Consider the following 72,089-nt stretch of genomic DNA (forward strand, 5'->3'; position numbering starts at 1 on the left):
TTTTTTAAATATACTTAAAGCTCTGTATTCCACTCCCTCCGCCCAAATTCGCACTTCCGGTTTCTACTCGGATTCTTTTAACATCAAACGGGGCACTCGTCAGGGATGTCCCCTTTCGCCCCTAATCTTTGACATCGCCATCAAAACTCTTGCGATTGCCATCTGGCAACACCCTGATATCCGAGGTGTTCTTTGTGGCCCCTCCGAACATAAATGTGGTCTCTTTGCAGATGATGTCCTATTATTCCTCACCTCCCCCACAATCACGGTCCCTAATGTCTGTAAGCTCCTTAATGACTTCTCCCATGCATCTGGACTGTCTGTCAATTTCTTAAAATCGGTGGCCCTCAATATCTCTGTACCAAATGCAACCCTCGATTCTCTGAAACCTCATTTTCCGTTTACATGGCGTACGGACTGCATTCCTTACTTGGGAATATTTCTAACCCCTTCTATCTCCACCCTCTACAAAGCGAATTACCCTCCGATGTACCAAAAACTATGATCCGAACTAACGGATTGGCACTCACATCGTTTATCGTGGCTAGGCAGAATAAATTCAGTCAAAATGACCCTTTTACCTCGCCTCTTATACTTATTTCGCTCCCTTCCGCTGCCAATCCCCAAACACCACCTACTTAAATTGCAATCTCACATTATTCGTTTTGTCTGGGGTAAAAAAGGCTATCGGTGTCCGAGGGCGACTCTATTCCGGCTACGTTCACAAGGTGGGCTAGCTTTACCAAATTTCTGGAACTACTACCGGGCTGCCCAATTAGCCCAATTCTCCGCGGTTTTCTCAGCAGATGCCAAACCAGACTTGGCATGCATAGAAAGACAGGCGGTTCCACGCCACACGCTAGACTTTATTGCATGTTGCCCTGTGACTCTTAGGCCCCCCATTTTAGCTCCAACTCTCTCTCACTCCATTAAAATTTGCTCCCAACTATTTAAATTAGACTACCTAATATCCCCAATGACACCACTCGCTCACTTGTTCCACCACCCTCTTTTTATCCCTGGCCAGAACATCAAAGCATTCAAGTGGTGGGCAGACAAAGGCCTATATCGCATTGGTCACTTCCTAACTCCCTCAGGACCACTGTCTCTGACCTATTGTAATACCAAACTCAAAATGCCAGCGTCTGAAAAATTCTGTTTCTTGCAAATTTCCCATTTCCTCTGGAATTTGTGGTCCGATAAACAGATTCCCCCTTCAGCCACACCCTTTGAAAGATGGTGTGTGGACTCTCAGAGCCAGAAAGGAGGGATTTCTATTATATACTCAGCTCTACTCGCTTCCCCTGACAAACCCACTTTTGCACGCACTTGGGAAAGGGATTTGGGAACTGACTACCCAGCTGAAGTCTGGAACCGCATATTCCGTAGGTCCTTTACGGGCATCATTAATATCACTCTTATAGAAGCCAACATCAAAATTCTCACTCGCTGGTACATGGTCCCCACTCGCCTACACGCAATGTATCCACAGACGTCTCCACTATGCTTCAGGGGATGTGAACATATAGGATCCTTTATGCATACTTGGTGGTCTTGCCCCAGGATTAGGAGCTTCTGGAACAAGATCTTCCATCTCATTCGCTCGGTCACGGGCACCTCACTACCTCAAACCCCTCAATCAGCCTTTTTACATGAAAAACTCCCAGGCACTCTCAAACACTCCCTTTCTTTGATATTTTGTATTCTGTTGGGAGCCAAACTCACGGTGGCCAAAGCGTAGAAGCAACCTTCAGTTTCATTTAGCGCTGCCAAACATAAAATATCCTGGATCATGGCTCAGGAAAAAATAGTGGCGATCCTACTTGATAAAGTTTCCAAATTTGAATTGATATGGGAACCGTGGGCTAGATTCAATCACATCGATTTAATCGTTGGATTTCCCAGCTCCAATTGTTCCCCCGGTGATCATTTTTCTTCTCCCTCCTCCCTCTCATTTTCCTTTTCCCTCCTCCTTCGCTATTCTTATCCCCTTTACCCCCTCTACCTCTCCTAGACTGATTTCACAACTATTCTTACATGGGGCTGTTTCCTTTTTCCATAATTGTGAATATTATCCCGCTCTCTCTCTCGACCCCAGTTAAGAACATAGGTTTCCTCATTCTGGAGGAACTCCTCTATACTACCTTATGTGTGGTACGTCCTGGATCCCCAATGTTTCGCAACCTTTCTCGGGTGCTGGGGACCAGGCACGTCAACTGGATTTGTGATACTCTTGGGAGTCAGAGACTTGAGTGGTTCTTTATTGTTTTTAGATTCAATCTAAACCGGCACAATTGACTAGAGTCATTGTTCCCTTTTCTTTTATTTTTTCTTTTCAAAATACTCTTTTAGAATACAAGATTCTTTAGTTCTAGGGTTGTGACGTGACTCAGTAGTGGGGAGGGGGTTCCTCCCTTTTTAGAGACAGGCGTTAACTGGTCGGTTGTTGTTATGATTATCTGTCATATGCTCTGCATTTCTTGTTTTGGATAAAATGTCACTTCTCCCGCAGTGAGGTAGTCTTGCTGTCTTACTACTGCTGTATTTTTTTCTGTTCTTGTTATTTTGTATGACCTTTTTATTCACAATAAAATATATTGAAAATAAAAGTGTTGGATAGGGACTGATGGGGAGAGATGGTAGCACATTACAAAAAAGCATAAGAACTTTCAATGGAATTTAAGAAACAAAATACTTTAGCTGGATATCTAATAGCTTATTTAAATGTCAAACAAATCCACAATTTTTTACATAATCTTAACGAGAATAGCTTAAAAGGGATAGTAAACTTTGCTGCTATTTTCCTCATAGCATGATTTTAAAGAGACACTGGGTTTGATTTACTACCAGGAGTAGAGAATGTTCACATAGCTTAGTAAATATATTTAACCGCTTGCCTCCCGCCCACCGCAGATTTACTTCGGCTTGCTCGACTGTGTCAACCGATATAGGGGTACATTGGCTCGCGGCCGTGGTCCTGGGGGCGAGGCTGCGGGGATGCCAAAGCACAGGACTGGCTGCACTGATTGCTGCACCTGTGATCGCTCCCAACTGAGAGAGAAGTTTGGTCAGCTGTTGTAAACACAGCCGACTGTTCTTCTCTCCGAAATGATCACAGAGCGCCTGTGATCCTTCTATATAGAATCACAGGTCTCTATGTTTATTTCACAAGCCCCTCTTCCCACAGTTAGTAAACACTCTCCTAGGCTCACTTTTAACCCTTTGATCACCCACTAGGTTAACCCCTTCCATGCCAATGTCATCATTACAGTAACAGTGCATATTTTTTAGCACTGATTACTCTAGTATTGTCACTGGTCCCCCTAAAAGTGCCAAAAATGTCAGTTAGGGGTCCGATCTGTCTGCCGCAATGTCGCAGTCCCACTAAAAATCGCAGATCCCCAACATTACTAGTAAAAAAGATAAATAAATAAAAATGACATAAATCTTTCCCCTAGTTTGTAGAGGCGATAACTTTTGCGCAAACCAATCAAAATGCGCTTATTGAGATTTTTTTTTTACCAAAAATATGTAGCAGAATATAAATTGGCCTAAAAGGATAAAACATTTAGATTTTTACATTTTTTTGGGGGGGGGGGAATGTTCTATAGCAGAATGTGAAAAATATATATATTTTTTTTCAGAATTGTCGCTCACTTGTTCCACCACCCTCTTTTTATCCCTGGCCAGAACATCAAAGCATTCAAGTGGTGGGCAGACAAAGGCCTATATCGCATTGGTCACTTCCTAACTCCCTCAGGACCACTGTCTCTGACCTATTGTAATACCAAACTCAAAATGCCAGCGTCTGAAAAATTCTGTTTCTTGCAAATTTCCCATTTCCTCTGGAATTTGTGGTCTGATAAACAGATTCCCCCTTCAGCCACACCCTTTGAAAGATGGTGTGTGGACTCTCAGAGCCAGAAAGGAGGGATTTCTATTATATACTCAGCTCTACTCGCTTCCCCTGACAAACCCACTTTTGCACGCACTTGGGAAAGGGATTTGGGAACTGACTACCCAGCTGAAGTCTGGAACCGCATATTCCGTAGGTCCTTTACGGGCATCATTAATATCACTCTAATAGAAGCCAACATCAAAATTCTCACTCGCTGGTACATGGTCCCCACTCGCCTACACGCAATGTATCCACAGACGTCTCCACTATGCTTCAGGGGATGTGAACATATAGGATCCTTTATGCATACTTGGTGGTCTTGCCCCAGGATTAGGAGCTTCTGGAACAAGATCTTCCATCTCATTCGCTCGGTCACGGGCACCTCACTACCTCAAACCCCTCAATCAGCCTTTTTACATGAAAAACTCCCAGGCACTCTCAAACACTCCCTTTCTTTGATATTTTGTATTCTGTTGGGAGCCAAACTCACGGTGGCCAAAGCGTAAAAGCAACCTTCAGTTTCATTTAGCGCTGCCAAACATAAAATATCCTGGATCATGGCTCAGGAAAAAATAGTGGCGATCCTACTTGATAAAGTTTCCAAATTTGAATTGATATGGGAACCGTGGGCTAGATTCAATCACATCGATTTAATCGTTGGATTTCCCAGCTCCAATTGTTCCCCCGGTGATCATTTTTCTTCTCCCTCCTCCCTCTCATTTTCCTTTTCCCTCCTCCTTCGCTATTCTTATCCCCTTTACCCCCTCTACCTCTCCTAGACTGATTTCACAACTATTCTTACATGGGGCTGTTTCCTTTTTCCATAATTGTGAATATTATCCCGCTCTCTCTCTCGACCCCAGTTAAGAACATAGGTTTCCTCATTCTGGAGGAACTCCTCTATACTACCTTATGTGTGGTACGTCCTGGATTCCCAATGTTTCGCAACCTTTCTCGGGTGCTGGGGACCAGGCACGTCAACTGGATTTGTGATACTCTTGGGAGTCAGAGACTTGAGTGGTTCTTTATTGTTTTTAGATTCAATCTAAACCGGCACAATTGACTAGAGTCATTGTTCCCTTTTCTTTTATTTTTTCTTTTCAAAATACTCTTTTAGAATACAAGATTCTTTAGTTCTAGGGTTGTGACGTGACTCAGTAGTGGGGAGGGGGTTCCTCCCTTTTTAGAGACAGGCGTTAACTGGTCGGTTGTTGTTATGATTATCTGTCATATGCTCTGCATTTCTTGTTTTGGATAAAATGTCACTTCTCCCGCAGTGAGGTAGTCTTGCTGTCTTACTACTGCTGTATTTTTTTCTGTTCTTGTTATTTTGTATGACCTTTTTATTCACAATAAAATATATTGAAAATAAAAGTGTTGGATAGGGACTGATGGGGAGAGATGGTAGCACATTACAAAAAAGCATAAGAACTTTCAATGGAATTTAAGAAACAAAATACTTTAGCTGGATATCTAATAGCTTATTTAAATGTCAAACAAATCCACAATTTTTTACATAATCTTAACGAGAATAGCTTAAAAGGGATAGTAAACTTTGCTGCTATTTTCCTCATAGCATGATTTTAAAGAGACACTGGGTTTGATTTACTACCAGGAGTAGAGAATGTTCACATAGCTTAGTAAATATATTTAACCGCTTGCCTCCCGCCCACCGCAGATTTACTTCGGCTTGCTCGACTGTGTCAACCGATATAGGGGTACATTGGCTCGCGGCCGTGGTCCTGGGGGCGAGGCTGCGGGGATGCCAAAGCACAGGACTGGCTGCACTGATTGCTGCACCTGTGATTGCTCCCAACTGAGAGAGAAGTTTGGTCAGCTGTTGTAAACACAGCCGACTGTTCTTCTCTCCGAAATGATCACAGAGCGCCTGTGATCCTTCTATATAGAATCACAGGTCTCTATGTTTATTTCACAAGCCCCTCTTCCCACAGTTAGTAAACACTCTCCTAGGCTCACTTTTAACCCTTTGATCACCCACTAGGTTAACCCCTTCCATGCCAATGTCATCATTACAGTAACAGTGCATATTTTTTAGCACTGATTACTCTAGTATTGTCACTGGTCCCCCTAAAAGTGCCTAAAATGTCAGTTAGGGGTCCGATCTGTCTGCCGCAATGTCGCAATCCCACTAAAAATCGCAGATCGCCAACATTACTAGTAAAAAAGATAAATAAATAAAAATGACATAAATCTTTCCCCTAGTTTGTAGAGGCGATAACTTTTGCGCAAACCAATCAAAATGCGCTTATTGAGATTTTTTTTTACCGGTTAAATTTTTATTTTATTGTTACACATATAAACAAAACAAATATCCCAATACAATACATTACTCTGCACAAGGAATAATTTTATCCATACCTACTAACACACATACAAAAAAAAAAAAAAAAAAAATTCTTAGGGAGAGGGAGGGAAGGGGAATATCAATAAACCAGTTTAGAAACAGGGAGAGAAGAAAAAAAAAAAAAAAAATTACTATTAATTATAATTATAAGAGCCTACTTATATCATTATGGAACAGGTGACCTTGGCTCACCTACAGCGTCGATCCAGGCTGACCAGACTTTATCAAATTTTTTTGGACAGTTCCTACTACCGTATGTAAAACGGTAGAATGGAAGTGTCTTAGTAACAGCAGCTATCCAGGATAATCGGGTGGGAGGTTCGGGTAACTTCCATCGTAAAAGGATTTCTCTCCTGGCATAAAACAGGGTATATGTGATGCACATTTTAGCATATTTGTCCCCAGCCAGTTCTGTAAGGTTACTCAATAAAGTTACCTTTGGGTCCAAGGGAATCATGATGTCAAAGATTTCGCCAATAGTGTCCGTCACTTCTTTCCAAAAGGTTGCCAGGTCAGGGCATGACCAAACAACATGTAAGAATGTACCTATTTCATGCCCACATCTAATGCACATAGGATCTTTCGTGGGGTATATCCTGGCAAGACGTTGCGGCGTATAATATGCTCTATGTAAGAATTTGAGTTGTATAAATCTGTCCCTAGCCGCTATCATTGAGGGGATATAATTATTAACCGAGTCCTCCCACTCTTCAATGGTCAGATCTGGAATGTCCTCCTTCCATTTATTATAGGTTTTCTCAGGGGACTGACTATGATCTGTTGAGAGTATGGAGTATATAGCAGAGAGAGATTTCCCTATTACCTTAAAAGTTAGCATTTTCTCCAAGGGGTCTGATTCCAGGACAACAGGGCCTTGGAACTGAGCCCGCATAGCATGACTGAGCTGGCGGTAACGAAACCCCATGGTGGGAGGTAATGAATGGGTGGACTGAAGAGCATTAAAGCCTTGAAGTCTTCCATCTTTAATAACATGTTTCATAGTCACAATCCCTCTAGCGGCCCATAACTGTGGATCAGGGAGATGATATAAATGTTTTAAATTAGGATTACCCCACAACGGAGTGTGGGGAGATATATGCAATGGTGTGTTATATATCACCCGCGCCCGAGTCCATATCCGCAGGACAGTCTTCATCAGGCTGGTTATTTGAGGATGTGCCTGTTCCCCCCGAAAAACAAGATTACTAAGGGCCGCATATGAACCCAGTAGTGCTGCTTCTAGTGTAACTGCAGAGTTAGTTTTGGGCTGGGAGAACCACCACCGGACCGTCACCAGGACAGCCGCCCAAAAATACAATTTAAAGTTAGGAAGCGCTAAACCTCCTCTTGCAAGAGGAAGATATAGCGTGCGTCTTGCGACTCGTGGAGTACGCCCGGCCCATACAAAAGTTGTTACAATACTTTCTAATCTCGAAAAAAAGGTTCTAGTCATATCAATGGGAGAGTTACGAAAAAGATACAGAAATTTCGGAAGATAGTTCATTTTTATTAAGTTAATTCTGCCAACGGGGGACAAGGGAAGCATGGGCCAAGACGCACACTTTTTATTTAATTGTAAAACTAAAGGGTCAATGTTATTTTGCTGATATACCTCCAATGTTGGACCCACTTTGATGCCTAAGTACACCATATCCTGTACCCATTTCAACGGTGTGTGAGTATCAATTAGAGATATCGATGGGTGTAATGGAAAGAGGACGGACTTAGACCAATTAATATTTATGCCTGAAAAACGGCCAAAGATGTCAAATAATTGTAGGGCCCTATGTAATGATGTGGAAGCATCCGCCAAATAGATCAAGGTGTCGTCTGCATATAAAGACAACTTCTCTTCAATGACCCCCACCTTAATGCCTCGGACCTGTGGGTCCGCTCGCAACATAATCGCTAGCGGCTCCAAAGCTAAGGCAAACAAGGCTGGGGATAACGGACATCCCTGTCGGGTACCCCTCAGTAGAGGGAATTTATCCGATAGAGATGTATTAGTACGGACTCTAGCCGTAGGGTTCTCATAGAGAAGCTTAATCCATGAGACGAAATTAGGGCCGAACCCGAAGCTAGATAGGATCCTCCAGAGAAATGGCCACTCAACAGAATCGAATGCTTTCTCGGCGTCGAGGGAGGCGACCACACCTGTTCCCCCCCCCCCCGACGCCAAGGCCATATGTGTGAACAATCTCCGGATATTGATATCAGTACCCCGGTCAGGTATGAATCCGGTTTGGTCCGGATGGATCAATCCTGTAATGACACTATTAAGTCGATTGGCCAAGACTTTTGAAAGGATTTTCCCATCAACATTTAATAAAGAGATAGGTCTGTATGATGAACATAGTGATGGGTCCTTCCCTGGTTTAGGGATCACAACAATAACCGCTTCGCACATTGTTTTAGGGAGTTTCCCATCCTTTAGAGATCCTAGAAGAGTGGCTAATAAATATGGGCCCAAAAGGTCCATATGGGCCTTATAGAATTCAACAGGAATTCCATCCGGTCCTGGTGTTTTATCGGGTTTTAGGGAGGCCACCACTTCCTGGATCTCCAAAAGAGTAATAGGGGCGTCTAGTTTGGCCCTATCTCTATCAGTTAAGACTGGAAAGTCCACTGCCTGTAGATAATGATCAAGTTCATCTCCTGAATAATTAACCTTAGTATTATATAGGGCCCGGTAATAATCAGTGAAGTTGTGATTAATAGTTTCTGGATTAGAGTGAAGAGTACCTGATTGATCCTGAATATGTGCTATACTATACCCACTTGTCTGTTCCCTAGAAATTTGCGCCAGCATTTTACCGTTATACTCGCCATGTACGAAAATATGTTGGGCTTGAGAAAGCAGTTTTTTCTGTGTAAGGGCTGTTCGTATTCCCATTACCTCCCTAGTCAAGGATTGAAATTGTGTATAATGAGTGGGGTCTCTAGTTTGGACATATAGATTTTCCATATCTCTAGCTTCCTTTTCTTTTTGCAATAGATTTGTTCGCCTATATCGTTGGATCTTCCCAATAGCTGTCTGATAATACCCCCGGGTGCAAACCTTAAAAGCTTCCCAGACCATAGCCACTGATGACGTGCCCGGATTTATCTCCCAAAAGGCCGCTATCTGGGGTTCGACTAAAGGGTTTATGTCAGAATCAGCGATCCAATATCTGGATAAGCGCCATAATCTATGAGAGGGGTTACCAGATAATTCCATTTTTAAGAGAAGTGGGGCGTGGTCGGAGATCCCACGAGGAAGAACCCGAATCTCCCGCACCCGAGATAGTAATGACCCACTTGCAAACATTAAGTCAATTCGAGAAAAGGTTTTATAAGTGGCGGAATGGCAGGTATATTCCCTAGCGTGGGGATGGTACCAACGCCATAGGTCTGTCAACCCATAGATCTCAGCCCATTCAGGAAGATCCGATCTAGTGGAAGAATCTCCAGTCATTCTATCCATTTTCGGATCTGGAACCATATTAAAATCCCCCACCATGAGTATATTATCATTCTCATATTTTGCAATTTCTTTAGAAATTTTATATAACAGCCTGATTGAGGCTGGCGGAGGTATATATAACCCTACCAGCAATAAAGTAAAAGATGATATCTGCAGATTGAGCAAAACAAATCGTCCATCCGGGTCCAGGGAGAGACCCATTAGTCTGAACGGGATAGACTTGTGGATAAGAACGCTGACTCCACGAGAATACGTAGAAAACGTAGAGTGGTAATGATGCCCAACCCACGGTTTCTTAAGAGCCAGCGTTCGAGTACCCAACAAGTGAGTCTCCTGCAAGACAAATATGTGGGGCTTAAATGCTTTTAAATATTGAAACACTAAAGAGCGTTTCTGCGGGGAATTCAAACCTCTAGTGTTCCAAGAAATCACCCTTAAAGATTCCATATCCAGTCAAAAAACAGTGTATACAACATAATAACAGTATAAAAAAAAAAAAAAAAAAAAAAAAAAAGGAAGGAAACTGATAAATACAGTAAATACAATAACAGAGTAATGATTCAAACATCCCCATCCCCCCCACCCCACCCATCTCCCCAAAATTGGAGAGGGTTTGTATCCCACCCACCGCGGACCTCATAGTCCACCCTAGGGGGTAAGTGTCAAAAAAAAGGCGCTATATTACCCCCCCCTTAAGAAAAAAAAAAAAAAAGAAGAGGGGGGGGAGAAGACTCCGGCGTTCAAAAGGACAAAAAAAAAAAAAGAGAAACTTGTATCTTGAATCACCCAGCTATCGTGTAAAGTTTGGGCAAGCAAACTATGACAGACCAAGAGGAAAAAAAAAAAAAAGGGTTCAGTTCAGTCTTTTTTATATGTCTCAAGCCAGGATAATACCTCTTTTGGGGAAGAAAAGAAACGCACATGTTCACCATCTTGTACCCGCAATTTAGCTGGGAACAGGGTACTATATTTCAACCCCCTTTCTCTTAACTTAGACCGGGCTTGATCAAATGACTTCCTCTGACGCTGTGTTTCAACCGAATAATCTGGAAAAATAAAAAGTTTACTACCCTCATATTTCACTTCTCCCTGAAAGCGCGCTGCTCGTAACACACTGTCTCGGTCACCGTAATGAAGGAACCTCAGAATAAAGGTGCGTGGAGGAGAGCCAGGAGGTCCTCGCTTCCCTGGTATCCGATGTGCACGTATCACTGAAAAAAAAGCAGAAAATTTAGCTTCTGGAAGAATGGTCGGAAGTAAGTGTTCAATAAAGGTCACTGAGTTTGCACCCTCGGACCCCTCCGGAAGTCCTAAAATCCGTAAGTTATTCCTACGATTGTGGTTTTCTGCATCTTCTGCTCGTGTTTCCAGCTGCTTAACCCTGGCTTTGAGCAGCTGAAGATCCGAGTTATAATCTTTCTGATTGTCTTCTACTTCTGAAACTCGCATTTCCATCTCGGTGACTCTATCTCGAAAATTATCCATATCTTTACGGATAAGTCCTATATCTGTTTGTACACAATCAATTTTGGAGATTTTTTTTTTACCAAAAATATGTAGCAGAATATAAATTGGCCTAAAAGGATAAAACATTTAGATTTTTACATTTTTTGGGGGGGGGGGGGGGGGGAATGTTCTATAGCAGAATGTGAAAAATATATATTTTTTTTTCAGAATTGTCGCTCTTTTTTTGTTTATAGCACAAAAAAAAATAAAAATCGCACAGGTGATCAAATACCACCAAAAGAAAGCTCTATTTGTAGGAAAAAAAAGTACAATCTTATTTGGGTACAGCATCGCACGACCGTGCAATTGTCAGTCAAAGTAACACAGTGCCAAATCGCAAAAAATGGCCTTGTAATTAAGGGGTCAAATCCTGACGGTCCAGAAGTAGTTAAGTTATGTTCATTTTGAATATCCAATTATGTGTAAACAAAGCATATTTGCATAATGAAGGCTGTAGTGAATACAGTTTCAATTTATTCACTAAACCAAGTGTATGTTCACTTTTTAAAGTAAAAATGCTCCACTCCAATAATAAATCAACTTCTTCATATTAAAATTGCAAAATTTAAAAATTGAGAGCATGCATATACCAGAGGTTCGGGTTCTCTGCACCAATGGTTTCAAATGAATCCTACAGGTTTGAGATAAGAGGTTAAAAAAACAAAACATATACCTGCAGCAACTTTCAGTCACCCATTCTAGCCTATCACTGGATTATTTTGACAGGCAAAGGTCTGCACTTCCTGGTAGTGTGAAATGGGAATAACTACATACAGGAAGTGCAAAAAAAAAAAGAAAGAAAAAGATTGATTATGTAGAAAAATATGTATCTTTATAAAAAAAAAAAAAAAAAAAAAAAAAAGCACTAAAATTTAGATTATATTAGTCCCATCATAAAATGAGAGAAGGGAACACTAATATGTCCATAATATCATATTTATGCAAATGATTTTTATTAGGTTAAGAACATAACAAACAATATTGTAGACAGAGTATAGCATACTAATAAACACAAATAAGTGCAAACAAGGTTGTGGGCGCAGCCACTGGTAACTGAATATATAGAATCGTACATTAACAGTCCATCAACGGGTTCAAACAGAGAGGTCAGTGCAAGGTATGCATCTATAGACAGTAGTGTAGAGGTATTGAAGGTCCTGGATCAGAGGGGAGAGGGGGGTATATGGGCCCTTAGAACATAACAATTTTGTAAAGCAGATATGAAAATATCAACATATGTGGTGCTCACGGTAGGTTGTACCATTGGAGCCAGGGGTGCCAATTTCTGAAATATATAGAATAAGTGTCTGTTCTGAGAGCTAGAAGCTTCTCGTAGTGGGAGTTAAGGTTTACCTGGGTCAGCACTTTGGAGGGGCTCGGGGTGAGGTCACTCTTCCAATGTCTGGCTAAAACTAGTTTTGCAGCAGTTAATATGTGGGATACTATGGTCCTATATATGGGGGAGGGGGGCGGGGGGTGGCGATCTATGCCTATTAGTAGGAGAGCTAGGGCTGGATCGGGGTGTGGGAGAGTGCCAGTGATGTCGGCCAGGATAGAGAAGATTTTGTTCCAATAGCTGGTGATGTTCTTGCAGGCCCAAAAGGTGTGTAGGAGGGTACCTGGAGATCCGCAACCTCTCCAACACATCGGGGAAAGGGAAGGATAGAATTTTGCTAGTAGGGATGGAGTTCTTTACCATCTGGCCACCAGCTTTTGGGAAGTTTCCCAGTGGTTTATGCAGTGGGAGGATTTGTAACTATATCTGAAGGCTAGAGACCATTGATTCAGGGTGAATTCTTGGTGGAGATCGGTTTCCCATGCTTTCATGGGGGTGGTCTTAGTCAGGTGGAGCTTGTACTGTCAGATGTGATAGAAGAGGGATATACCTTTGGTGGTGGGGTCTTTTGAGTCTGTAAGGTACTTCCATGCCGAGGCATCAAGCACAATCAGTGGTGGAGGATGTTTGTGAAGGAAAGAGGCGATCCGAGAGTAGGTGAATGTCGCCGCTTTAGGTAGGGCAAAGTGAGATATCAGGGCCGAGATGGGTTTTGGTTTGTTGTTCAGTAAGACATCATCAATCCAAGAGATGCCTGTGTCCTGCAATTGTTTGGTGGAGAGGCATGGGATCAAAGTTTCTAGCACGCCCAGAGGGATTTTGGGGAGAGGGTATGAGTGTTTAGGATCCGCCTGAGATAGCAAGGTTCTCCAGGCCATGAGCGAGGCTGTGTGGGGGGAAGATTGGACAGAGAGACTGGCTTCCATGAGTCTGCTATCAAAAGGAGGGAGAGGTCATTGGTGTGGAAACAGGAAGTCTCCAAGTCAACTCAGCAAGAGTCGGCGGAGTGTATGAACCAGTGTCTTAGTTGTGCGAGTAAAGAGGCTAAGTGGTAATCGCTGATATCTGGTAAGCCAATACCTCCTGTACTTTTATGTTGGATAAGGTGTTGATGGGGACAACAAGCCCTTTTCTCCTGCCAGAGAAATTGCCTAAGGCATCTATTAATATCAGCCAAATGGGAGGGTTTCAGTGGGATCGGGAGGGTGCAGAACATATAGATTATTTTAGGGAGGATAAGCATTTAAAAGAGGCAAGTTTTTTCTACCCAGGAAAGTTCAAATTTAGCAATACGAGAAGTGTCCTGATGGATTTGGTGGAGTAACTGCTTTATGTTGACGTCTGCTAGTTGCGCTGTTAGGGGGGTTAAGGTGATCCCGAGATATGGAATGGATTTGTCCGTCCAAGAATATGGAAGAGAGGCTTCCAGTAGGTTTTTAGCATGTGTGCTCACCCCCACATTTAGTATTAGAGATTTAGAGAAGTTGATTTTATAATAAGAAATGGAGCTGAACTGTTTCAGGAGTTCGTGTGTAAAAGGGAGTGATATGGTGTGTTCGGCGAACACACATACAGCTGATATTCGAGTTGAACTTACGTTCAGCTCGAACATAAAGCCCATCCCTAGCTCACATCTAACATGGTTTGCTAAAAAATACCCTTGGCTCTGAACCAAATACCTTAACATGATTCAAAAATGAAGGACAGGCAGATGATTGAAAGATCTGGCCCCTCCATTCATAGATTGTGTTTCATTCATAAAAGCTGTAGTACCTACTTATACAAATGGAGTAGTTGGACAGAAAGAGCAGGCATAGTTGGGCACTCATGAGTACAAATGACAGCTCCCTCATTTCTATTTACCCCCATCATACCAGAAACTTGTGGTGACGAGGTGGTAGGGGGGAATCAATGGAGCAGGATTTCAAGGAAAGCAAGCACAAGGTGTCCAGTGCATTAGAAGTAAGCCATTTTGTATTTTATTTTGACTAAACCTAGGCTTTAGTGCACATCAGGAACATAATTCTGTTTGAAACAGCTATGCTTAGAGAACATGAAAAATATTTAGGTATTGCTATATGCTGGAACTGCTAATAGAATTGACAAATAATCATACCAATAAGAAAACGTGAACTCAAATATTTTCAAGAATAATCGTAGTGGTTGGAGAATACTATTGCCAACTATAGGAAACCATAAATGGCTCCCAATCTTCAAATACAGGTTTTAGGGTTCAAAATTACAAGTACATAAATGAATAATGCTGTCCTTTAGGTTAGTTCTGATGTTATAGCTGTTATAAAACATACTAGACTTTTAATCCAAGCATGTAGCCAGGGGAATGAGGGGCAGCTGCATGGCATCCTACCTCCTGAACCATACAAGGCCATTTAACCTCAAAATTGGAAGTGTGACTTGTCAGAAGAACACCCCTGGAAAAGTACATTGTCCCCATATGACACAATGTTAAACATATACATACATGAACATTTGCAAATATAAAGTTAACATTCCCTTAATTATCATATTTTATTTTACAATCCATTAAAAGGAAATAAACTTTGGTAATAATAATATTGATTATAGCTATACTTTTCTTTAAATTACTGTGCTCATTTGTGCAACATTAATTCACACTATGCAGAATTTAATCTATTAGTCCTAAGTGAAGGAACTGCTACATTGATAAATAGGTATAATTACAAATGGCTAAAACAAAATATCTGTTCTTTCTACACTTCCATGTAGTTATGATAAATACTGTTTGTTTCATGCTCAGTGTTAGTTGTATGGGTATTTAACTTTAGTACAAAGGCACATTTTCACAAAAAATCCATTATTAACCATTGCATAATTAGGCCAAGGAGTTGATGTATAAAGTTGGCCTACAGCTTCTATTACTTTTGTATATGAAAAATGCATTAGTGGGTAACAAAATATTATTTTCTGTTTACATCTGGATTTAATTGACATAATAGCAGTAATTGCCTTAGTCTTAGGCCAGAGTGATTATTTATTACAAATATTTTACACTTTTAAGAAAGCATCAGAATGAGAGAAACGAATGATAGGGGATAGCTAAGGTCTGGTAGTGCAAATCAGGATACTTTATTTTATAATAAAAGGCAGCAACAAGCAAAAGTATAACCATTAATAAATACAGTTTTAAAATATATATAGATAAGCTGTGAAATTTTGCTCTGCACATATCTGTTACTTAACGAGTTCCAGTCCCAGCCAATTCTGACATTCCTCTTCTACATGTAAAAAACATAATTCGTTTTCTAGGAAAATATTTAAAACCCTAAAACATTATATATTTTTTAAGCAGAGGTCCTTGGAAATAAAATGGTAGGCGTTGCGTATTTTTATGTCACACAATATTTGCGCAGTGGTTTTTTTCAAACAAAAATGTCTTGAAAAAATACACTTAAATGCATTTTAATGCACAAAAACACAATATAATACCCAACTGTTTGATAATATATAAAAGATTATGTTGCACCAAGTAAATAGGTACAAATATGTCACACTTTAAAATTGCATATGCCCGCGGAACGTCACCAAACTACACTACATAAAAATCTCCATAGGCAACGCTGTTAAAGCCTTTTCAGGTTATCCATTTAGAGTTACAATGGAGGTCTGGTGCTTAAATAATTTCCCTCAATCTGATGTTAATGGCGATACCTCACATGTGTGGTGAGATCACCGTTTACATTGCGCAAGGGACCAATGTACGTGTTTGCGTTTGCCTGTGTTACCCCAAATTTATATTTTGAGATTTAATATATCTCAGACATGATTTGGGTTAATAGGGCTTCTTTGACTATGAGTGAAAGCTTTAACACATCAAAAATGTATTGGTAAGTAGTGTTAGTTAATTAACAGCGTTCAAAAGGCCTGGTCTAGATAATTACTTAGGCCCTGTATAGTCTGCGGATCTTAATTAGGATGTTGTCCTTTCTTGCATATCAGTTTACGATGGGTAAATAAAAGAGCATCCTCTTTGGCACCCAACATGTTTAGCCCAACCTAACATTCCTGCCCTTCAAAAGAAACTGGTAAATCAATTAATTGCTCACACTAAACCTGAAAACTTTGTTCCCATAGCTGTGTACATATAACTACAGTATCTCACAAAAGTGAGTACACCCCTCACATTTTTGTAAATATTTTATTATATCTTTTCATGTGACAGCACTGAAGAAATGACACTTTGCTACAATGTAAAATAGTGAGTGTGCAGCTTGTATAACAGTGTAAATTTGCTGTCCCCGCAAAATAACTCAAAACACAGCCATTAATATCTAAATCGCTGGCAACAAAAGTGAGTACACCCCTAAGTGAACATGTCAAAATTGGGCCCAATTAGCCATTTTCCCTCCCTGGTGGCACGTGACTCGTTAGTGTTACAAGGTCCTAGGTGTGAATGGGTACCAGGTGTGTTAAATTTGGTGTTATCGCTCTCAATCTCTCATACTGGTCACTGGAAATTCAACATGGCACCTCATGGCAAAGAACTCTGAGGATCTGAAAAAAGAAGACCAGTTATAGGTGGAGGGGAGTGACCACTTTCTGCATTATCATTGATATCTATATTGAGCCAGGCAACGCACTGACACCTTTGCCGCCATTGTGCGAGGTACTGGGTGTTCAGTGTGACCCTGTGCCTTTAAGGAGGGGTGCGCTCCCTCTAGTCACCTGTCCTCCATCTATCCCATTAAATGCATGTGCTCTCATTGTAGAGACTTTTTAAATTGTAGAGTTAGGGACTGCAGATTACAGGGTGCTTTACCGCGGCCTGCAGCTTACGCATGTATTTGCAAATGTGTGCAACCAAACCCCTGTTTTTAATGCATACTGTTAGACAGTGCAATTCGGTTGGTCGCTGGCTGGTTGGTAAGTTGTGACTGGAAATCTCTTTGTTTTTCTTGATCTGCGTCCGCCCTTCCAGTGCTCCTTACCATTAAGACCAGTTATAGGTGGAGGGGGGTGACCACTTTTTGCATTATCGTTGATATCTATATTGAGCCAGGCAACGCACTGACACCTTTGCCGCCATTGTGCGATGTGCTGGGTGTTCAGTGTAACCCTGTGTCTTTAAGGAGGGGTGGGCTCCCTCTAGTCACCTGCCCTCCATCTATCCCATTAAATGCATGTGCTCTCATTGTAGAGACTCTTTAAATTGTAGAGTTAGGGACTGCAGATTACAGGGTGCCTTGCCGCGGCCTGCAGCTTACGCATGTATTTGCAAATGTGTGCAACCAAACCCCTGTTTTTAACGCATACTGTTAGACAGTGCAATTCGGTTGGTCGCTGGCTGGTTGGTAAGTTGTGACTGGAAATCTCTTTGTTTTTCTTGATCTGCGTCCGCCCTTCCAGTGCTCCTTACCATTAAGACCAGTTATAGGTGGAGGGGGGTGACCACTTTTTGCATTATTGTTGATATCTATATTGAGCCAGGCAACGCACTGACACCTTTGCCGCCATTGTGCGATGTGCTGGGTGTTCAGTGTGACCCTGTGCCTTTAAGGAGGGGTGGGCTCCCTCTAGTCACCTGCCCTCCATCTATCCCATTAAATGCATATGCTCTCATTGTAGAGACTCTTTAAACTGTAGAGTTAGGGACTGCAGATTACAGGATGCCTTGCCGTGGCCTGCAGCTTACGCATGTATTTGCAAATGTGTGCAACCAAACCCCTGTTTTTAACGCATACTGTTAGACAGTGCAATTCGGTTGGTCGCTGGCTGGTTGGTAAGTTGTGACTGGAAATCTCTTTGTTTTTCTTGATCTGCGTCCGCCCTTCCAGTGCTCCTTACCATTAAGACCAGTTATAGGTAGAGGGGGGTGACCACTTTTTGCATTGTTGTTGATATCTATATTGAGCCAGGCAATGCACTGACACCTTTGCCGCCATTGTGCGATGTGCTGGGTGTTCAGTGTGACCCTGTGCCTTTAAGGAGGGGTGGGCTCCCTCTAGTCACCTGTCCTCCATCTATCCCATTAAATGCATGTGCTCTCATTGTAGAGACTCTCTAAATTGTAGAGTTAGGGACTGCAGATTACAGGGTGCCTTGCCGCAGCCTGCAGCTTACGCATGTATTTGCAAATGTGTGCAACCAAACCCCTGTTTTTAACGCATACTGTTAGACAGTGCAATTCGGTTGGTCGCTGGCTGATTGGTAAGTTGTGACTGGAAATCTCTTAGTTTTTCTTGATCTGAAAAAAGAATTGTTGCGCTACATAAAGATGGCCTAGGCTATAAGAAGATTGCCAAGACCCTGAAACTGAGCTGCAGCACGGTGGCCAAGACAATACAGTGGTTTAACAGGACAGGTTCCACTCAGAACAGGCCTCGCCATGCTCAACCAAAGAAGTTGAGTGCACGTGCTCAGCGTCATATCCAGAGGTTGTCTTTGGGAAATAGATGTACTGTATGAGTGCTGCCAGCATTGCTGCAGAGGTTGAAGGGGTGGAAGGTCAGCCTGTCAGTGCTCTTACACTACAGTCAAGCATGGTGGTGGGAGTGTCATAGTCTGGGGCTGCGTGAGTGCTGCTGGCACTGGGGAGCTACAGTTCATTGAGAGAACCATGAATGCCAACATTTTCTGTGACATACTAAAGCAGAGCATGATCCCCTCCCATCAGAGACTGGGCCGCAGGGCAGTATTTCAACATGATAACGACCCCAAAACACACCTCCAAGATGAGCACTGTCTTGCTAAAGAAGCTGAGGGTAAAGGTGATGGACTGTCCAAGCATGTCTCCAGATCTAAACCCTATTGAGCCTCTGTGGGGCATCCACAAACGGAAGGTGGAGGAGTGCAAGGACTCTAACATCTATAAGCTCCACGGTGTCATCATGGAGGAGTGGAAGAGGGCTTCAGTGGCAACCTGTAAAGCTCTGGTGAACATGCCGAGAGGGTTATGGCAGTGCTGGAAAATAATGGTGGCCACACAAAATATTGACATTTTGGGAACATTTTGGAAATTTTCACTTAGGGGTGTACCCACTTTTCTTGCCAGCGGTTTAGACATTAATGTCTGTGTGTTGAGTTATTTTGAGGGGACAGCAAATTTATACAAGCTGTACACTCATTACTTTACATTGGAGCAAAGTGTCATTTCTTCAGTGTTGTCACATGAAAAGATATAATAAAATATTTACAAAAATGTGAGGGGTGTACTCACTTTTGTGAGATACTGTATATTACCCTATTAAAAAAAAAACAATATTTCATACCACTTATCCTTGTTATTTATTTAAAAATATATATACAAATATTTAAAGTTGCTAATAGAGATTACACATAAACTCCTCATAAGGCAAAACATGTAAGCATGGGTAAACAGGGGCGCTTTAATTATTTATTTATTTTTTTAAATATTTTTTTAATATTTAAAAAACAAAAAAAATACACTGTATCTTTAATTTTTTTTTATCTATTTTATTGCTATCACAAGGGATGAACAAAATCCTTTGTGATAGCATGGGCCATCACAGATCCTCCTTATGGAGAGATCTAGGTTCTATTAGAGCCCAGATCTCTCCTCTGGCCTCTAAAGCATCTGATCAAACTAAGATCGATTTGATCAGAGGCTTGTTCAAGCTGGTAATGGCTTGTTTACATGAGTTTCCAACTGGAAGTGACAAAATCCTCTTTGCTTCCGGTTTCTGACATCACACAGCGGGAGGAACAAGCTCAGTTCCTCTCACTGTGTCCCAGGAACTGGATGCTGCTGGTCGCTTCCTTATCAGGCTTCCCCAATTGCATGGGAGAGCTCAGAGAAGAAGTCAGCTGTGTCAGCGGGCGTTGGGTGGAACCCCTTTTTGCCAACTGTAAAAGAAATCCATTGGCTTCTTAGCCACTAGGATTACATTTACGACAAAGGTAAGGTACTAAAAAATAATATCTCAGTCATCATTGCAGCTGCATGAAGATCAGACGGTTCTACTATGTAGGACCGTTGATCTTTGTTTTTACACTAATAGCCATGTCCCTTTACAGTTAGAAACACGCCCCTAGGACACACTTAACCCCTCCCTCTCCAATACAGTTAACCCCTTCCCTGCCAGTGTCATTTTTGCAGTAACAGTGCATATGTATAGCACTGATTACTGCAGTAATGTCACTGGTAACCCCAAAAGTGTCAAAAATGTCAGTCAAGGGTCCGATCTGTCCGCCGCAATGTCGCAGTACCGAAAAAAAAATTAGCAGATCGCCGCCATTACGCGTTTAAAAAAAAAACACCAAAAATGACAAAAATCTTTCCCTTTGTTAGTAAACGCGATAACTTTTGCGCAAACCAATCAAAATACGCTTTTTGCTATTTTTTTTACCAAACATATGTAGCATAAAACAAATTGGCCGAAAATGTTAAAAAATTTTGATTTTTACATTTTTTTGGGGGAATTTCATATAAAAAATGTGAAAAATATTGTTATTTTTGCAAAATTGACGCACTTTTTTTGTTTATAGTGCATGATAAAAAAAATCGCACAGGTGATCAAATACCACCAAAAGAAAGCTCTGTTTGTGGGAAAAAAAGGACGTCAAATTCGTTTAGGTACAGCGTCGCACGACAATTGTCCGGTAAAATCACGCAGTAAAAAATCGCAAAAAAAACCCTGGTCTTTTAGCAGCCAAATCCTCCGGGGATTAAGTGGTTAAAGCTCATCTCTGGTAAAAACATAACCTTCCTCCAAAACCTCTAGTTCAGCAATCAGTATTTTTATTCATTTTCATTACCTTGTGGAAAATTTGATACACACCTTGGGGCCCCTCGCTGACACAGTGGGAAAAAGGAGGGACAGAGGAACCTAAATAAAAGTGTATTTTACAGTCAGTTTTCACAGCTACTTTCGCAGAAAGTGTCCTGAAATTTTAGTTAGCAGTTTGCTAGTATCTATTTTATAGTAATGCTAGAGTAATGCCAAAGCCCTCATAGCCCAGTGTAACCTGCTGCCCAGTGGTAAGTAGAATGTTTTCTAGAATAGATATTGTGGCTGAACATTTAAAACCACCTAATTACCAAATATTTTCTGGAAAGCAGCAATTTGAATGTTTTGAATATCTTAAAACAATTATCCTTTAATGAATTGTGATACAATGCAAGATTGTTGGCACACACAGATTTTGATGTTCTATTGTATTCATTTAAACATTTTTTGAGTGATCCATTGTGATCCTATAAACATTGTATTTATATTGATGCAATATGTATTGTTTAATCGTTTGATTGCTTTAACTCTGTGTGTGGTCATTAACAATGTTTTCATAGTATTAAATATTATACGTATTCAATAAATTTTTATGTCTAGTTGACCTCACTCAAAGTCCCACACCTCTGTCTTTGTTTTTATCTTAAAACAATGGTTTTGTGTTTAATTTTAACTTCAACCAGGATATCGCTTTTTGCCATGTCAACTGGAAATTTGGCAAACCTCCTTGATTTTCTTGTGTGCAGTACCATAAAACATAGGTGATGGGGGCAAGGCCTGGCCAGTAAGCAAAATGCATGCATAATAAAAGAGCTCCTAATCAATGGGAGAAATATCTAGCACCTAGGCTGCACTTACAGTTTCCCAGCAAAATAGGAGGATTGGGATGCAACACGCCTGCCACATCCAGTGGGACCCAGGAACCCAGCTAAATCCAACATCCCTGAACTTTTCTGTCCTTAACAGACAGATCACAATAGAGCATGGGAGGTTTCCACTCCCTATTCCCTTGGGAATTCCCCACGAGCCCCAGATGAAAGCTGCATTTAGATGAACAGGGGCTTCTGTCATATGTCAGTTAGCTACTAAAGCTATCTGACATACACAGCATGGGGACAGACATAAAAACCACACTCTATACAGCTTGCACAAACTTGAGATCTGACATCCATGCAATTCCTATGAGACTAAACCATGTGGAGGAAGAAGGCACACACACAGATTCCCCTCTACAGCTATTTAATGCATTCCATCATGAGAGGTTACTGATATTTCATTGCCACCTGGAAGATCTGGACTATTGTCTTGAGTATAAGGTACAACCTAAGAACCAGAGACATATCTGAATCCACAGAAGTGGATCCATTTACCTTCGCCCACAGACTGTCTGAATCCCCCAATGAGTGTGAGAGGGCACATCACACTTTTCATCCCAGAGGACAAGACTCTGACCCCCCAAAGGATGTTGTGTGCTGTCTGGTTAACTTTCACCAGAAGCGGAACTAAAGGAAAGATTCAATGCTGTAAAGGCTCAATGGAACTTTGGGGGGTCTTTCTATATTGACAGGGTGGAAGTCCGCCGCCCAGATGGATCGGGCCAGGCTTGGTCTGTAAGAGTAAAAGATGAACAAGGAGCTTATGTCTGGGTTCCTCATCCCGACTACTACATTTAACCACTTTACCACCGGAGGATTTTCCTGCTTTACGTCCAGGCCACTTTTTGCAACTTGGCCCTTCGTGACTTTAAATAAAAATTGCGCGGTCATGCAACACCGTACCAAAACAAAATTTACGTCCTTTTTTTCCCACAAACAGAGCTTCCTTTTCCTCTGCGCTTTCCATTTTTTTGCGATATTAATAAAAAAGAGCGAACATTTTGCGAAAAAAATTGACGTTTTCTACTTTGACAGTTAAAAAATATCCAATATATTAAATTTTTGTCATATATTTAGGCCAAAATGTATTTAGCTACATGTCTTTGACAAAAAAAATTCTCAATAAGCGTATTTTTAACCGCTTTAAGACCGGTAGATTTTACCCCATTCCTGACCAGGCTATATTTTGCGATTCGACAGTGTGTTTCTTTTTGGTGATCAAGGGGTTAAATGTATGCCTCATGCTTACTGACGTGTGTGGGGGGAGGGGATTGTGTGACACAGACACAGATCGCAGGTTCAGCTATGCTGAATCCTGTATTCTGTCACTGTCTGTCACATAGGAGATCCGCCCCCTTTGTTTACACAAGTGGGCAGATTTCCTCACTCGATCCCTGACGATCGGGGAAGAGCGGCGGTGATCACCGCCTCTCCTCCCCTGGCCCGATTCCCACCGTGTCTGAATACGAGGGGAGGCGAGATCCAGCGACGTAGGTCTACATCGCTGGACAATAACGAGTCACTTTGCCGCAGTACCAGCTCAGTGAGCGGTCGGCAAGTGGTTAAAGAAAAAAAAATTGTTCTTTTCAAAAATGTATAAACTGTGCATTCATGGCCGGCTGGCCATCACAACTGACCAAAAGGACTGTGCAAGAGAAAAATGTAATGCTGAATTCTACAAGTTTCCTGTTGAGAATGTTTAAGTTAATTTGCAGACCCCTTGGGCTATCGGGCTAGGGTCTTAAGGATAATGTTTGCTATGCCAGATCCCTTGGGCCACTGGGCCAGGATCTATGTGTGGATTACAAATACTGTGTGAGAGATTTTCCACAGTTCAAGCAAGGAGAAGAAACAGATGACCAATACAAGTTCAGGTGTGTATCCAGAAACTTTGGTGGGGGGTGCCCTGAGGGACCCCTGTTGCTACATCCCTGACTCAGCAGGACTGCAGGCCATCCAGGCTTCAGTGGCTTGCCCTGTTTCCTGACAAGAAGTACTCTGAGAAACAGCCAGGAAGCGCTGTGTCTTACTCAAAAAGAAAGGACTCTGCATAGTTAGCCAGCGTTAGCACACAGACTTCTTACCCGGAAGGAGTGGACCTGGCGAGTCAAGACACTGGTCAGCAGAGGTAGTCAGGGAAGGGAGTGAGAAGGTTGCCCTGAGTAGGAGGGTCTTCTCACTCAACTGTTCAGTCAGTTAGTCTTGTATTTTCTCAATGTATGCAGTTGACTAACTTTTTCTTTCAATTTCTCTATAGGTGGGCTCTTCATAGAGATAGTAAGTGAGGGAGTGTAATTTGCATTTGCTTTAAAATCCCCACCAAGCGAGTTAGTTTGGTGGGGGGTGCATCATCTTCATGCACCTAAAACTGTTTGTATATTTGTACAGCAGAGAAATGTATAGCTATATTTTTCCACATAATTTATTTGTACATTCGTTCTTTCCCTTTTCCCCCTTTCCAGGTTTGTGGGATACTCCTGAGTTTTTGGCTGAACTTTTTGATAGGAGGCGGCTACCTCTGAGTCAATGGGGACATTACTCAGTTTGGTGTGGGGTGGATGTAGCACCCTACAAGGTAGGTGCTAGGTAAAAGTATAGTGGGCTTTGTCTGCTTATCAGCAGGGCCATGATTTTCAGCTGGTCTGTCATGGTTCCCAGGTGTGGCTGTGGAGACTGGAGAGTCCCCTTACTGTGCTCAATGAGTGCTATCATTGGGCAGTGGAGGAAATACAGCCAATGGCTCACCCAGACTTGTATCTACCCCAGAAAGGCAGATTCTGCCGCACAGCATTCTGGTATAAGTTTGAGGGGAGCACATGACGCAGCATCTTTGGCAGGAAGCAGAGTCCCAGGAGGGAGGGTAAGGCTGTCTCTCATCCTGTCAAGAGGAATCGGGTGTCCCAGGCAGCTTCCCTGAGGGGACGGAGGGCTGAGCTGCAGAGAGGATCTGGTGTGCCGAGGACCAGCGGAGCTGAGAGGGGTCGAGTTTCAGGAAAGCATTCCCAGTCGTGAGTACTGCAAACTGCCCCTGGGGGTCCGCCTAGTGAGAGGGGACCACTCCGGAGAAGGTCAGAGGGATCCAGGAGCTAGCAAGCTGGTGCAGGAGCAGAGTAAAGGGGGTGCCAGTGTTGACCCTAAAGAGTAAAGGGGGTGCCAGTGAGTGGGCCCTGAAGTATTCAGTGTACAGTGGAAGTGTACAGCGTGCAGTGTACAGTGTTGAGAGTTTCAGCAGCAGCAGCAGTGTAAAAAAAAACTATATGTGGTTTTCATATATAAACATTTGAGAATTGAAAAATTCTTTGTCCCTATGAGGGCCCTGTTGATGATTTTTTATCATCAGGTCATGATTAGTGTTGAGCGAACACGGACTGTATTATTCGCGTTCGTACCGAATAATTGGATTTTTGCTACCCGGACACGAACCCGAAAACTTTACTGTATGTTCGGGTTTAAAATCCGTGTTTGGTAATTTTATTTCCTGTTTTGTATGTAATGGCGCGCTTTTAATGGCGGGCTTTCAACAGCCAATCAACAAGCGTTTAACTGGTGTGCCTTAAGCCATCCCAGCCATGCCTACTAATGTTTTAGTAGCTGTGATTGGTCATCTGAAGCATGTGACCCATGTCTTTATAAGTTCGAGAGACCCAGCGCGGTGCGTCATTCTGCTGTAGTTTAGGGAGAGAGCACACATCATACGTGCTGGCTGCTGATTAGGGACAGACAGTGAAAAATTGTGACCGAAAAGAATGCAGGGACAGGTCGGAGTGTAGGCAGGGAAAGTTATTTGAGCATTTTAGGGACAGGCTGGAGAGATTAGGCAGGGACAGTCTACAATCGATTTTGCTGTGTGGGGGGTGGTGCAGTGAACGATCTTTTTGAGCATTTTAGGGACAGGCAGGAGAGATTAGGCAGGGACAGTCTACATCGATTTTGCTGTGTGGGGGGTGGTGCAGTGAACGATCTTTTTGCCCTCACTTGAGCCCACTGAGGAGGAGGGAGAAAAAAAACTATTTTTATCAGCCTGTTGTGTGCAGCGTTCAGCTATATTTTACTACAGATTGCTGTTCTAATCTGCTATTTAAAAATTAAGTTAAAGGGGATTTTTTTTTTTTTTCCCCTTCATAGCCTGCTTGCTGCTGAGCTGACCGTGACATAAGACACTGCTGTGTTCACATGTGCTGTTGAGTGATTTTCAATTTTATATAATTTTTTCTATTCCACTATTGGGTTAAAAAAATTTAATTGTGGCATAGTCTGTATTAATCTGCTATTTAAAAATTACAAAGTTAAAGGGGAATTTTTTTTTTTTCCCTTCATAGCCTGCTGCAGAGCTGACCGTGACATAAAACATAAGAAACTGCTGTGTTCACATGTGCTATTGAAAAATCACCAATTTTATATCATATTTTCTATTCCGCTATTCAATCTACACCCTTTGGGGTAAAAAGAATTAAATTGCGGCATAGTCTGTATTGGTACGTGTGAGATACACCGTTCCAATTTTTTGGGTGCATCTACCACCGCGGAGGATTGCAGGGTGCTTCAGTTTGCCTCCTGACTGTACCGAACTCCTCCTACTCCTCATCCTCATCCTGCCTTTAGGGTACAAAAAATTGTAATCGGGGCCTAGTCTGGGTTTGTACGTGTGAGATACACCTTTTTATATCATATATTCTATTCCGCTATTCAATCTACACCCTTTGGGGAAAAAAGAATTAAATTGCGGCATAGTCTGTATCGGTACGTGTGAGATACACCTTCCAAATTTTTGGGGCGCATCTTCCACCGCCGAGGATTGCAGGGTGCTTCAGTTTGCCTCCTGTTCCGAACTCCTCCTACTCCTCATCCTGCCTTTAGGGTACAAAAAATTGTAATCGGGGCCTAGTCTGGGTCTGTACGTGTGAGATACACCTTTTGATATCATATTTTCTATTCCGCTTTTCAATCTACACCCTTTGGGGTAAAAATAATTAAATTGCGGCATAGTCTGTATCGGTACGTGTGAGATACACCTTTCAAATTTTTGGGGCGCATCTTCCAACGCAGAGGATTGCAGGGTGCTTCAGTTTGCCTCCTGTTCCGAACTCCTCCTACTCCTCATCATGCCTTTAGGGTACAAAAAATTGTAATCGGGGCCTAGTCTGGGTCTATACGTGTGAGATACACCTTTTGATATAATATTTTCTATTCTGCTATTCAATCTACACCCTTTGGGGTAAAAAGAATTAAATTGCGGCATAGTCTGTAACAGTACGTGTGAGATACACCTTTCAAATTTTTGGGGCGCATCTTCCACCGCCGAGGATTGCAGGGTGCTTCAGTTTGCCTCCTGTTTCGAACTCCTCCTACTCCTCATCCTGCCTTTAGGGTACAAAAAATTGTAATCGGGGCCTAGTCTGGGTCTGTATGTGTGAGATACACCTTTTGATATCATATTTTCTATTCCGCTATTCAATCTACACCCTTTGGGGTAAAAAGAATTAAATTGCGGCATAGTCTGTATCGGTACGTGTGAGATACACCTTTCAAATTTTTGGGGCGCATCTTCCACCGCCAAGGATTGCAGGGTGCTTCAGTTTGCCTCCTGTTCAGAACTCCTCCTACTCCTCATCCTGCCTTTAGGGTACAAAAAATTGTAATCGGGCCTAGTCTGTGTTTGTACGTGTGAGATACACCGTTTTATATATTTTTTTCTATTCCGCTATTCAATCTACACCCTTTGGGGGTAAAAATAATTAAATTGCGGCATAGTCTGTATCGTTACGTGTGAGATACACCTTCCAAATTTTTGGGGCGCATCTTCCACCGCCGAGGATTGCAGGGTGCTTCAGTTTGCCTCCTGTTCCGAACTCCTGCTACTCCTCATCCTGCCTTTAGGGTACAAAACATTGTAATCTGGGCCTAGTCTGGGTCTGTACTTGTGAGATACACCTTTTGATATCATATTTTCTATTCCGCTATTCAATCTACACCCTTTGGGGTAAAAAAAATTAAATTGCAGCATAGTCAGTATCGGTATGTGTGAGATACACCTTCCAAATTTTTGGGGCGCATCTTCCGCAGCCGAGGATTGCAGGGTGCTTCAGTTTGCCTCCTGTTCCGAACTCCTGCTACTCCTCATCCTGCCTTTAGGGTACAAAACATTGTAATCTGGGCCTAGTCTGGGTCTGTACTTGTGAGATACACCTTTTGATATCATATTTTCTATTCCGCTATTCAATCTACACCCTTTGGGGTAAAAAAAATTAAATTGCAGCATAGTCAGTATCGGTATGTGTGAGATACACCTTCCAAATTTTTGGGGCGCATCTTCCGCAGCCGAGGATTGCAGGGTGCTTCAGTTTGCCTCCTGTTCCGAACTCCTCCTACTCCTCATCCTGCCTGTAGGGTACAAAAAATTGTAATCGGGGCCTAGTCTGTGTTTGTACGTGTGAGATACACCATTTGATATCATATTTTCTATTCCGCTATTCAATCTACACCCTTTGGGGTAAAAAGAATTAAATTGTGGCATAGTCTGTATCGGTACGTGTGAGATACACATTTCCAATTTTTTGGGCGCATCTTACACCGCCGAGGATTGCAGGGTGCTTCAGTTTGCCTCCTGTTCCGAACTCCTCCTACTCCTCATCCTCATCCTGCCTTTAGGGTACAAAAAATTGTAATCGGGGCCAAGTCTGTGTTTGTACGTGTGAGATACACCTTTTGATATCATATTTTCTATTCCGCTATTCAATCTACACCCTTTGGGGTAAAAATAATTAAATTGCGGCATAGTCTGTATCGGTACGTGTGAGATACACCTTTCAAATTTTTGGGGCGCATCTTCCACCGCCGAGGATTGCAGGGTGCTTCAGTTTGCCTCCTGTTCCGAACTCCTCCTACTCCTCATCCTGCCTTTAGGGTACAAAAAATTGTAATCGGGCCTAGTCTGTGTTTGTACGTGTGAGATACACCGTTTTATACATTTTTTTCTATTCCGCTATTCAATCTACACCCTTTGGGGGTAAAAAGAATTAAATTGTGGCATAGTCTGTATCGTTACGTGTGAGATACACCTTCCAAATTTTTGGGGCGCATCTTCCACCGCCGAGGATTGCAGGGTGCTTCAGTTTGCCTCCTGTTCCGAACTCCTGCTACTCCTCATCCTGCCTTTAGGGTACAAAACATTGTAATCTGGGCCTAGTCTGGGTCTGTACTTGTGAGATACACCTTTTGATATCATATTTTCTATTCCGCTATTCAATCTACACCCTTTGGGGTAAAAAAAATTAAATTGCAGCATAGTCAGTATCGGTACGTGTGAGATACACCTTCCAAATTTTTGGGGCGCATCTTCCGCAGCCGAGGATTGCAGGGTGCTTCAGTTTGCCTCCTGTTCCGAACTCCTCCTACTCCTCATCCTGCCTGTAGGGTACAAAAAATTGTAATCGGAACCTAGTCTGTGTTTGTACGTGTGAGATACACCGTTTGATATCATATTTTCTATTCCGCTATTCAATCTACACCCTTTGGGGTAAAAAGAATTAAATTGTGGCATAGTCTGTATCGGTACGTGTGAGATACACATTTCCAATTTTTTGGGCGCATCTTACACCGCCGAGGATTGCAGGGTGCTTCAGTTTGCCTCCTGTTCCGAACTCCTCCTACTCCTCATCCTCATCCTGCCTTTAGGGTACAAAAAATTGTAATCGGGACCAAGTCTGTGTTTGTACGTGTGAGATACACCGTTTTATAAAAAATTTTCTATTCCGCTATTCAATATACACCCTTTGGGGTAAAAATAATTAAATTGTGGCATAGTCTGTATCGGTACCTGTGAGATACACCTTTACAATTTTTTGGGCGCATCTTCCACCGCCGAGGATTGCAGGGTGCTTCAGTTTGCCTCCTGTTCCGAACTCCTCCTACTCCTCATCCTGCCTTTAGGGTACAAAAAAATTGTAATCGGGGCCTAGTCTGGGTCTGTACGTGTGAGATACACCTTTTGATATCATATTTTCTATTCCGCTATTCAATCTACACCCTTTGGGGTAAAAAGAATTAAATTGCGGCATAGTCTGTATCGGTACGTGTGAGATACACCTTTCAAATTTTTGGGGCGCATCTTCCACCGCCGAGGATTGCAGGGTGCTTCAGTTTGCCTCCTGTTCCGAACTCCTCCTACTCCTCATCCTGCCTTTAGGGTACAAAAAATTGTAATCGGGCCTAGTCTGTGTTTGTACGTGTGAGATACACCGTTTTATACATTTTTTTCTATTCCGCTATTCAATCTACACCCTTTGGGGGTAAAAATAATTAAATTGTGGCATAGTCTGTATCGTTACGTGTGAGATACACCTTCCAAATTTTTGGGGCGCATCTTCCACCGCCGAGGATTGCAGGGTGCTTCAGTTTGCCTCCTGTTCCGAACTCCTGCTACTCCTCATCCTGCCTTTAGGGTACAAAACATTGTAATCTGGGCCTAGTCTGGGTCTGTACTTGTGAGATACACCTTTTGATATCATATTTTCTATTCCGCTATTCAATCTACACCCTTTGGGGTAAAAAAAATTAAATTGCAGCATAGTCAGTATCGGTACGTGTGAGATACACCTTCCAAATTTTTGGGGCGCATCTTCCACAGCCGAGGATTGCAGGGTGCTTCAGTTTGCCTCCTGTTCCAAACTCCTCCTACTCCTCATCCTGCCTGTAGGGTACAAAAAATTGTAATCGGGACCTAGTCTGTGTTTGTACGTGTGAGATACACCGTTAGATATCATATTTTCTATTCCTCTATTCAATCTACACCCTTTGGGGTAAAAAGAATTAAATTGTGGCATAGTCTGTATCGGTACGTGTGAGATACACATTTCCAATTTTTTGGGCGCATCTTACACCGCCGAGGATTGCAGGGTGCTTCAGTTTGCCTCCTGTTCCGAACTCCTCCTACTCCTCATCCTCATCCTGCCTTTAGGGTACAAAAAATTGTAATCGGGACCAAGTCTGTGTTTGTACGTGTGAGATACACCGTTTTATAAAAAAATTTCTATTCCGCTATTCAATATACACCCTTTGGGGTAAAAATAATTAAATTGTGGCATAGTCTGTATCGGTACCTGTGAGATACACCTTTCCAATTTTTTGGGCGCATCTTCCACCGCCGAGGATTGCAGGGTGCTTCAGTTTGCCTCCTGTTCCGAACTCCTCCTACTCCTCATCCTCATCTTGCCTTTAGGGTACAAAAAATTGTAATCGGGGCCTAGTCTGTGTTTGTACGTGTGAGATACACCGTTTTATATATTTTTTTCTATTCCGCTATTCAATCTACACCCTTTGGGGGTAAAAATAATTAAATTGCGGCCTAGTCTGTATCGTTACGTGTGAGATACACCTTCCAAATTTTTGGGGCGCATCTTCCACCGCCGAGGATTGCAGGGTGCTTCAGTTTGCCTCCTGTTCCGAACTCCTGCTACTCCTCATCCTGCCTTTAGGGTACAAAACATTGTAATCTGGGCCTAGTCTGGGTCTGTACTTGTGAGATACACCTTTTGATATCATATTTTCTATTCCGCTATTCAATCTACACCCTTTGGGGTAAAAAAAATTAAATTGCAGCATAGTCAGTATAGGTACGTGTGAGATACACCTTCCAAATTTTTGGGGCGCATCTTCCGCAGCCGAGGATTGCAGGGTGCTTCAGTTTGCCTCCTGTTCCGAACTCCTCCTACTCCTCATCCTGCCTTTAGGGTACAAAAAATTTTAATCGGGACCAAGTCTGTGTTTGTACGTGTGAGATACACCGTTTTATAAAAAAATTTCTATTCCGCTATTCAATATACACCCTTTGGGGTAAAAATAATTAAATTGTGGCATAGTCTGTATCGGTACCTGTGAGATACACCTTTCCAATTTTTTGGGCGCATCTTCCACCGCAGAGGATTGCAGGGTGCTTCAGTTTGCCTCCTGTTCCGAACTCCTCCTACTCCTCATCCTCATCTTGCCTTTAGGGTACAAAAAATTGTAATCGGGGCCTAGTCTGTGTTTGTACGTGTGAGATACACCATTTTATATATTTTTTTCTATTCCGCTATTCAATCTACACCCTTTGGGGGTAAAAATAATTAAATTGCGGCATAGTCTGTATCGTTACGTGTGAGATACACCTTCCAAATTTTTGGGGCGCATCTTCCACCGCCGAGGATTGCAGGGTGCTTCAGTTTGCCTCCTGTTCCGAACTCCTGCTACTCCTCATCCTGCCTTTAGGGTACAAAACATTGTAATCTGGGCCTAGTCTGGGTCTGTACTTGTGAGATACACCTTTTGATATCATATTTTCTATTCCGCTATTCAATCTACACCCTTTGGGGTAAAAAAAATTAAATTGCAGCATAGTCAGTATAGGTACGTGTGAGATACACCTTCCAAATTTTTGGGGCGCATCTTCCGCAGCCGAGGATTGCAGGGTGCTTCAGTTTGCCTCCTGTTCCGAACTCCTCCTACTCCTCATCCTGCCTGTAGGGTACAAAAAATTGTAATCGGGGCCTAGTCTGTGTTTGTACGTGTGAGATACACCGTTTGATTTTATATTTTCTATTCCGCTATTCAATCTACACCCTTTGGGGTAAAAAGAATTAAATTGTGGCATAGTCTGTATCGGTACGTGTGAGATACACATTTCCAATTTTTTGGGCGCATCTTACACCGCCGAGGATTGCAGGGTGCTTCAGTTTGCCTCCTGTTCCGAACTCCTCCTACTCCTCATCCTCATCCTGCCTTTAGGGTACAAAAAATTGTAATCGGGACCAAGTCTGTGTTTGTACGTGTGAGATACACCGTTTTATAAAAAATTTTCTATTCCGCTATTCAATATACACCCTTTGGGGTAAAAAGAATTAAATTGTGGCATAGTCTGTATCGGTACGTGTGAGATACACATTTCCAATTTTTTGGGCGCATCTTACACCGCCGAGGATTGCAGGGTGCTTCAGTTTGCCTCCTGTTCCGAACTCCTCCTACTCCTCATCCTTATCCTGCCTTTAGGGTACAAAAAATTGTAATCGGGACCAAGTCTGTGTTTGTACGTGTGAGATACACCGTTTTATAAAAAAATTTCTATTCCGCTATTCAATATACACCCTTTGGGGTAAAAATAATTAAATTGTCGCATAGTCTGTATCGGTACCTGTGAGATACACCTTTCCAATTTTTTGGGCGCATCTTCCACCGCCGAGGATTGCAGGGTGCTTCAGTTTGCCTCCTGTTCCGAACTCCTCCTACTCCTCATCCTCATCTTGCCTTTAGGGTACAAAAAATTGTAATCGGGGCCTAGTCTGTGTTTGTACGTGTGAGATACACCGTTTTATATATTTTTTTCTATTCCGCTATTCAATCTACACCCTTTGGGGGTAAAAATAATTAAATTGCGGCATAGTCTGTATCGTTACGTGTGAGATACACCTTCCAAATTTTTGGGGCGCATCTTCCACCGCCGAGGATTGCAGGGTGCTTCAGTTTGCCTCCTGTTCCGAACTCCTGCTACTCCTCATCCTGCCTTTAGGGTACAAAACATTGTAATCTGGGCCTAGTCTGGGTCTGTACTTGTGAGATACACCTTTTGATATCATATTTTCTATTCCGCTATTCAATCTATACCCTTTGGGGTAAAAAAAATGAAATTGCAGCATAGTCAGTATAGGTACGTGTGAGATACACCTTCCAAATTTTTGGGGCGCATCTTCCGCAGCCGAGGATTGCAGGGTGCTTCAGTTTGCCTCCTGTTCCGAACTCCTCCTACTCCTCATCCTGCCTGTAGGGTACAAAAAATTGTAATCGGGCCTAGTCTGTGTTTGTACGTGTGAGATACACCGTTTGATTTTATATTTTCTATTCCGCTATTCAATCTACACCCTTTGGGGTAAAAAGAATTAAATTGTGGCATAGTCTGTATCGGTACGTGTGAGATACACATTTCCAATTTTTTGGGCGCATCTTACACCGCCGAGGATTGCAGGGTGCTTCAGTTTGCCTCCTGTTCTGAACTCCTCCTACTCCTCATCCTCATCCTGCCTTTAGGGTACAAAAAATTGTAATCGGGACCAAGTCTGTGTTTGTACGTGTGAGATACACCGTTTTATAAAAAATTTTCTATTCCGCTATTCAATATACACCCTTTGGGGTAAAAATAATTAAATTGTGGCATAGTCTGTATCGGTACCTGTGAGATACACCTTTCCAATTTTTTGGGCGCATCTTCCACCGCCGAGGATTGCAGGGTGCTTCAGTTTGCCTCCTGTTCCGAACTCCTCCTACTCCTCATCCTGCCTTTAGGGTACAAAAAATTGTAATCGGGCCTAGTCTGTGTTTGTACGTGTGAGATACACCGTTTTATACATTTTTTTCTATTCCGCTATTCAATCTACACCCTTTGGGGGTAAAAAGAATTAAATTGTGGCATAGTCTGTATCGTTACGTGTGAGATACACCTTCCAAATTTTTGGGGCGCATCTTCCACCGCCGAGGATTGCAGGGTGCTTCAGTTTGCCTCCTGTTCCGAACTCCTGCTACTCCTCATCCTGCCTTTAGGGTACAAAACATTGTAATCTGGGCCTAGTCTGGGTCTGTACTTGTGAGATACACCTTTTGATATCATATTTTCTATTCCGCTATTCAATCTACACCCTTTGGGGTAAATAAAATTAAATTGCAGCATAGTCAGTATCGGTACGTGTGAGATACACCTTCCAAATTTTTGGGGCGCATCTTCCGCAGCCGAGGATTGCAGGGTGCTTCAGTTTGCCTCCTGTTCCAAACTTCTCCTACTCCTCATCCTGCCTGTAGGGTACAAAAAATTGTAATCGGGCCTAGTCTGTGTTTGTACGTGTGAGATACACCGTTTTATACATTTTTTTCTATTCCGCTATTCAATATACACCCTTTGGGGTAAAAATAATTAAATTGTGGCATAGTCTGTATCGGTACCTGTGAGATACACCTTTCCAATTTTTTGGGCGCATCTTCCACCGCCGAGGATTGCAGGGTGCTTCAGTTTGCCTCCTGTTCCGAACTCCTCCTACTCCTCATCCTGCCTGTAGGGTACAAAAAATTGTAATCGGAACCTAGTCTGTGTTTGTACGTGTGAGATACACCGTTTGATATCATATTTTCTATTCCGCTATTCAATCTACACCCTTTGGGGTAAAAAGAATTAAATTGTGGCATAGTCTGTATCGGTACGTGTGAGATACACATTTCCAATTTTTTGGGCGCATCTTACACCGCCGAGGATTGCAGGGTGCTTCAGTTTGCCTCCTGTTCCGAACTCCTCCTACTCCTCATCCTCATCCTGCCTTTAGGGTACAAAAAATTGTAATCGGGACCAAGTCTGTGTTTGTACGTGTGAGATACACCGTTTTATAAAAAATTTTCTATTCCGCTATTCAATATACACCCTTTGGGGTAAAAATAATTAAATTGTGGCATAGTCTGTATCGGTACCTGTGAGATACACCTTTACAATTTTTTGGGCGCATCTTCCACCGCCGAGGATTGCAGGGTGCTTCAGTTTGCCTCCTGTTCCGAACTCCTCCTACTCCTCATCCTGCCTTTAGGGTACAAAAAAATTGTAATCGGGGCCTAGTCTGGGTCTGTACGTGTGAGATACACCTTTTGATATCATATTTTCTATTCCGCTATTCAATCTACACCCTTTGGGGTAAAAAGAATTAAATTGCGGCATAGTCTGTATCGGTACGTGTGAGATACACCTTTCAAATTTTTGGGGCGCATCTTCCACCGCCGAGGATTGCAGGGTGCTTCAGTTTGCCTCCTGTTCCGAACTCCTCCTACTCCTCATCCTGCCTTTAGGGTACAAAAAATTGTAATCGGGCCTAGTCTGTGTTTGTACGTGTGAGATACACCGTTTTATACATTTTTTTCTATTCCGCTATTCAATCTACACCCTTTGGGGGTAAAAAGAATTAAATTGTGGCATAGTCTGTATCGTTACGTGTGAGATACACCTTCCAAATTTTTGGGGCGCATCTTCCACCGCCGAGGATTGCAGGGTGCTTCAGTTTGCCTCCTGTTCCGAACTCCTGCTACTCCTCATCCTGCCTTTAGGGTACAAAACATTGTAATCTGGGCCTAGTCTGGGTCTGTACTTGTGAGATACACCTTTTGATATCATATTTTCTATTCCGCTATTCAATCTACACCCTTTGGGGTAAAAAAAATTAAATTGCAGCATAGTCAGTATCGGTACGTGTGAGATACACCTTCCAAATTTTTGGGGCGCATCTTCCACAGCCGAGGATTGCAGGGTGCTTCAGTTTGCCTCCTGTTCCAAACTCCTCCTACTCCTCATCCTGCCTGTAGGGTACAAAAAATTGTAATCGGGACCTAGTCTGTGTTTGTACGTGTGAGATACACCGTTAGATATCATATTTTCTATTCCTCTATTCAATCTACACCCTTTGGGGTAAAAATAATTAAATTGTGGCATAGTCTGTATCGGTACGTGTGAGATACACATTTCCAATTTTTTGGGCGCATCTTACACCGCCGAGGATTGCAGGGTGCTTCAGTTTGCCTCCTGTTCCGACCTCCTCCTACTCCTCATCCTCATCCTGCCTTTAGGGTACAAAAAATTGTAATCGGGACCAAGTCTGTGTTTGTACGTGTGAGATACACCGTTTTATAAAAAAATTTCTATTCCGCTATTCAATATACACCCTTTGGGGTAAAAATAATTAAATTGTGGCATAGTCTGTATCGGTACCTGTGAGATACACCTTTCCAATTTTTTGGGCGCATCTTCCACCGCCGAGGATTGCAGGGTGCTTCAGTTTGCCTCCTGTTCCGAACTCCTCCTACTCCTCATCCTCATCTTGCCTTTAGGGTACAAAAAATTGTAATCGGGGCCTAGTCTGTGTTTGTACGTGTGAGATACACCGTTTTATATATTTTTTTCTATTCCGCTATTCAATCTACACCCTTTGGGGGTAAAAATAATTAAATTGCGGCCTAGTCTGTATCGTTACGTGTGAGATACACCTTCCAAATTTTTGGGGCGCATCTTCCACCGCCGAGGATTGCAGGGTGCTTCAGTTTGCCTCCTGTTCCGAACTCCTGCTACTCCTCATCCTGCCTTTAGGGTACAAAACATTGTAATCTGGGCCTAGTCTGGGTCTGTACTTGTGAGATACACCTTTTGATATCATATTTTCTATTCCGCTATTCAATCTACACCCTTTGGGGTAAAAAAAATTAAATTGCAGCATAGTCAGTATAGGTACGTGTGAGATACACCTTCCAAATTTTTGGGGCGCATCTTCCGCAGCCGAGGATTGCAGGGTGCTTCAGTTTGCCTCCTGTTCCGAACTCCTCCTACTCCTCATCCTGCCTTTAGGGTACAAAAAATTTTAATCGGGACCAAGTCTGTGTTTGTACGTGTGAGATACACCGTTTTATAAAAAAATTTCTATTCCGCTATTCAATATACACCCTTTGGGGTAAAAATAATTAAATTGTGGCATAGTCTGTATCGGTACGTGTGAGATACACATTTCCAATTTTTTGGGCGCATCTTACACCGCCGAGGATTGCAGGGTGCTTCAGTTTGCCTCCTGTTCCGAACTCCTCCTACTCCTCATCCTTATCCTGCCTTTAGGGTACAAAAAATTGTAATCGGGACCAAGTCTGTGTTTGTACGTGTGAGATACACCGTTTTATAAAAAAATTTCTATTCCGCTATTCAATATACACCCTTTGGGGTAAAAATAATTAAATTGTCGCATAGTCTGTATCGGTACCTGTGAGATACACCTTTCCAATTTTTTGGGCGCATCTTCCACCGCCGAGGATTGCAGGGTGCTTCAGTTTGCCTCCTGTTCCGAACTCCTCCTACTCCTCATCCTCATCTTGCCTTTAGGGTACAAAAAATTGTAATCGGGGCCTAGTCTGTGTTTGTACGTGTGAGATACACCGTTTTATATATTTTTTTCTATTCCGCTATTCAATCTACACCCTTTGGGGGTAAAAATAATTAAATTGCGGCATAGTCTGTATCGTTACGTGTGAGATACACCTTCCAAATTTTTGGGGCGCATCTTCCACCGCCGAGGATTGCAGGGTGCTTCAGTTTGCCTCCTGTTCCGAACTCCTGCTACTCCTCATCCTGCCTTTAGGGTACAAAACATTGTAATCTGGGCCTAGTCTGGGTCTGTACTTGTGAGATACACCTTTTGATATCATATTTTCTATTCCGCTATTCAATCTATACCCTTTGGGGTAAAAAAAATGAAATTGCAGCATAGTCAGTATAGGTACGTGTGAGATACACCTTCCAAATTTTTGGGGCGCATCTTCCGCAGCCGAGGATTGCAGGGTGCTTCAGTTTGCCTCCTGTTCCGAACTCCTCCTACTCCTCATCCTGCCTGTAGGGTACAAAAAATTGTAATCGGGCCTAGTCTGTGTTTGTACGTGTGAGATACACCGTTTGATTTTATATTTTCTATTCCGCTATTCAATCTACACCCTTTGGGGTAAAAAGAATTAAATTGTGGCATAGTCTGTATCGGTACGTGTGAGATACACATTTCCAATTTTTTGGGCGCATCTTACACCGCCGAGGATTGCAGGGTGCTTCAGTTTGCCTCCTGTTCTGAACTCCTCCTACTCCTCATCCTCATCCTGCCTTTAGGGTACAAAAAATTGTAATCGGGACCAAGTCTGTGTTTGTACGTGTGAGATACACCGTTTTATAAAAAATTTTCTATTCCGCTATTCAATATACACCCTTTGGGGTAAAAATAATTAAATTGTGGCATAGTCTGTATCGGTACCTGTGAGATACACCTTTCCAATTTTTTGGGCGCATCTTCCACCGCCGAGGATTGCAGGGTGCTTCAGTTTGCCTCCTGTTCCGAACTCCTCCTACTCCTCATCCTGCCTTTAGGGTACAAAAAATTGTAATCGGGCCTAGTCTGTGTTTGTACGTGTGAGATACACCGTTTTATACATTTTTTTCTATTCCGCTATTCAATCTACACCCTTTGGGGGTAAAAAGAATTAAATTGTGGCATAGTCTGTATCGTTACGTGTGAGATACACCTTCCAAATTTTTGGGGCGCATCTTCCACCGCCGAGGATTGCAGGGTGCTTCAGTTTGCCTCCTGTTCCGAACTCCTGCTACTCCTCATCCTGCCTTTAGGGTACAAAACATTGTAATCTGGGCCTAGTCTGGGTCTGTACTTGTGAGATACACCTTTTGATATCATATTTTCTATTCCGCTATTCAATCTACACCCTTTGGGGTAAAAAAAAATAAATTGCAGCATAGTCAGTATCGGTACGTGTGAGATACACCTTCCAAATTTTTGGGGCGCATCTTCCGCAGCCGAGGATTGCAGGGTGCTTCAGTTTGCCTCCTGTTCCGAACTCCTCCTACTCCTCATCCTGCCTGTAGGGTACAAAAAATTGTAATCGGAACCTAGTCTGTGTTTGTACGTGTGAGATACACCGTTTGATATCATATTTTCTATTCCGCTATTCAATCTACACCCTTTGGGGTAAAAAGAATTAAATTGTGGCATAGTCTGTATCGGTACGTGTGAGATACACATTTCCAATTTTTTGGGCGCATCTTACACCGCCGAGGATTGCAGGGTGCTTCAGTTTGCCTCCTGTTCCGAACTCCTCCTACTCCTCATCCTCATCCTGCCTTTAGGGTACAAAAAATTGTAATCGGGACCAAGTCTGTGTTTGTACGTGTGAGATACACCGTTTTATAAAAAATTTTCTATTCCGCTATTCAATATACACCCTTTGGGGTAAAAATAATTAAATTGTGGCATAGTCTGTATCGGTACCTGTGAGATACACCTTTACAATTTTTTGGGCGCATCTTCCACCGCCGAGGATTGCAGGGTGCTTCAGTTTGCCTCCTGTTCCGAACTCCTCCTACTCCTCATCCTGCCTTTAGGGTACAAAAAAATTGTAATCGGGGCCTAGTCTGGGTCTGTACGTGTGAGATACACCTTTTGATATCATATTTTCTATTCCGCTATTCAATCTACACCCTTTGGGGTAAAAAGAATTAAATTGCGGCATAGTCTGTATCGGTACGTGTGAGATACACCTTTCAAATTTTTGGGGCGCATCTTCCACCGCCGAGGATTGCAGGGTGCTTCAGTTTGCCTCCTGTTCCGAACTCCTCCTACTCCTCATCCTGCCTTTAGGGTACAAAAAATTGTAATCGGGCCTAGTCTGTGTTTGTACGTGTGAGATACACCGTTTTATACATTTTTTTCTATTCCGCTATTCAATCTACACCCTTTGGGGGTAAAAAGAATTAAATTGTGGCATAGTCTGTATCGTTACGTGTGAGATACACCTTCCAAATTTTTGGGGCGCATCTTCCACCGCCGAGGATTGCAGGGTGCTTCAGTTTGCCTCCTGTTCCGAACTCCTGCTACTCCTCATCCTGCCTTTAGGGTACAAAACATTGTAATCTGGGCCTAGTCTGGGTCTGTACTTGTGAGATACACCTTTTGATATCATATTTTCTATTCCGCTATTCAATCTACACCCTTTGGGGTAAAAAAAATTAAATTGCAGCATAGTCAGTATCGGTACGTGTGAGATACACCTTCCAAATTTTTGGGGCGCATCTTCCACAGCCGAGGATTGCAGGGTGCTTCAGTTTGCCTCCTGTTCCAAACTCCTCCTACTCCTCATCCTGCCTGTAGGGTACAAAAAATTGTAATCGGGACCTAGTCTGTGTTTGTACGTGTGAGATACACCGTTAGATATCATATTTTCTATTCCTCTATTCAATCTACACCCTTTGGGGTAAAAATAATTAAATTGTGGCATAGTCTGTATCGGTACGTGTGAGATACACATTTCCAATTTTTTGGGCGCATCTTACACCGCCGAGGATTGCAGGGTGCTTCAGTTTGCCTCCTGTTCCGAACTCCTCCTACTCCTCATCCTCATCCTGCCTTTAGGGTACAAAAAATTGTAATCGGGACCAAGTCTGTGTTTGTACGTGTGAGATACACCGTTTTATAAAAAAATTTCTATTCCGCTATTCAATATACACCCTTTGGGGTAAAAATAATTAAATTGTGGCATAGTCTGTATCGGTACCTGTGAGATACACCTTTCCAATTTTTTGGGCGCATCTTCCACCGCCGAGGATTGCAGGGTGCTTCAGTTTGCCTCCTGTTCCGAACTCCTCCTACTCCTCATCCTCATCTTGCCTTTAGGGTACAAAAAATTGTAATCGGGGCCTAGTCTGTGTTTGTACGTGTGAGATACACCGTTTTATATATTTTTTTCTATTCCGCTATTCAATCTACACCCTTTGGGGGTAAAAATAATTAAATTGCGGCCTAGTCTGTATCGTTACGTGTGAGATACACCTTCCAAATTTTTGGGGCGCATCTTCCACCGCCGAGGATTGCAGGGTGCTTCAGTTTGCCTCCTGTTCCGAACTCCTGCTACTCCTCATCCTGCCTTTAGGGTACAAAACATTGTAATCTGGGCCTAGTCTGGGTCTGTACTTGTGAGATACACCTTTTGATATCATATTTTCTATTCCGCTATTCAATCTACACCCTTTGGGGTAAAAAAAATTAAATTGCAGCATAGTCAGTATAGGTACGTGTGAGATACACCTTCCAAATTTTTGGGGCGCATCTTCCGCAGCCGAGGATTGCAGGGTGCTTCAGTTTGCCTCCTGTTCCGAACTCCTCCTACTCCTCATCCTGCCTTTAGGGTACAAAAAATTTTAATCGGGACCAAGTCTGTGTTTGTACGTGTGAGATACACCGTTTTATAAAAAAATTTCTATTCCGCTATTCAATATACACCCTTTGGGGTAAAAATAATTAAATTGTGGCATAGTCTGTATCGGTACCTGTGAGATACACCTTTCCAATTTTTTGGGCGCATCTTCCACCGCAGAGGATTGCAGGGTGCTTCAGTTTGCCTCCTGTTCCGAACTCCTCCTACTCCTCATCCTCATCTTGCCTTTAGGGTACAAAAAATTGTAATCGGGGCCTAGTCTGTGTTTGTACGTGTGAGATACACCATTTTATATATTTTTTTCTATTCCGCTATTCAATCTACACCCTTTGGGGGTAAAAATAATTAAATTGCGGCATAGTCTGTATCGTTACGTGTGAGATACACCTTCCAAATTTTTGGGGCGCATCTTCCACCGCCGAGGATTGCAGGGTGCTTCAGTTTGCCTCCTGTTCCGAACTCCTGCTACTCCTCATCCTGCCTTTAGGGTACAAAACATTGTAATCTGGGCCTAGTCTGGGTCTGTACTTGTGAGATACACCTTTTGATATCATATTTTCTATTCCGCTATTCAATCTACACCCTTTGGGGTAAAAAAAATTAAATTGCAGCATAGTCAGTATAGGTACGTGTGAGATACACCTTCCAAATTTTTGGGGCGCATCTTCCGCAGCCGAGGATTGCAGGGTGCTTCAGTTTGCCTCCTGTTCCGAACTCCTCCTACTCCTCATCCTGCCTGTAGGGTACAAAAAATTGTAATCGGGGCCTAGTCTGTGTTTGTACGTGTGAGATACACCGTTTGATTTTATATTTTCTATTCCGCTATTCAATCTACACCCTTTGGGGTAAAAAGAATTAAATTGTGGCATAGTCTGTATCGGTACGTGTGAGATACACATTTCCAATTTTTTGGGCGCATCTTACACCGCCGAGGATTGCAGGGTGCTTCAGTTTGCCTCCTGTTCCGAACTCCTCCTACTCCTCATCCTCATCCTGCCTTTAGGGTACAAAAAATTGTAATCGGGACCAAGTCTGTGTTTGTACGTGTGAGATACACCGTTTTATAAAAAAATTTCTATTCCGCTATTCAATATACACCCTTTGGGGTAAAAATAATTAAATTGTCGCATAGTCTGTATCGGTACCTGTGAGATACACCTTTCCAATTTTTTGGGCGCATCTTCCACCGCCGAGGATTGCAGGGTGCTTCAGTTTGCCTCCTGTTCCGAACTCCTCCTACTCCTCATCCTCATCTTGCCTTTAGGGTACAAAAAATTGTAATCGGGGCCTAGTCTGTGTTTGTACGTGTGAGATACACCGTTTTATATATTTTTTTCTATTCCGCTATTCAATCTACACCCTTTGGGGGTAAAAATAATTAAATTGCGGCATAGTCTGTATCGTTACGTGTGAGATACACCTTCCAAATTTTTGGGGCGCATCTTCCACCGCCGAGGATTGCAGGGTGCTTCAGTTTGCCTCCTGTTCCGAACTCCTGCTACTCCTCATCCTGCCTTTAGGGTACAAAACATTGTAATCTGGGCCTAGTCTGGGTCTGTACTTGTGAGATACACCTTTTGATATCATATTTTCTATTCCGCTATTCAATCTATACCCTTTGGGGTAAAAAAAATGAAATTGCAGCATAGTCAGTATAGGTACGTGTGAGATACACCTTCCAAATTTTTGGGGCGCATCTTCCGCAGCCGAGGATTGCAGGGTGCTTCAGTTTGCCTCCTGTTCCGAACTCCTCCTACTCCTCATCCTGCCTGTAGGGTACAAAAAATTGTAATCGGGCCTAGTCTGTGTTTGTACGTGTGAGATACACCGTTTGATTTTATATTTTCTATTCCGCTATTCAATCTACACCCTTTGGGGTAAAAAGAATTAAATTGTGGCATAGTCTGTATCGGTACGTGTGAGATACACATTTCCAATTTTTTGGGCGCATCTTACACCGCCGAGGATTGCAGGGTGCTTCAGTTTGCCTCCTGTTCTGAACTCCTCCTACTCCTCATCCTCATCCTGCCTTTAGGGTACAAAAAATTGTAATCGGGACCAAGTCTGTGTTTGTACGTGTGAGATACACCGTTTTATAAAAAATTTTCTATTCCGCTATTCAATATACACCCTTTGGGGTAAAAATAATTAAATTGTGGCATAGTCTGTATCGGTACCTGTGAGATACACCTTTCCAATTTTTTGGGCGCATCTTCCACCGCCGAGGATTGCAGGGTGCTTCAGTTTGCCTCCTGTTCCGAACTCCTCCTACTCCTCATCCTGCCTTTAGGGTACAAAAAATTGTAATCGGGCCTAGTCTGTGTTTGTACGTGTGAGATACACCGTTTTATACATTTTTTTCTATTCCGCTATTCAATCTACACCCTTTGGGGGTAAAAAGAATTAAATTGTGGCATAGTCTGTATCGTTACGTGTGAGATACACCTTCCAAATTTTTGGGGCGCATCTTCCACCGCCGAGGATTGCAGGGTGCTTCAGTTTGCCTCCTGTTCCGAACTCCTGCTACTCCTCATCCTGCCTTTAGGGTACAAAACATTGTAATCTGGGCCTAGTCTGGGTCTGTACTTGTGAGATACACCTTTTGATATCATATTTTCTATTCCGCTATTCAATCTACACCCTTTGGGGTAAATAAAATTAAATTGCAGCATAGTCAGTATCGGTACGTGTGAGATACACCTTCCAAATTTTTGGGGCGCATCTTCCGCAGCCGAGGATTGCAGGGTGCTTCAGTTTGCCTCCTGTTCCAAACTTCTCCTACTCCTCATCCTGCCTGTAGGGTACAAAAAATTGTAATCGGGACCTAGTCTGTGTTTGTACGTGTGAGATACACCGTTAGATATCATATTTTCTATTCCTCTATTCAATCTACACCCTTTGGGGTAAAAAGAATTAAATTGTGGCATAGTCTGTATCGGTACGTGTGAGATACACATTTCCAATTTTTTGGGCGCATCTTACACCGCCGAGGATTGCAGGGTGCTTCAGTTTGCCTCCTGTTCCGAACTCCTCCTACTCCTCATCCTCATCCTGCCTTTAGGGTACAAAAAATTGTAATCGGGACCAAGTCTGTGTTTGTACGTGTGAGATACACCGTTTTATAAAAAAAATTCTATTCCGCTATTCAATATACACCCTTTGGGGTAAAAATAATTAAATTGTGGCATAGTCTGTATCGGTACCTGTGAGATACACCTTTCCAATTTTTTGGGCGCATCTTCCACCGCTGAGGATTGCAGGGTGCTTCAGTTTGCCTCCTGTTCCGAACTCCTCCTACTCCTCATCCTCATCTTGCCTTTAGGGTACAAAAAATTGTAATCGGGGCCTAGTCTGTGTTTGTACGTGTGAGATACACAGTTTTATATATTTTTTTTCTATTCCGCTATTCAATCTACACCCTTTGGGGGTAAAAATAATTAAATTGCGGCATAGTCTGTATCGTTACGTGTGAGATACACCTTCCAAATTTTTGGGGCGCATCTTCCACCGCCGAGGATTGCAGGGTGCTTCAGTTTGCCTCCTGTTCCGAACTCCTGCTACTCCTCATCCTGCCTTTAGGGTACAAAACATTGTAATCTGGGCCTAGTCTGGGTCTGTACTTGTGAGATACACCTTTTGATATCATATTTTCTATTCCGCTATTCAATCTACACCCTTTGGGGTAAAAAAAATTAAATTGCAGCATAGTCAGTATAGGTACGTGTGAGATACACCTTCCAAATTTTTGAGGCGCATCTTCCGCAGCCGAGGATTGCAGGGTGCTTCAGTTTGCCTCCTGTTCCGAACTCCTCCTACTCTTTATCCTGCCTGTAGGGTACAAAAAATTGTAATCGGGGCCTAGTCTGTGTTTGTACGTGTGAGATACACCGTTTGATTTTATATTTTCTATTCCGCTATTCAATCTACACCCTTTGGGGTAAAAAGAATTAAATTGTGGCATAGTCTGTATCGGTACGTGTGAGATACACATTTCCAATTTTTTGGGCGCATCTTACACCGCCGAGGATTGCAGGGTGCTTCAGTTTGCCTCCTGTTCCGAACTCCTCCTACTCCTCATCCTCATCCTGCCTTTAGGGTACAAAAAATTGTAATCGGGACCAAGTCTGTGTTTGTACGTGTGAGATACACCGTTTTATAAAAAAAATTCTATTCCGCTATTCAATATACACCCTTTGGGGTAAAAATAATTAAATTGTGGCATAGTCTGTATCGGTACCTGTGAGATACACCTTTCCAATTTTTTGGGCGCATCTTCCACCGCTGAGGATTGCAGGGTGCTTCAGTTTGCCTCCTGTTCCGAACTCCTCCTACTCCTCATCCTCATCTTGCCTTTAGGGTACAAAAAATTGTAATCGGGGCCTAGTCTGTGTTTGTACGTGTGAGATACACAGTTTTATATATTTTTTTCTATTCCGCTATTCAATCTACACCCTTTGGGGGTAAAAATAATTAAATTGCGGCATAGTCTGTATCGTTACGTGTGAGATACACCTTCCAAATTTTTTGGGCGCATCTTCCACCGCTGAGGATTGCAGGGTGCTTCAGTTTGCCTCCTGTTCCAAACTCCTCCTACTCCTCATCCTGCCTTTAGGGTACAAAAAATTGTAATCGGGGCCAAGTCTGTTTCTGTACGTGTGAGATACACCTTTTGATATCATATTTTCTATTCCGCTATTCAATCTACACCCTTTGGGGTAAAAAGAATTAAATTGTGGCATAGTCTGTATCGGTACGTGTGAGATACACATTTCCAATTTTTTGGGCGCATCTTACACCGCCGAGGATTGCAGGGTGCTTCAGTTTGCCTCCTGTTCCGAACTCCTCCTACTCCTCATCCTGCCTTTAGGGTACAAAAAATTGTAATCGGGGCCAAGTCTGGGTCTGTACGTGTGAGATACACCTTTTGATATCATATTTTCTATTCCGCTATTCAATCTACACCCTTTGGGGTAAAAAGAATTAAATTGTGGCATAGTCTGTATCGGTACGTGTGAGATACACATTTCCAATTTTTTGGGCGCATCTTACACTGCCGAGGATTGCAGGGTGCTTCAGTTTGCCTCCTGTTCCGAACTCCTCCTACTCCTCATCCTGCCTTTAGGGTACAAAAAATTGTAATCAGGGCCAAGTCTGGGTCTGTACGTGTGAGATACACCTTTTGATATCATATTTTCTATTCCGCTATTCAATCTACACCCTTTGGGGTAAAAAGAATTAAATTGCGGCATAGTCTGTATCGGTACGTGTGATATACACCTTTCAAATTTTTTGGGCGCATCTTCCACCGCCGAGGATTGCAGGGTGCTTCAGTTTGCCTCCTGTTCCGAACTCCTCCTACTCCTCATCCTCATCCTGCCTTTAGGGTACAAAAAATTGTAATCGGGACCAAGTCTGTGTTTGTACGTGTGAGATACACCGTTTTATAAATTTTTTTATATTCCGCTATTCAATATACACCCTTTGGGGTAAAAATAATTAAATTGCGGCATAGTCTGTATCGGTACCTGTGAGATACACCTTCCAAATTTTTGGGGCGCATCTTCCACCGCCGAGGATTGCAGGGTGCTTCAGTTTGCCTCCTGTTCCGAACTCCTCCTACTCCTCATCCTGCCTTTAGGGTACAAAAAATTGTAATCGGGGCCAAGTCTGGGTCTGTACGTGTGAGATACACCTTTTGATATCATATTTTCTATTCCGCTATTGAATCTACACCCTTTGGGGTAAAAATAATTAAATTGCGGCATAGTCTGTATCGGTACGTGTGAGATACACCTTTCCAATTTTTGGGCGCATCTTACACCGCAGAGGATTGCAGGGTGCTTCAGTTGGCCTCCTGTTCCAAACTCCTCCTACTCCTCATCCTCATCCTGCCTTTAGGGTACAAAAAATTGTAATCGGGGCCTAGTCTGTGTTTGTACGTGTGAGATACACCGTTTTATAAAAAAATTTCTATTCCGCTATTCAATATACACCCTTTTGGAGTGTAAAAAATTAAATTAGGGCATAGTCTGTATCGGTACGTGTGAGATACATCTTTTTAAATTTGTTTGGCGCATCTCCTTCCACTGTCGAGGATTGCAGGGCGCTTCAGTTTGCCTCCTGTTCTGAACTCCTCCTACTCCTCTTCCTCATCCTCATCCTCCCTTTAGGGTACAAAAAATTGTAATCGGGGCCTAGTCTGTGTTTGTATGTGTGAGATACACCGTTTTATAAAATTTTTCCTATTCCGCTATTCAATATACACCCTTTTGGAGTGTAAAAAATTAAATTACGGCATAGTCTGTATCGGTACATATGAGATAAACCTTTTAAATTTGTTTGGCGCATCTCCTTCCACCGCCGAGGATTGCAGGGCGCTTCAGTTTGCCTCCTGTTCCGAACTCCTCCTACTCCTCTTCCTCATCCTCATCCTCCCTTTAGGGTACAAAAAATTGTAATCGGGGCCTAGTCTGTGTTTGTACGTGTGAGATACACCGTTTTATAAAATATTTTCTATTCCGCTATTCAATATACACCCTTTTGGGGTGAAAAAAATAAAATTACAGCCTAGTCTGTATCGGTACGTGTGAGATACACCTTTTAAGTTTGTTTGGCGCATCTCCTTCCACCGCCAAGGATTGCAGGGCGCTTCAGTTTTTCCTCCTGTTCCGAACTCCTCCTACTCCTCTTCCTCATCCTCCCTTTAGGGTTCAAAAAATTGTAATCGGGGCCTAGTCTTTGTTTGTACGTGTGAGATACACCGTTTTATATCCTTTTTTCTATTCCGCTATTCAATATACACCCTTTTTTTTGGGGGTGAAAAAAATTAAATTGCGGCATACTTTGCATATTTGACTGTGAGATACACCCGTTGTATTTGTATACTGTTTTTCTATTCTGCTATTTAATAAACACCCTTTTGGGGTAAAAAAAATTCAATTGCGGCATAGTTTGCATACTTTACTGTGAGATACACCCGTGAAATTCTGTTGTTGTTTTGTTCCGCTATTCAATAAACACCTTTCTAGGGAAAGATCATAAATTACAGAAATATGAGGAGACCGTCTAATAGGGGCCGTGGCCTGGGTCGTGGTGCTGCTGGTAGAGCTCCTGTTGCAAGGAGAGGACGTGGTCGATCTGTGTCAGCTACACGCACAAGTGAAACACCTTCCTCAAGTGTGAGTAGGCGACAGAACCTGCAGCAGTATTTGGTAGGGCATCATGGGCCTCTACAAGTGTTGAGGCCAGAACACGTAGAGGCGATAGTAGATTGGTTTGCTGCTGACAGTGCCTCCAGTTCCTTCACATTGTCTCCCACCCAGTCTACTGCAGAAAGGTCAGAGTTGGCACCTGCAGCCGATGTCCAACCATCTTTCACCTCACCCCCTTGCAAATCAGGCAAGCAGTCTGAGCCCCAAGTCATGCAGTAGTCTCTTCTTCTTTTTGATGACTCTGTCAGCAGGGTTTGCCAGGGCCATCCACCTAGCCCTGCCCCAGAAGTGGAAGAGATTGAGTGCAGCGATGCCCAACCACTTATTTCTCAAGATGAGTACATGGAAGGACCATCGCAGCACGTCATCTAATGATGACGAAACGCAGGTGCCAACTGCTGCGGCACTCAGAATTGTGGAGACCGACAAGGAGGGCAGGGGTGAAGACTGGGTGGAAGATGATGTGGAGGACGATGAGGTCCTCGACCCCACATGGAATGAAGGTCATGCAGGTGACCTGAGTAGTTTGGAGGAAGAGGCGGTGGTCGCACAGAGCCACCAGCACAGCAGAAGAGGGAGTAGGGTGCAGAAGCGGAGCGGCCGTGCCCTAGACACTACGCCTGCTATTGCCCAACGCAGCAAGGGACCAAGCGCACCAAAGCCAGCTCAAAGGAGTTCCCTAGCGTGGAAGTTCTTCAGAAAATGTGCTGACAGGACACGAGTGGTTTGCACCCTGTGCAATCAGAGCCTGAAGCGAGGCATAAACCTTCTCAACCTGAGCACAACCTGCATGATCAGGCATCTAAGTGCAAAGCACGAGCTGCAGTGGAGTAGACACCTTCAAAACCAAGAAAGGTCTCTGGCTCCTCCTGCTTCCTCTTCTGCTGCAGTCTCGGCCTCTTCATCCACCTCTGTAGTGATACCGGCACCTGCAATCCCGCAAACAGACGATCTGTCAGCAACACCACCATCTGGGTCACCAACCATCTCCACAATGTCCCGTGGAAGTGTTCAGCTTTCCATCTCCCAACACTTCAGAGGAAGAGGGAGTACCCCCCTACCCACCCGCGATCCCTGGCCCTGAATGCCAGCATTTCAAAATTCTTGGCCTTTGAAATGCTGTCCTTCCGTCTGGTGGAGACGCACAGTTTTAAAAGCCTTATGTCGGTGGCTGTCCCACAGTACGTTGTTTCCAGCCGCCACTACTTTTCCAGGCAAGCCATCCCTTCCCTGCACAACCAAGTGGGGGAAAAAATCAGGTGTGCACTGCGCAACGCCATCTGTGCCAAGGTCCACCTAACTACCGATACGTGGACCAGTAAGCACGGTCAGGGGCGTTATATTTCCCTAACGGCACACTGGGTAAATGCAGTGGCGGATGGGCCTGAGGCGGATAGCAATTTGGCGCATGTCCTTCCACCACCGAGGATTGCAGGGCGTTCAGTTTGCCTCCTGTTCCTAACTCCTCCTACTCCGCTTCCTCATCCTCTACCGCCTCCTCATTCGGTCAGCGTAACACCTTCACCACCAACTTCAGCAAAGCCAGGGGTAAACGACAGCAGGCAGTTTTAAAACTTGCCTGTTTGGGGGAAAAACCACACACCGCGCAGGAGTTGTGGAGGAGCATGGAACAGCAGACAAATGAGTTGTTGCTGCCAGCGAGCCTCAAGCCCGGTCTGGTGGTGTGCGATAACGGGCGAAATCTCATAGCAGCTCTGGGCCTAGCCGGTTTGACGCACATCCCTTGCCTGGCGCATGTGCTGAATTTGGTGGTGCAGAGGTTCCTTAAAAATTACCCCGATATGTCAGAGCTGCTGCAGAAAGTGTGGGCCATCTGTGCGCACTTTCGGCATTCTCACCCTGCTGCTGCTCGTCTGTCAGCGCTGCAGCGTAACTTCGGCTTTCCTGTTTACTGCCTCATATGTGACGTGCCCACAAGGTGGAACTCCACCTTGCACATGCTGGAAAGACTGTGCGAGCAGCGAGCGTGAGTCGCTCTGCGGAACAGCACCACTTCACCACCAATAACTGGGCCTCCATGCGAGACCTGTGTGCCTTGTTGCGCTGTTTTGAGTACTCCACCAACATGGCCAGTGCCGATGACGCCGTTGTCAGCTTAACTATCCCACTTCTATGCCTCCTCCAAAAAACGATTAGGGCGATGATGGAAGAGGATGTGGCACAGGATGAGGAGGAGGAGGAGGATGAAGAGGTAACATTTCCAAGGCTTTCAGGGCAGTCATTCGCAAGTGGCTCCGAGGGTGGGTTTCTGCCCACACAAATGCCAGGTACACAATTGTCCAGCAGGGGCACAGTTCTGGAGGATGAGGAGGATGAGGAGGAGGAGATGGAACCATGTTCACAGCAGGGTGGCACCCAGGCCAGCTCATGGCCATCACTGGTGCGTGGCTGGGGGGATACAGAGGACACAGACGATACACCTCCCACAGAGGACAGCCTTTCATTGCCTCTGGGCAGCCTGGCACACATGAGCGATTACATGCTGCAGTGTCTCCACAACGACCGCCGAGTTGCCCACATTCTAACTTGTGCTGATTACTGGGTGGCCACGCTGCTGGATCCCCGTTACAAGGACAACGTACCGTCCTTAATTCACTCACTGGAGTACAAGGGCACGCTGGTAGACGCGATGCTGCTGGCATTCCCACCTGACAGCGGGGGCCACAGTGGAAGCACAAGGCCAAGGCAGAGGAGGAGGAGGAAGAGGTCGCCAACGCAACAGGGCACCGCCAGCACCTCAGAAGGCAGGGTTAGCATGGCCGAAATGTGGAAAAGCTTTGTCAGCACGCCACAACAAACAGCAGCACCAGCAGCTCATATGGAACGTTTTAGCAGGAGGCAGCATTTCAGCAACATGGTGGAGCAGTATGTGTGCACACGCCTACATGTAGTGAATGACGGGTCTGCCCCCTTCAACTTCTGGGTCTCCAAATTGGGCACATGGCCTGAGCTTGCTCTTTACGCCTTGGAGGTGCTGGCGTGCCCTGCAGCCAGTGTATTACGGACCCGGACTTTTTTTTCAAGTTCGGCCGAACCCACCGAACACGGACATCCAGGTGTCCGCTCAACTCTAGTCATGATCAAATAATAATACATAACAACAAAAAAAATACAGGTAAATTTTGCTACTTATTTATATATATTTTGGATTATTTATCATATATATAATTTCTTCACGTTTTTTCTTATATATATTTTTTCTTAATATATATATATATATATATATATATATATATATATATATATATTTTTATTGAAACTGATCCTTGATCAACATATATTTTTATTATTATTTTTCATTTTTTATTTCTTTTTTCTTTTTTTTTCATTTTTATTGATTTTTTATATGCACTTTTTATATATATTTTTTTTTCTAATTTTTTTTTTATTTTTATTTTATACATCCTTTCATTTCTTTTTCTTTTTTGTTAGTGAGATTCTCTCATATGGCCTTTCCCTTGCTGTGTTTTCCTTCCTCCTTTCCCCCTTCTGCCAGGTTCGCTTTGGTCTCTTTTCGCCCCTGTCCTTGTGGTTCCCAGGAGAGGACCGCCACCTTGGTGTGCTCCCCGGCATTTTTGGATTGCATAATCTTACAGTATATTATTGATAAATCTACGTTATAGATGTGGGTGGACCACACTTGCATGTAAGTTACACACTCATTTGTATTGGGACTGCAGATATATTGTCTGTATGATATAAATTATTGATTTGCTTTATGTACTGTATATACAGATGCTTGTCAAAAGAATTGTGGACCAATATACCCCCTGAAGAAGACTTTTTCAAAGTTGAAACGCATTGGGCTTTGGGGGTCTGACACCTCGCTATCCCACTTTCCATATGCTGTGTGGTACCCATCTTTGTATGTTTATGTCTGATAATGCATTGAAGGATTTTTAGAAATCAATGTGGTTTTTATAACTAAATGCACATGCAAGTCATAAAAGACTGTTTGTTTTTTGTAATTATGTAATAAAGTTTTTTCATTTTTGTTATATACATCCTTTGCTTCACATTTTCTTCTAATATAAGGCATCTCAAACATCCCCTCTCCCCCGTTCCTTTTGGAAAATCCTCTCCTAGGATCTCTTCCAGGTTTTTTCTACAAACCCGATTCTAAAAAAGTTGGGACACTGTACAAATTGTGGAATAATGTGGAAGTCTCAAATTTCAATATTTTATTCAGAATACAACATATATTGCATATCAAATGTTTAAACTGAGAAAATTTATCATTTTAAGGGGAAAATAAGTTGATTTTAAATTTCATGGCATCAACACATCTCAAAAAAGTTGGGACAAGGCCATGTTTACCACTGTGTGGCATCCCCTTTTCTTTTTATAACAGTCTACAAATGCCTGGGGACTGAGGAGACAAGTTGTTCAAGTTTAGGAATAGGAATGTTGTCCCATTCTTGTCTAATACAGGCTTCTAGTTGCTCAACTGTCTTAGATCTTCTTTTTCCTCTTTATGATGCGCCAAATGTTTTCTATCGGTGAAAGATCTGGACTGCAGGCTGGCCATTTCAGTACCCAGATCCTTCTTCTACGCAGCAATGATGTTGTAATTGATGCAGTATGTGGTCTGACATTGTCATGTTGGAAAATGCAAGGTCTTCCCTGAAATAGATGACGTCTGGATGGGATCATATGTTGTTCTAGAACTTGGATATACCTTTCAGCATTGATGGAGCCTTTCCAGATGTGTAAGCTGCCCATGCCACATGCACTCATGCAACCCCATACCATCAGAGATGCAGGCTTCTGAACTGAGCGCTGATAACAACTTTGGTTGTCCTTGTCCTCTTTAGTCCGGATGACATGGCGTCCCAGTTTTCCAAAAAGAACTTCAGATTTTGATTCGTCTGACCAAAGAACAGTTTTCCACTTTGCCACGGTCCATTTTAAATGAGCCTTGGCCCAGAGAAAACGCCTGCGCTTCTGGATCATGTTTAGATATGGCATATTTTTTGGCCTATAGAGTTTTAGCCAGCAATAGCGTATGGCACAGTGGATTGTGTTCACCGAAAATGTTTTCTGGAAGTATTTCTGAGCCCATGTTGTGAATTCCATTACAGTATCATTCCTGTATGTGATGCAGTGCCGTCTAAGGGCCCAAAGATCACGGGCATCCAGTATGGTTTTCTGGCCTTGACCCTTACGCACAGAGATTGTTCCAGATTCTCTGAATCTTTGGATGATATTATGCATTGTAGATGATAACTTCAAACTCTTTGCAATTTTTCTCTGAGAAACTCTTTTCTGATTTTGCTCCACTATTTTTCGCCGCAGCATTGGGGGAATTGGTGATCCTCTGCCCATCTTGACCTCTGAGAGACTCTGCCACTCTGAGAGGCTCTTTTTATTACTCAATCATGTTTCCAATTGACCTAATAAGTTGCAAATTGGTCCTCCAGCTGTTCCTTATATGTACATTTAACTTTTCCAGCCTCTTATTGCTACCTGTCCCAACTTTTTTGGAATGTGTAGCTCTTATGAAATCCAAAACGAGACAATATTTGGCATGACATTTCAAAATGTCTCACTTTCAACATTTGATATGCTATCTATATTATATTGTGAATAAAATATAAGTTTATGAGATTTGTAAAGTAGTCCATTCCTTTTTTACTCACAATTTGTACAGTGTCCCAACTTTTTTGGAATTGGGTTTGTAGTATATTTGGGATGGATGCCAAAAATAAATTACCCTACATATGAGTGTAACTGAGCAGTCATATACTCGTGATATTACCTTGATATTACCTTCAAGTCCTGCCGCAGGATTCTGTTTTGAAACAGGAATCCAATCTTCACCCATCACGCCGAGCTTTGTCTTGGCAACCTTAAAGGATTGGGTCCCCTTGTTTTAGAGGGACCACGGCTTTGGACCTGTAGAGCACCCTGCACCAAGCGCCTTTGGGGTTTGGTATTCCAAGGGTCCAGATCCCAGGGTCAAGCACCTAAAAAGGACAGCATTACAGGCAAAACCTCGTATCTGCTTCCCCAGGCTCAGGTACCATCTTTTTAGTCCATTGACTGTTTTAGATGGATCTGATAGCTAACCCCTTAGATTCAGTAAACTTTGAACAAGGTATGTAGCATATCTTTTTTGAAGAGAAATGTGCAGAGACACTCCACAATGACCATCACCTTTAGACACTGGCGAAAAAACTGAGGTACTTCCTGTGTGGGAGGGGTTATATAGGGGGCATCCTTTCTGATTTGTTGCCAGTAACCTTCACATGTGGGTGGCTCAATAACCCATATGTTAAGAGTTATGGCTCTGTGTCCCGTGATGTACGAAAAGAAACAGCCGTGGCTCAGAGACCACTAATGTTGTGACAGTGGCATCAAGAGCACGGTGAGATAATAGTGCCTGTGAAGTCTTCAGCTGGAAGTAGTGATGCCTAGCAGGTGTGTCACCAGTGTGGACCAGATGGCTGAAACTTCAGATGTCAGCAGGAACAGCAGACCCTGGGCTGGTAGACAGCAGGCAGCAGTAGAAAGGGACTAATAGCAGGTGCAGTAAGACTAGTGGCCCACAGTAGAGGAAACTCCAACAGGAGCTAGGCAGGTGCAAGCAGGGCAGATGAACAACTGGATGCGTGGTTAGACAAGCCAGGTCAGCAACAGATGGTCAGATACATGCATAAACAGCAAGCAAGAAAAAATCAGGGTACTAGCAGAGGTTGGCAACATGGGATCAGGCAGATGGGCTGTCAGAGCACCAATAGCAGGAGGACTCTAGGGCCCAGTATCTCCACCAGTACTTCACCCGGGCCTTTATAAGGGAGCCAATCCTTTTCTAAAGTGCTGTTTGATCTTCAGCTGCTATCAACATTCCTGTGATTCCTGTTTCCTGTGATTCCTGGTTACCGACTGGGCTTGTTCCATATCTGTCTCCGGCTTGCTCCCTGACTTTGACCTTGGCTTGTTTAATGGATCTCTTCTGCCTGCTACCCGTCCTGACTTCGGCTTCCACTTGACCTTGTCTCCTCTGCTACCCACCTGGCACCGAACCTTGGCTTGAACCGTCTACCCTCTGTCTCAGCATTCCTAGTTACCTGATAGATTGCACAGGTGCCACCTGCCTGCAGTAGCCCTGCAACACAACAGCGGTGTTCCTGAAGCTCTTTTCTGCAAGCAACTCTGCAGGCGACCTGTGCGACTTTGGGCCTGACTCCTCCTGTCTCACCTCCAGGGGAGTCTGGAACTTAGCTGCAAGGGAAGCCCTCTCTCCATTGGCTTCCAGCACTTGATACCTGATATAGGCAGAAGGCAGAGCAAAGTCCAGTGATAAGCCTAGGTCAGGGCAAGTAGCGTATAAGCGAAAGTCAGGAGCAAACCAGGTCAAACGCAGAAGTCAGCAAAACCAGATACAGGAACATGGGTACAGCCGCAGATCAGACAGCAATTGACTAGTGCAGTTGCTGCACTTATATAGGCCTTTTGGCGCCAGTATCAATGGTGAATGCATGCACACGCACATCTTTGTGCACCTGTGCATTTGCCTTCACCTTGGAACTTTAGCTGCACTATGGCCAGCACATTTCTGATACTGGCTCTTCTCCTGAGACTAGAAACAGCTCTCCATACATATTTCGACTACTTCAGTTGGGTTCTAGAGCTCAAGACAAAAGGGACTAAATGCACCTATCAACAAGCCAGAAATCAGATAAGTTATCCTGTCTGTTAACTTCTTTTTTGTTATTCTCTTTTGCCTAGGTACTACTGTTATGTTTATTCACATGCATTGGCCTCCAGCTCCCTTCTGCAATGGCCTAGTTAATTAATGCTGCGGCAATACTCAAACCATTTGATAGCCACAGCCCAATACAGTTCAACTACTTCTGGACAACTTTCAATGTGCGGGCAGAGGGAGTACTTTAGTGACATCACCATAATAACCAAAATCTACCCAATCACCCTCCCTGACCACCTGCAGACAAGATGTTACCCTGATGACTGCTCCTCTGCTTCTGACAGCTCCAGAAGGGGTGTGATCTCCAAGTAATGTTATTGCCCATATTTGAAAGCTACCATATTTGGCCATTGACGTCATTGGACCTTACTGACCAAATATAGCTATCACCTGGGAGACCCACCCCTTCATATATATTAGCTGTCACCCTCAAAAGTGTCAGAAGTGTCATTTTGCTAACAACAAATATGGTTACTTCCAAATACAGTCGTGAGTAGGCAAGCATTGATTATTGTGACTGATGGGAATCTACATCACTGGACGATGTGAATAATGGTGCAGGTATGTTGTGGGACATTTTGGGGGTTTTCTTTACTAAAGAGCTAATCAAAAACTGGGTGTTCTTTTTTTACTGTTTTCATTTTTCTAGTATGTACCTCATACTCATTTACAAGGTGGGAAGTTTCTAGGGCCCCCTTATTGTTAAAGGAGGTTTTTGGATCCTGATAAGCCCCCCACTCATAGACCCCCACAATTACCAGGTCAGGTTTATGAGCAAGAGGTTTTTTTTCTCATCAACAAGGGGCAAGGTGCTTTGCAAGGGGGGTGGGGTTCCCCCTGGCATTGTACAAACCCCATGTGGAGGGCATTTGGCCTGCTAAGGTTCAGGATGGAGCATGAATACTATCTTTAGCTTGCCAGGCTGCGTGATCCATTTAAGAGTCTGGTATGGTATACTATGCTAGAACACATAACAATAAGCTAAGAATGATCCAGTGCCAGATTAATTTATCTAGACCAGCCTTTCTCAACCAGTGTTCCGTGGCACACTGGTGTTGCCGCTAGAGGTCCTGAGGTGTGCCCTGGAATCATGGGAGAGAAGAGCTGTCAGATGAGCCTGACCTCCCAATCCCCTGCCAACCTGTACATCGGCACTGTGAGGGAGCTCCATCAGCTTCAAAAGTGAAAGTAAAGGGAGGAGGAATGTGCTGTGCTCTCTGCTTCCACATACAGTGCGGCTGAATGAGAAAAAAGTACTGTGCTAGAAAGTTTTAAAAGGGCTTTATACATGTGTCTGTGTGTATGTTCATGTGTTCATATGTGTGTGTGTGTTTTCATATGTGTGTGTTCGTGTACCTGTGTCTGTGTGTACATGTGTGTGCACACGTGTCTGTATTTGGGTATGTGTGTGTGTGTGTATGTACATGTGTGTCTGTATATGTGTGTGTGTACACATGTCTGTCTGTGTCTGTATGTATGCATATATACATGTGTCTGTATGCGTGTGTGTACATGTATTTGTGTCTGTTTGTGTTCGTGTGCATGTGTGTATTAATGTGCATGTGTGTGCACACGTGTCTGTATTTGGGTATGTGTGTGTGTGTGTACACATGTCTGTCTGTGTCTGTATGTATGCATATATACATGTGTCTGTATGCGTGTGTTGGTGTACATGTATTTGTGTCTGTTTGTGTTTGTGTGCATGTGTGTATTCATGTGCATGTGTGTTCGTGTGTATGTATGTTACTTTTAATCCTGACCCTCCCTATTCTCAGAACTGCTTTTTTAGGGCTTGTTTGTGATAGCAGCTAAAACTGCTCAGATTGATTTTCAGAGGCATTTATCTACCTGTTTTAAGTCTGTAAATGCAGCATCACTACACGTAACAGTGCAATGCACACAGTTGCAGGGTAGTTACAGTGCAGCCCCATTCACCCTGGGTATACCTCCAGCTGCAGCCACAGCATGTGTACACCCCCAGCTGAAACCTCTGCAGCTAAAGGGGGAGAAGTTGGGGGTGGTAAAAACATCTCAACCATGTGGTTCTACCTCCTCTCCAACCTGACTTGTGAAAAAGCCCTTGTTCACATCTGCATGGCTGCGTGCTGCGTGTAGGCCAGCCCATTCATTTCAATGGGCTTCCCTACCCGCAGAAATGCAGGGAAAGAAGTCCCTGACCCTTTTTTTTAATTACGCCGCACCAAAAGCACTCCATGTTTTCCAATGTGTGGGGTTCCCCTTTAAGAATTATTGGCACCCCTAAAGAGCAGAGCATTTGTCTGTGTGTCAGGAGAGAATGCAATTTTGTGCATTTTCCACGACATACAGTAATGTGAACTGAACCTTGGACAGGGGTGCCTCAAGACTGAAAATACTTTTCAATGGCGCCCCGACTGGAAAAAGGTTGAGAAACACTTATCTAGACAATGAACCCTCTATGTCCTTCATATATCAGCTTTAAAGGATTTCCTTGGCTAGATAACCAATATGGGTAGAAAGATTTCATCATACCTCTACGTGTGTAATTTTATCTCCAAGGGACTGAGCTTATAGGTTGGTAAGACTAATGCAAACAAAAGGATATTTAAAGTTATCCAGTATTCACAGGAATAGTCACATTTGAATAGGCTGATTACAAAGATGCAAACCAATCAGTCCCACTCCAAGGAAGTCTATGAAAGCTAGGTATATAACAATCGAGACACTTGAAGAAAAATAAAGAAGAAGGGAGGTGAAGTATTTGGGCCACTAGAACACCAGAATGGGGCTCCCATTCACTGACACTTGTCTTGGCACTTATGTTTGTCTTATGCTTTGTCTATCTTACTGTTTGTATATTTATTACTATAAAGGTGCCTGATGCCTCGGTCTACTATGTGTGCTCACAACTATGGCAAAACAATATTTATTATATTACAAAAACAAATGATGTGTGTGAGGATTTGCTGCTAAATACCCAAAATGTTCCAAAAAGATAGATAAAAATGTGAATAATGGTACAACGCTACCCTAAAAAACATATAATTTATCTCAGTGCTATATGTGAATCCTATTGCAAGGACAACAACACAATATAAGGAAAAACAGTGAAACCACTACATCAGTGTCACTTTAAACAAGATAAATGTAATAGCGATAATCAAGTGCAATAGACCACCGCTGTGACAATGGTGTTCATAGGTAGGTAACAGAATGCAAATAAAGCCAGTATCCAGTCAGTATGTAGAGTACAACAGAATACAATCCAAAAGATCAAAAGGAATTCATAGGTACTGTGTTGACACTCATAAAAAAAACACCTTCAGTGTCCCTTCACCACCACTCATGTACATTCACCTCCACTATGGACCTAATACAGTTCACCATGCACCTTCCCCTTTAAGGGATATACAGATCCTCTGGAGTATAGCTAAATCCTCTCTTGGTGCTTTTAGTAATCTCTGGCAGTCGTGGATCCTGGCAGGTGCTTGCAGTATATCCTGTGATATCCCTGAGCAATAAAGCTCAGAAAGGAATGGAAAGGACTAACATAGTGCTGAATCTCTTTAAAAACTTTAATAAAAAATGAAAACAAAATTAAAAACTTACATTTGTTGGTGCTCTGGACCTGGTGCACTCAGATCACAGACATAGCACATTCAGGGTGTGCAGTCCCCTTAAGGATTGTTTGGTTGTTATGTTGGTAGTGTAAGATCCTGGTACTTTCAGTACCTTTCTAGCCTCTTACTTCCGCATTGCGTTCCACCATTCAGGTAGGTGGAACGCATATAGCTGCATGTCTCTTTAACATCTGATGACGTCATCACTAGGCGCCGCTCTGAGCAGCTATTTCAACCGACGCTGTGCACTCACAAGGTGTTCGTGCAACCGCTCGTTATACATCCCTGTCTGACGCTGCCGAATCCTCCAGCTATCTTCCTATACCTGGATTGACCGGAGCCTCGCTACCTGATCCTTTACCTCGCTACCTGATCCTTTACCTCGCTTACCAGCTAGTGATAAGTACCCCGCAGGGGATCCCTTCCTATCAAGTCACATGCTATCTATTCTTGCATATTAAGAACTGTTGCTAAACTCTAGGATATATGCACTACAATATCTATCACCTGCATCGTTACCTAGATTGCTAGCTCTTGAGCCTACTACCACCTGTAACTTATATCCTTGCATTAACTTAGCATCTCCTGTACACTTCATCTGCTATCCCCTACCACCTGTTACTTGTACATGATTGCTAACCCTCCTGCATACTATCTATCACCATCTGCTATCGCTCCTGCAACATTACTACCTGAGTGCCTATCATTAATTGCTATCACTACTCAAGCCTATTCCTTCAGTATATCACCTCAATACTATTGCATAGATATCTATCACTCCAGCAACATCTTATCTGAGTGTTTGTGTATGTGCATACTGAAGCGGGCTGAGCCACTATGATGAGTCAGGAGAGTTGGATAAGGTGATTCAACACATCTCTACAAGACTACTGAGTGGAAATTCTGCAGCTGCAAATCCAGTTCACTAAATCAAACCCCAGAGCGTTACAGATTGCGCGAACCCGAAAAAATGGATTCGGCAGAATTAGCCACTCATGTGATGCACCTAACACAAAAGGTAGATGCATTAATTGTTTCTCTTACCGAAGTGCAAAAAGAAAATCAGACTTTGTGACAGCAGATAGCCCGTGTATCACAGCTCACTGCTGCTCAACCCCGTGAGCCCAAAATAAACCCTCCACAAGTGTTTACAGGTGATCGGAAAAAATTTTGTGAATTTAAAAACGCATGTCAATTGCTTTTTAATTTAAAACCTCGTACTTACAATACAGACCAAATTAAAGTCTGCACCACTATCTCATATATGTCAGGTGATCCACGGGCTTGGGCAGACTCTCTCTTTGAGAAAAATGACCCTCTTCTCAACTCCTATCCTGCGTTCCTAGCAGAACTCTGTAGCCTGTATGAAGACCCAAATAGGCAGAGTACTGCTGACAGCCAATTGAGGGCTTTAAAACAGGGAAGGAGACCTGTTGAAGACTTCGTAGCAGAGTTCAAGAGATGGACCCTTGATTCAGGGTGGAATGATGCATCTCTGCGAACCCAGTTCAGGCTCGGGTTATCCGAAACCGTTAAAGACGAGCTCGCCCGAGCGGATTTACATGGCACTTTGGATGCCTTAATACAACTCAGCATCAATATTGACAGACGTTTAAGAGAAAGGAAGGCTGAGAAAATGGGAGTACCATTACCCAATCCTTCTCGGTTTTCGTCCTTTGACCCTACTCCTATGGAGGTAGGAATCATACGCCCACCATTATCGTCTGTTGAACGAGCCAGGAGAAAATCTCAAAATCTCTGCATGTATTGCGCTTCCGCTGATCATCTGATAAGCGTCTGTCCCCTTGTCCGCAAAAAAAAGGGTGAGTGTTCAGATGTATTACTGGCGGGATTAACGACTTCTTTTTCTAATCCCTATCTTTTCATTCATTTGATCTTACAGTGGGACCAAAATAGAATCACTACCAAGGCTATGATCGACACAGGATCTTGTGGGAACTACATTGAAACTAGTTTTGTTGCTTTGAATAAAATACCTATTATTTCAAAACCTATTCCTGTCTCTGTTAGTTTAATTAACGGTATTCCGTTATCTTCTGGTCCAATTACCAATCAGACACAAACACTTCTTGTTACTACTAACGAGTCTCATGTTGAGACCACCTCCTTTGATGTATTACCTTCACCACATTTTCCCATTATTTTGGGGCTTCCCTGGTTACACATACATCAACCAAACATTGATTGGAAAATGCGGACACTAACCTTCCCCTCTCACTATTGCGAGACCACGTGTAACCTCCAATCTTATAAAAAAATCCTGTCCATGGTGTCAGATGAAATCACACCACCACTATGCTATCAGGACCTATCTGAAGTCTTCCTTGAGAAAAATGCTCAAGTATTGCCTCCCCATAGGGACTATGATTGTTCTATTGATCTACTCCCTAACAGTAAACTACCTTTCGGACATGTTTATCCTCTATCTCAGGATGAACTTTCTCATCTTAAGGAATACTTGGATGAGAATTTAGCGAAAGGGTTTATTAGACCCTCTACTTCTTCCACAGCTGCAGGACTTTTCTTTTTCCGCAATAAGGATCTAAGTCTCAGGCCTATCATTGACTATAGGCAGTTAAATACTATCACAATAAAGGATCGCTATCCTTTACCTCTCATTCCGGAACTCATTGAACAAGTGCGTGGAGCCACCTACTTTTCAAAGTTGGACCTAAAAGGGGCATACAATCTCATCCGTATCCATAATGGGGATGAGTGGAAGACGGCATTCAGAACTAGATACGGACTTTTTGAATATCTAGTGATGCCCTTTGGATTGTGTAATGCTCCCGCAGCATTCCAGCGGTTTATAAATTACATCTTCAGAGACCTACTTGCTGTTTGTGTTGTGGTATATCTGGATGATATACTCATTTACTCTCAATCCTTGTCTGAACATGTAAGACATGTAAGACTTGTGTTGTCCAGATTACTCGCACACAATTTATATGTAAAGCTGAAGAAATGCCTATTTCATAAGGAAGAAGTATTATTCCTAGGATACATCATATCAAAGAATGGCATCAAGATGGATATGAGCAAGATATCGTGTATTCTGGATTGGCCTGTACCAACAACTCGTAAGGCATTACAACGATTCCTTGGGTTCTCAAACTTTTATAGGAAGTTCATCAAGAACTTCTCTTCTATCGTAAGACCGCTCACACAACTTACAAGTGTAAAAAAAAACATACAAATGGTCTGAAGAAGCAAATAAAGCTTTCCGCTTGTTAAAATCAAGCTTCACTTCTGCTCCCATACTACGCCATCCAGACCCATCCCTCCAATACATCCTAGAGGTGGATGCGTCAAATATGGCTGTAGGAGCAGTTCTTCCCCAACGACCAACGAATACTTCACCACTCCACCCAGTTGCTTTCTTCTCTAAAGCACTAAGTAGCCCAGAGGTGAACTACCCAGTGGGTGAAAAAGAGTTGCTTGCCATAAAACTGGCACTTGAAAATTGGCGACATTTACTTGAAGGTACCCGTTGCCAATACTCATATATACAGATCATAAGAATCTCCAATACCTTCAGACCAACAAGACCCTTTCCCATCGGCAGGTACGTTGGTCATTATTCTTCCTAAGATTCAATTTCTTAGTGACCTACACACCTACAGATAAAAACAAGAAGGCGGATGCGTTATCAAGGTTAACCGAAGATAACTGTGCTGAAATCCCTTCACTTCCTATAATACCCCATAACCGTATTATTGGTGTTGTTCGTTCCTTAAAGGAAGAGATTCTGCACAGTCTAGGACTGGATTCACCACCACCACAACTAAGTGCTGATGCAGAAGGCTTCCTCTACTTTGACAACAAACTCTACATACCTCCTGGTATGCGTACTAAAATCTTGGAACTATCACATGACGTACCTATGGCAGGACATATGGGTATGACTAAGACATTTAATTTGCTCACCAGGCAATTTTGGTGGCCTGGAATGAAGACGTCTGTACAGAAATTTGTTTCCTCATGTGACATATGTGCAAGGTCCAAAATTGACACTACAAAACCATCTGGTCTACTTTGCAGTCTACCAATACCCAAAGTTCCATGGGAAGTTGTGTCTCTAGACTTCATAGTAGATTTACCACCTTCCAAAGGATTTACTACCATCCTAGTGTCAGTGGACCATCTGACAAAGATGGCACATTTCATTCCTATTCGCAGACTACCTTCATCTAAGGAAACAGCGGAATTACTAGTGAAACATGTGTTCAAACTACATGGAATTCCAAAGACTCTTCTATCTGACCGGGGTTCACAGTTCATCTCTAAGTTTTGGCAAGCTCTATGTCATATACTACGTATTGAGCGAAAACTTACTTCCCCTTATCACCCACAGACCAATGGACAAACTGAAAGAGTCAACCAGTGTATTGAACAATATTTGCGTTGCTACACCTCATACCTACAGGATGATTGGGTGGACCTCCTCCCTTTGGCGGAATTTGCTTATAATAATGCAACCCACAGTACTACTAAGCAAAGTCCGTTCTACCTAAACTATGGGTTTCATCCCACACTTCTTCCACCACGCATCCTACCATCAAGTAATCCAGTAGCCTCTGACTATCTCACCCAAATAAAAGACTCTCTGGGTTTACTTAACACCACCATCTCACATGCTCATAGCCAACAAAAAAGGTACTACGACCTTCGTAGAAGACCTTCTCCTCAATATACTATTGGGGATCTTGTTTGGCTATCTACAAAAAACTTGAGGTTGAAAATCCCCAGTAAAAAGCTTGGACCTCTGTTTTTGGGACCTTTCCCAATCGAGAAACTCATTGGGACATCTGCAGTTCGACTTACTTTACCGGCAGATCTTAAGGTACACCCCATTTTCCACGTATCTCTACTAAAGCCACATATACCCAACCAAGGAATTAGACCTACCGTCTTGCCTCCACCTCCAGTACAAGTTGAAGGGGGAGAAGAATTTGAGATTAGGGAGATTTTGGATTCTCGTATCCACAGAGGAAAACTCCAATATCTCATCAGATGGAAAAACTATGGACCCCAAGATGACACCTGGTTGGATGCTTCTGACGTTCACGCATCCAGGCTTATAAAAAGGTTCCACTCTAAATACCCTGAGAGACCAGTGCTATAGGCCTTCTGGAGCCGGCCTTATGGGGGGGGTACTGTAAGATCCTGGTACTTTCAGTACCTTTCTAGCCTCTTACTTCCGCATTGCGTTCCACCATTCAGGTAGGTGGAACGCATATAGCTGCATGTCTCTTTAACATCTGATGATGTCATCACTAGGCGCCGCTCTGAGCGGCTATTTCAACCGACGCTGTGCACTCACAAGGTGTTCGTGCAACCGCTCGTTATACATCCCTGTCTGACGCTGCCGAATCCTCCAGCTATCTTCCTATACCTGGATTGACCGGAGCCTCGCTACCTGATCCTTTACCTCGCTACCTGATCCTTTACCTCGCTTACCAGCTAGTGATAAGTACCCCGCAGGGGATCCCTTCCTATCAAGTCACATGCTATCTATTCTTGCATATTAAGAACTGTTGCTAAACTCTAGGATATATGCACTACAATATCTATCACCTGCATCGTTACCTAGATTGCTAGCTCTTGAGCCTACTACCACCTGTAACTTATATCCTTGCATTAACTTAGCATCTCCTGTACACTTCATCTGCTATCCCCTACCACCTGTTACTTGTACATGATTGCTAACCCTCCTGCATACTATCTATCACCATCTGCTATCGCTCCTGCAACATTACTACCTGAGTGCCTATCATTAATTGCTATCACTACTCAAGCTTATTCCTTCAGTATATCACCTCAATACTATTGCATAGATATCTATCACTCCAGCAACATCTTATCTGAGTGTTTGTGTATGTGCATACTGAAGTGGGCTGAGCCACTATGATGAGTCAGGAGAGTTGGATAAGGTTATTCAACACATCTCTACAAGACTACTGAGTGGAAATTCTGCAGCTGCAAATCCAGTTCACTAAATCAAACCCCAGAGCTTTACAGGTAGCAACAAACACACAGGATAAAGACTTCCTAGATGTGCGCGCTGATGTCACTAAGCCCCGCCACTGATGCATTTCGTCACATGCCACGTGACTTTCTCAAAGGGTAAACAACTTAATAAATAACAGAAACCACTGGCAAATGTTTCCGAGAAGAATTTCCATAAATAAAGACCATTGCTTGCCCCTAGTCAAACCACCACGACTCAAGTGCCCAGTTCCTGGAAGAACAACCAACAACCAATAAAGGGGGATCAATACCACCCAAAGGGCAACCTTTTCTGAAGGAGTTCAAACTTTACTAATGGTCTATAAAGATCTCAAAGCTGTTGCAACAATTATCTTTTCACCACAGCCCTTTATGTAGACCTGGTTATAGGAGTGGGTAGGAAAACTTCTCTCTTCTCCTGAACTTCCCAAAATGAAATTTCAGCATTTCCCACAACACAGTTTGCTCTGGTGATGGGATCATTGTGCTCTATGAATTGCATTGTGTGATCTTAGCTCAAAAAAGATTATGCAGAAAGGATTTAAGAATTGTAAAGCACATTCACCTTAACCTTAAAAAAAATATTTTTTTTCATTGCAGCTTACAATTCCCTAGATGTGGTGGCTGCATTTGTTTTCCAGGCTTTTTAATTTTATTTTTACTAGGTAATTCTGCCAAGAAACAAACAAAAATCACAGTGCAAAATTCAAATTAGGTGTCTGCATAAATAAATACTAGATACACATTACTAAACACAGATCATAGATAGATAGATAGATAGATAGATAGATAGATAGATAGATAGATAGATAGATAGATAGATAGATAGATAGATAGATAGATAGATAGATAGATAGATAGATAGATAGATAGATAGATAGATAGATAGATAGATAGATAGATAGATAGATAAAACTCACAGTAAGTTCATATAATCTACAAATATCAATAAATACAGTGAATGTGAGCATATACAGTAAAGCTGGATAAACTCAGATTTTTCTGACATTTGATTGTGGAATAAACTGAGCTTCCCCCCCCCCAAAAAAACAACATTTAATGCTAGAAATTTGTTTATTCCATCCTATTCCTTTGAATTTTCCCATCACTGCAGTCAAAAATAAATGTCAGTTTGACCCTGCTCATAATAGGAAAATCAAATAAACAATCTTAAAATGAAGAAAAAAATTCTGTGTGACCAGCTTAAATCATTGATCAATATAACCTAAATCCAAAACTTCTTGTATAGAACAAGAAGGAAAGAAAATCATATCATTAACAATTTTTTTCTAAACTGACACGCAAATTACTTTGAGATTTGAAACAATAAACCTTTAAGCTGCTGCTCAAAAAAACTTATAAAAATTCAATTTTAAGTTTTCGGTTTCGGAGTAAAAAAGTCACTATGGGCATCAGTTCCATCCTTCTCTAGTCCTAGATATCCTAAATTAACTTCACATTATTTAAAATAATATAACGAGGGTTGGTGGCCCCAATATGGTTACTTAAATAGGACAATTATCAGTGTATAAATGCTTTTAATGCAGTATACTACATATGCTGCCTTCTTGGAAAAGAAGACTAACAAAGCTAATAAATCTTTCATTTGGCCAGGGTGATATAGTCTTCTTTAAAATTTAATAATGTTGTAGTAGAAGACATTATGCAAAATTTGTTACTAGCACTGCCATAGAAAGCAACTGCCTGAAAAAAAAAAAAAAAAAAGCATTTGATTTAATCTAATCTCGTATTAATAAAACATTATGGACTTTAACCATGCAGGTCATGTGTCCATTACCTCTCTTAACAGTGCGATCTTTCTAGCAAAAATTATAATATATAGGAATAACGATTAGTATTTTGTAATTGGAAAAAGGATTCAAATTCAAAAGCACTTACAAGCAAAGACCTCTCATCATTATGCAGTCAATCGTATTCCTTAATTTAATTTCGCAATACATTTTGTGAGAAGACATTTTTTTTCATTTTCCACAATATTTAAAAGGCTGTAGTACATGTGGTCTTTAAAAAGATAATCTTCACCTTACTTATTTAGTTAACTCAATGTTTGTTGAGAAAAAAAAAATCACCTCTTGGTGATTTTTGTACACAAGGATTACAAGGATTCCAACAAACTTTGTTGCAGGTTTCTACCTTATTCTAATGAAAGAGCTGTTTGTTTCACCATGTCCTTTTCAGATTGATTCCTAAATGGGAGGATCTGCCTTCATTATAATTACCTGGTGCAGCCTCAGTGTTCTAATGAGGAAAGCTGTGGTCTATGCATCCCTTTAGAAGAAATACTTTAGGAAGTATCTTACCAAAAGTAACATTTCTATTGTAAGGGATGCCTAAAACTGACCTTGTATCTTGATGCAGACTACTGAGAAAATCAGTCAGCCTCACAAGCAGTAAATGGCATTTCTGGGACATTCTGTACACCAACAGTGTGCAGAATTCCTCCTATTTACCATATTGCATTAATTTTAGAAAATGATAGCCATTGCAGATTAAAATTGTAGGGTTATTTTGAATAATATTAAATTATTACACAAAATGGCCTGTGTAGCAATTTTATATGATATACAGTGCCTTGCAAAAGTATTCAGCCCCCCTTGAACTTTGCAACCTTTTGCCACATTTCAGGCTTCAAACATAAAGATATAAAACTGTAATTTTTTGTGAAGAATCAACAACAAGTGGGACACAATCATGAAGTGGAACGAAATTTATTGGATATTTCAAACTTTGTTAACAAATAAAAAACTGAAAAATTGGGCGTGCAAAATTATTCAGCCCCTTTACTTTCAGTGCAGCAAACTCTCTCCAGAAGTTCAGTGAGGATCTCTGAATGATCCAATGTTGACCTAAATGACTAATGATGATAAATAGAATCCACCTGTGTGTAATCAAGTCTCTGTATAAATGCACCTGCACTGTGATAGTCTCAGAGGTCCGTTTAAAGCGCAGAGAGCATCATGAAGAACAAGTAACACACCAGGCAGGTCCGAGATACTGTTGTGGAGAAGTTTAAAGCCGGATTTGGATACAAAAAGATTTCCCAAGCTTTAAACATCCCAAGGAGCACTGTGCAAGCGATAATATTGAAATGGAAGGAGTATCAGACCACTGCAAATCTACGAAGACCTGGCCGTCCCTCTAAACTTTCAGCTCATACAAGGGGAAGACTGATCAGAGATGCAGCACAGAGGCCCATGATCACTCTGGATGAACTGCAGAGATCTACAGCTGAGGTGGGAGACTCTGTCCATAGGACAAAAATCAGTCGTATACTGCACAAATCTGGCCTTTATGGAAGAGTGGCAAGAAGAAAGCCATTTCTTAAAGATATCCATAAAAAGTGTTGTTTAACGTTTGCCACAAGCCCCCTGGGAGACACACCAAACATGTGGAAGAAGGTGCTCTGGTCAGATGAAACCAGAATCAAACTTTTTGGCAACAATGCAAAGCGTTATGTTTGGCGTAAAAGCAACACAGCTCATCACCCTGAACACACCATCCCCACTGTCAAACATGGTGGTGGCAGCATCATGGTTTGGGCCTGCTTTTCTTCAGCAGGGAAGATGGTTAAAATTGATGGGAAGATGGATGGAGCCAAATACAGGACCATTCTGGAAGAAAACCTGATGGAGTCTGCAAAAGACCTGAGACTGGGACGGAGATTTGTCTTCCAACAAGACAATGATCCAAAACATAAAGTAAAATCTACAATGGAATGGTTCACAAATAAACATATCCAGGTGTTAGAATGGCCAAGTCAAAGTCCAGACCTGAATCCAATCGAGAATCTGTGGAAAGAACTGAAAACTGCTGTTCACAAATGCTCTCCATCCAACCTCACTGAGCTCAAGCCGTTTTGCAAGGAGGAATGGGCAAAAATTTCAGTCTCTCGATGTGCAAAACTGATAGAGACATACCCCAAGCGACTTACGGCTGTAATCGCAGCAAAAGATGGCGCAACAAGGTATTAACTTAAGGGGGCTGAATAATTTTGTACGCCCAATTTTTCAGGTTTTTATTTGTTAAAAAAGTTTGAAATATCCAATAAATTTCGTTCCACTTCATGATTGTGTCCCACTTGTTGATTCTTCACAAAAAATTACAGTTTTATATCTTTATGTTTGAAGCCTGAAATGTGGCAAAAGGTCGCAAAGTTCAAGGGGGCTGAATACTTTCGCAAGGCACTGTGTATATATATATATATATATATATATATATATATATATATATATGTGACTTTTCTTTTTTTACACAAGTGGAGTTTTTCTTTAATGACTGTACATTCCCTGCCAACTGATTTACATACTTACATGCTTTAACTCCTGCTTTTCATTTGCCTTTGACCTAGCTTTTTCAGGACAGGAGTCAAGAGACTTTCAAGTATACCTGAAGGAAAACATGAAGGCTGCCACTTATGACTTTCTCCTTAGAATGCAAATGCTTAGCTTTTAGAGGAGAGAGGAGAGAGATTCTGCCCAGGTTTGATTTGCTTAATGTTTGGCAAACATTGTTTAAAATATGGTGAACCCAAAATTGGAGGAGAATTCCACTGAAGTCTGGGAGGAAAGACAATCATTGTAAATTTTGGTCTTTGTTAGGGCTAATAGGCAAACTACTGTAAAAATTGGAATCTAGGCACTGCTATTAAGGACATGTACCAATGCAAATGAGTCTTTAAGAAATGGTATAGCAGGAAGTGGATGGTTTCATGTGACTTTGAAAGTTCCTTAAAAATACACAAATCCTTTCTGGAGCAATTTTGCATTTTTACACATGTTTAAAATAATTATTTTAGGTCTGAAGCTTAGTTAAAATATATAAAAAGTTGTACTTTATTGCAAAACAAAAAAAAGAAAAAAAAAGAAAAAGAAATAAAATAATTATAATAAAAAAAATAATAAAATAAAAAAAATAAATAAAATAAAATAATTGAAGAAAATTGCCCACAAATCCTTAAGCCCAAAGAGACAGTAGACAACGCCCAGAGCCTCAGGAGATGATAACACAGATGCTGCTACTTATCAAAAAACATATAAAAAGGGAAAATTATATTGTAAAAACAAATTAATTCATTCCAGTAGCGCAGGGATGGTGTCAACCTCTCACCACTGTTAAAACGTAAATATGAGTGATAGTAGGTAATATAAGCTTCCCCACATTTACACATTTATAAAAATGCTCCCATATTTAAACTCATCCAGGTATAAATATAAACTCATAAAGATGTATAAAAATGTATAAAAAGTCCGCATGCATAAAACAGTGAACTTCAAAACACTTAAAAGTCCATGAGTGAAACAATCCAGGGATAGTGTATAGATGTGAAGCACAGTACTCGCTCACCACTTGCCACCACCGTGTCCGGGGAAGGGTAAAAGTGCACACTCACCAACACTAGTTGCTTAAACACTTTCGTGGTTAAGCTAACAGGCAGAGAATAGGTCACTTCCAACTGAAATCCTCCTGGACCTCCTTAATGTACTTAACACATCATTCCACAGCACTCCAGATCCTGTAGGAGAAAAGAAAAACTCCACTA

The sequence above is a fragment of the Pelophylax lessonae genome (genome assembly GCF_965119305.1).
Source record: "Pelophylax lessonae genome assembly, chromosome: 1".
Lineage (NCBI taxonomy): Eukaryota > Metazoa > Chordata > Amphibia > Anura > Ranidae > Pelophylax > Pelophylax lessonae.